This window comes from Taudactylus pleione, unplaced genomic scaffold, assembly GCF_031769625.1.
Source record: "Taudactylus pleione unplaced genomic scaffold, aTauple2 ptg000547l, whole genome shotgun sequence".
In the NCBI taxonomy this organism is placed as follows: Eukaryota; Metazoa; Chordata; class Amphibia; order Anura; family Myobatrachidae; genus Taudactylus; species Taudactylus pleione.
This window is the reverse complement of record NW_028284949.1, coordinates 1,201,692-1,262,639: the sequence shown is the minus strand read 5'-3', so window position 1 is coordinate 1,262,639 and position 60,948 is coordinate 1,201,692. Positions and strand designations below refer to the sequence as shown.

The 60,948-nt window shown below is 45.4% G+C and overlaps 1 protein-coding gene across 1 annotated transcript; it reads right to left on the bottom strand.

Moving 5' to 3' along the window:
* Positions 1–547: 547 nt before the first annotated feature.
* LOC148500732 (uncharacterized) lies at positions 548–51,670 on the bottom strand. Its single transcript, XM_088451336.1, has 7 exons — positions 51,534–51,670; positions 43,320–43,477; positions 35,861–36,052; positions 35,590–35,713; positions 35,373–35,470; positions 35,103–35,211; positions 548–3,626 (listed from the first exon to the last, which is right to left on the bottom strand). The coding sequence occupies exons 2-7, from the start codon at positions 43,395–43,397 to the stop codon at positions 1,969–1,971; spliced, it is 2,259 nt and encodes a 752-aa protein (XP_088307462.1). The 5' UTR covers positions 43,398–43,477; positions 51,534–51,670; the 3' UTR covers positions 548–1,968.
* Positions 51,671–60,948: the final 9,278 nt, after the last annotated feature.

The window sequence follows — 60,948 nt, the reverse complement described above, 5'->3', positions numbered from 1 at the left end:
CTGCTGTCCCTGATGGTCTAGTGGATGCGCAAGATCAGTACCTGACTCCACGCGCAGCCTGTCCCTAGGGAGCCCCCTGCCTAGGGACAAATAAGACTGAATCGGTGGGTGCCCGCCACTTACCCGAGTCCCCTTGAATCCGGCCAGTCTGGATATATCGGGGTCCCCACTAGCTGTGACCCTTGGTATCCGCCAGGTTCCCCGGATCTGTACCGGCATCCTGATGGAGCAGCAGCAGGTACCTCTAATTAGCTTGTCCCTGCTGTCCGCTCATAGAAGTGCAGCAAAGCTGCCTTGTCAAAAAAAACTTCAAACTAGGCTCAGGCCCCTCAGGAGAGGGACCCCAGTGCATCCTGGGAGGCTGAAAACTTAACTCTGAGGTGCCCGATGTCTGCCGCCATCGCCTATACCCCAAGGTATTCTGTGGATACCCTATGGACCCTGAAGTAGAAATTTGCATTTTTAAAGTCAAGGCCACAAAGTTTGTTTCTAATTTTTTTTATTGAAAACCAATACATTTTTACATATATTTTTACAAAATATTCACATAAAGTAGAACAAAATAATACACTTAAATTTGTTTGCTCCCTAGACATGCAGTCCGGGCGCTTGCAATTGATGTCATCTGCAGGTGCCCAGAACAGCCAATGACAAAGTTTTCTTAAAACCCGGGTTGGATGCAGTCACACTAGAGGCTACCCGGGTCTCACTCAGAAAAATCCTGGTACAGAGCAGGGACTACGGCCGTTTCTGTTCACACATAGCAAAACACGTTCACCGCCAAATACTCGGGTTTTTGCTGTATGTTTGAAAGTGGTGTTAGTGGTCAGCTAACTATGACCAATATGGTAGTGCCTAGCGTCCGGGGCCAGCGGAAACACCTACGAAGCCCCAAACCCCCTTAGACCACCTTCACACCAAGAACCAGTAAGCAATGCACGCAGCTGAGCAGGAGCCGCCATGGCCGACACCCAGTGCCCTGAGCCAGAGGGAGCGCCACCGGGGCCCGACCCCTGGGACCACCACCTCACAGGGTACTCGCCAACACACAGAGCATCCTCAGGCCGGGCACCCCAGCATGACCCCGAGGGTAAGTCCGATTCCTGACAATTATAACATCTTATACTGTGTGACTGTGAGTGGTTATAACATTAAAACATATTATACTGTGTGACTGTGGGTGGTTATAACTATAAACATATACTGTTATGACTGAATGTGGTAATAACAATAACATGTCATTATGCTGTATATCTCTGGTTGGTAACATAACATACGTCACTGGGATAGGTTAAGCAGCTGATTCTCTGCAGCTTTCACCTTGAAATTTTTAACAGCAATAAATATTAATACAGCTGCAACGTTTATTATATGTAATTCCAGCCTTGGAGCTGTAAGAGCCCTCAATAAGATAGTAATGTCTTTATACCATGGAGTGTACTATATATATATATATATATACACACACACAAAGTAAATGCGACACTCAGGAGTTTCAATAAGACTCGTAATACCAAATTTCCTGGGGTCAAATTTGGTGTTACGAGTCTTATTGAAAACCCAGAGTGCCGCGTTTACTTTGCTTGTTTATTGTAGCATGTTGTCATGTTCACGCTGGCAACGGGGTAAAGTTTCTTTGATTAACAGGCAGTGTCAGCTTTGTGGACTGTATATATATCTATATAAATAAATGTAGTCATGCTGGCTTTTATTATTTACATTAATAATATACCGCTTTTTAAAAAAATATATATATATTAATGCGCCTGTTTCATGTATATTAGCTCAATGAAATTATATTTCTCCTGTGCGACATCTTTGATGTCTAAGAAAATTTGATTTCTGTGTAAAACATTTCTCACACTCAGGACATGGAAATGTTTTCTCACCTGTGTGACGTCTCTCATATGTAATTAGATTTGATTTCTGTGTAAAACATTTCCCACACTCAGAACACTGAAATGGTTTCTAGCCTGTATGATGTTTTTGATGTTTAACAAGATTTGATTTTAGTTTAAAACATTTCCCACAGTTAGAGCATGTAAATGGTTTCTCACTTGTGTGAGTTCTCTGATGTCTATCAAACTGTGATTTGTGTGTAAAACATTTCCCACACTCAGGACATGTTAACAGCGTCTCACCTGTGTGACTTCTCTGATGTCTAACAAGCTGTGCTTTCTGTGTAAAACATTTCCCACACTGAGGACATGAAAATGTTTTCACACCTGTATGAGTTCTCTCATGTGTAATTAGATTTGATTTCTGTGTAAAACATTTCCCACACAAAGAGCATGGAAATGGTTTCTCCCCTGTGTGATGTCTCTGATGTATAATAAGATTTGATTTTAGTGTAAAACTTTTCCCACACTCAGAGCATGTAAATGGTTTCTCCCCTGTGTGAGTTCTCTGATGTCTATCAAACTGTGATTTGTGTGTAAAACATTTACCACACTCAGGACATGTTAACAGCTTCTCACCTGTGTGACTTCTCTGATGTCTAACAAACTGTGATTTGTGTGTAAAACATTTCCCACACTCAAAGCATGTTAACAGCTTCTCACCTGTGTGACATCTCTGATGTCTAAGAAGATTTGATTTCTGTATAAAACATTTCCCACACTGAGGACATGGAAATGATTTCTCACCTGTATGAGTTCTCTCATGTGTAATTAGATTTGATTTCTGTGTAAAACATTTCCCACACTCAGAACACTGAAATGATTTCTCACCTGTGTGATGTTTTTGATGTATAACAAGATTTGATTTTAGTGTAAAGCATTTCCCACACTTAGAGCATGTAAATGGTTTCGCACCTGTGTGAGTTATCTGATGTCTATCAAATTGTGATTTGTGTGTAAAACATTTACCACACTCAGGACATGTTAACAGCTTCTCACCTGTGTGACTTCTCTGATGTCTAACAAGCTGTGATTTCTGTGTAAAACATTTCTCACATTCAGGACATGAAAATGTTTTCACACCTTTATGAGTTCTCTCATGTGCAATTAGATTTGATTTCTGTGTAAAACATTTCCCACACTCAGAGCATGGAAATGGTTTCTCCCCTGTGTGATGTCTCTGATGTATAACAAGATTTGATTTTAGTGTAAAACCTTTCCCACACTTAGAGCATGTAAATGGTTTCTCACCTGTGTGAGTTCTCCGATGTCTAACAAACTGTGATTTGTGTGTAAAACATTTCCCACACTCAAAACATGTTAACAGCTTCTCACCTGTGTGAGTTCTCTGATGTCTAACAAGCTGTGATTTACGTGTAAAACATTTACCACACTCAGAGCATGGAAATGGCTTTTCACTTGTTTGACTTCTCTCATGTTCAACAGAAACTGATTGACATAGAGAACTTTTACTAGACTCAGAGCAAGATAATATTGTATCATCTTTATGAGCTGTACTGTGTGTAGCAAGATCTGAATTATCAGAACGACGTTCCTCATGATTAGATGGACCAGCTGCTATATCTGCACTGTGAAGTACTGGATGTATATTTATCGTAATTGGGTTTTCTGCTGGAGAATCTTGTCTGATGTCCTTATCTTCTATTTTAAAACCTGGAGACACAATGAGATCTCCCTCCGAGGTATTCTTGCTTGTGTGTCCATCTACTGGAAACAAATATATGAGAACAGAAATAAATGTTTACACAGAGGAGCAAATGTTCTTGGATGTCTCAGTGCTTTCTTAAACTTAACATGTCTAAGACTGAGATGTCTTCCCACCATCTGGAGTCCCCTCACCTCCCTCAATTTTACTATCCATTTACAACCTCAGTATCTCTTCTATCACACAAATTCACTGTCTTAGAGATATATTTAACTCCACCCATTAATACCCCCATTCAATCCCTCTCCCAGTCTTGTCACTTCTGCCTTCAAAATATCTCCAGAATCAGACCCTTTCTCACCCTAAAGGCACCTATGGCCCTCGTCCACTCACTGGCCATTTCTAGACTGGACTACTGTAACCGCCTCCTATGTGGCCTCCCCAACTCCCATCTCTCACTACACCAATCTGTTCTCAATGCTGCTGCCCGGCTTATCTGTCTCTAAAAAAAAATCTTGAGATGGCATCCAGCTGACTGGATGCCATCTCCCCTGATCTGTCACTTACACCGGGTGAGCGAACAGCATGATGCAATAAAGCATAGCTCCTACAGTGTTGTGTTGGTGCCCTGTGTGGGTGGGAAGAGAACAGGTGTGTACTGTAGCAGTCTGTTCATAGTGTATTACTGATAGATCATCACCAATGCTTGTTTGCCTCATGCTTCAAATTAAGTTAGACACATCTTTACTTCTGAAGGCTAACTGTCTGCAATATGCAAAAGAACACTATACCTATGGGTGTACATAATTGTATTCCAACTAATAACCGAAGTTCTATTTGCTAAAATAGTGTGTGTGTGTGTGTGTGTACACCTCAAAAGATATTGGACCTACCAAGCTGCATCAGCAGCGGTGGTGTAGGCGACGGCCATGCTGTGTTAGTGGAAGGGCTGGATCCGAGAGGATACAGTCCCTGCCAGATATTTTGCAGAGATCGGCAGTGGTGTCCATTTGCATATTCATTAGATCATGTGAGATAACAGACAGATGTAGGCTCAGATCATGGAGATCTGCGATTTCTACATCTGTGTGAAAAAAAACAACCACAGATGCACGGACAGCATAAGTGAGATCAGTCTGTACTGCTGTTTAATAAAAATGAAAACTTGTGTACTGTAAAATGGAAAAAGGACAATCAGCACCAGGCTTTAGAGACCCAGTGCTGGTTTGCTAAATACAGGGGACAAACGACATAGGGTTCCCCTGTATTAAGCGCCACAACACTGGGCTCTTAGCTGGGCCTAGTTCTGCACATAAAAGGTTAAAAATAACAAAAAAAGGGGTAGAGTTCCCCTGTAAATTACAGAAACAGCACCAAAATTTTTTTAAGCAGGGGAGTAATGCCACAGCCATGGGGGTAGCCCTTTCACTGGGTCCCACGGGCCATGAAGCACAGATCTCCCTGATCCATGCGTGCATCTCTGTCACTGCCATACAGATGCATGTAGCAAGGATCTCCTTGATCCATGCTACATACATTGGGTCGTGCATGACATCGAACTTAAGGTTACTGTTGTGCCCATTTAAAAAGCTGTCCGCTGCCAGCCAATCACAACTTGAGACTTCATCGTCCCACGCCCTTATATAAGCCAGCAAGGCAGGCCCATGAACAGTGGAGAGATCCCAAAAAAAGTGGACACCGGAAGGCTAAAGGTGCACACACACATGATTTTTTGAACGATTATCGATAAGGATAACGTTTATCGTTCAGTCGTTGAAAAAATCGTTCACTTTCTGAGTTAAAACAATGAACAATTATCATTCATGCGCGTTCACGTTTGTAGTTCAGTCAGACTGACCAACTGAAAGATTTTCATTAAGGGAATATGCAAAAATCGTTTGTAGTTCAAAATAAATCATTCATTACACTTTAAAAAGTTTGACAGAGAGGGGGCGTGGCTTGGCTGCTGAGTAGAGTGGACGCCTTTTTTTGCAGCTCCTCAAGATCCCCTTCTAAAGTACCCCACTGGGCCGTTATTATTGTACAAGTGGGCCCCATCGTCCTCCCCTTGCCTCCTGCTGTTGTGCTGGGTACCTCATTGAATTCCGGGAACGTTTCCCGCCTCTTAACGGTGCCGCGGCCTACACCAGCTCCAGAAGCCGGGGACTCAATTTTCGGAGCCCCGTGGATCGGCGACGCCGCGGCTGCGGCCGGACATCGCAGGCCCCCCTGTCCGCCCTCTGGAACCCGCTGATAGCGTGAAGGTCTGGGGAGGGGTGCCCCATACCCCGAGGGCCTATTGAAACAAACAAGAGCCGCGAATCGCGGGAGCCGCCATCTTGGATGCAGGTCTGTGTCCAGGAGCAAGCTAGGCTTCCTGTAATATAACCGGGCCATCCTCTCCCTGCAGTGCAGTCTCCCCCCTGCTGGACCTGCTCCACTAATTAGCTCTGAACGTGATAGCCTAGGGCTGTCTAGTTCAGCTCACCAGGCACAGACTTCTGCTGGGCTGTGCTGCTTCCCTTTTGTCTCCTGGGGCTGTAGCTGTCATCCTGCCAGACTCCTCACTCAGCCTGCTACATAGGCATCAACATCTTGCCTCCCCCCAAAGCCGTGGTTCAAGCTTCAAAGCTGGAGTGATTTATTTTGTTGTGACAGGCACCATCACCTGTCAGCTTACTTTATTGGTGACACTGCTGGTCAGGTCACCAATTTTGGAATACTCTCCTGTGTGATTGCAGTCCTCATATTGAACCACGCGGAATACTAATTTTGCTAGACTTGGTTAAATATTATAAAGAATATGTTCTTTGATATAATGTGAATTACAAGCCATCTAGTGGTCGTAGTATATATTGCAAGACCAAAGGGATTTGAAGATCCTCGGTTGTGATTTTGGCCCTTTGATACTTTATTCTGAAGAATGGATAAATATGTAGCTTCAACGCCCGCTCCTAAAAATCAGCGGGGTAAAAGTGGAGCCAAACGTGTGGACACCAACTTGCAGCGTACTGAAAATGTTCCTACGACTCCTGACTCTAATGCCACCCCTTCCGCTTCGGACTCTCTGGTATTTCCCGCTCCTTTATCGTATGCGGAGGTGGTCAGAGCCATTCAAGAAACTGTTGGACCGTTATTACAAACACAAGCTGACAAATTTATGGGCGCTGTAGCGGACATAAAATCTCAATTGTCCTCTATGTCCCATCAAATCTCTAAAAATGAAAATTGTATCGAGGCCAATTTTCATGACATTGTGGAGTTAAAACAGCAAGTGTCCTCACTTACTACCACACAGCAACAGTTGCTCTCCAAGGTCAATGATCTTGAAAATAGGTTGCGACATAATAATCTACGTTTGATAGGCCTGAGCGAATCTATCAGAGGCCCGGATATTGCTAAATTTGTACTATCGGACCTTCCTGAGCTCCTTGGCATTTCAGAAGAATTACAGCATATGGAGATTGAACGAGCACATCGTTTAGGCCCTTTTCGTGACTCTCATAACACCAGGCCACGTGCAGTCATCTTCAAGTGTCTACATTTTCGACATAAGGAACTCATTTGGTCTACAGCCAAAAAGAAGGGCCCTCTTGCCTGGGATGGCAAGCGTATTTATATTTTCCAAGACTACTCTGCAGAGGTCTCTAGAGCTCGCAGAGAGATGTCTCCGGTTTGTCCTCAACTGATTCAAGCTGGTAATCGATTTGCTCTTCTATATCCGGCTCGGCTACGAGTATTTACTTCACAAGGTCCTAGAGACTTCACCAATGTAGCTGATGCGCAGGCTTATCTCCAGGAAGAGGATGGCGCCGCACCGTCCTCAGATATGGATCAAAATACTTGAGTATATTGTTACGTAATGTATATGCCTTGCTTTTATAGCCCAATATTTAAATGGTTGGTCGGCTTTCGATCCCTCATTTATTTAGATGACATTTTTCCTTGTACAGTCCTCAATTGAGCGTTTTTTGGCTCACTGTACCTTGATTGCCTTCACAGATACGTCTGTCCAAGTATAGGTATATGCTTACATATATACTTCTATTTATCAGCATTATGTCTTTTACATTACACGAATCTAACATATTGGTTTTGAATATATTATTGATTGTAACCTTTATCTTCTTTTGAAGTGTATTCTCGCATAATTTTGCTGTTCCGATTTAATATTGGTCTATTGGTTCTCAATATTTGTCATGTTCTATAACTATGTTCACTAGATGTTGACGATGCTTCTATTTTTCAATTACATGTTTTCTATTTCTGTGTTTTTTATTTTCTTTTTTGTCCGTTTTTATTTTTCTTTTTTTTTATTTCCAAAATTTTTGATATGTTTTTGTTGAGGGCCCTGGTGCAGTGTATGGTCTATTTCTGCTCACCATTAGATGTGAAATATGTATACTTTTTCAGATTTATATCCTGTCCAAATTGAATTATGTCAGAACTTAAATTGTGTTCCTGGAATGTGGGGGGGATTAACTCTCCTGTGAAACGAAAATACTTTTGTATCTTAAAAAAATGCTAATAGATATAGCATTACTGCAGGAGACGCACTTGATAGATAGCGAGGTTGTTAAATTGTCTTCACTGGGTTTTACATTGGTGGCGCATGCGTCTTACAATTCCAAGGCCAGAGGGGTAGCGATACTGGTCAGGAAAGATTTATCTCCCCAGGTTCAATCTAATATAGTCGACCCTGAAGCCCGATATGTTATTAGCAATATATCTATTTTGTCTGAGACTCTGGTGCTTTGTAACATTTATGCTCCCACAGTTTATTCTAAAGTTTTCTTCCGGAGATTGTTAGCAAAGTTATACCCATTCACTGATTTGCAGTTATTGGTGGGTGGGGATTTTAATTTAACGGTATTACCTGCTATGGATAAATCTCATAACCCTAAACGGATTCCCACTCCTCCGAAATTAGGTTTACAATTTTTTATTTCTCAATTGGGTTTAGTGGATAGTTGGAGGATGCATCATCCTACTGATAGGGATTTCACGTGCATGTCAGCAGCACATGGTACCTTGTCCCGTATCGACTATATTTTGCCGACTAAATTTTTATTTTCTACAGTATTAGATACAGGGATTGCACCTATATGTTTATCTGATCAGGCACTTATATGGTGCACTATTGCAACATCAGTAGCTGTGGGATCTTGTCGCCAGTGGCGCTTCCCATCATACCTTTCTTCCTCCATAAAATTCTGGAATAGGATAGAAGCGAAGTGGCAGGAATATGCTCATGATAACCGGGAACATGTTTCTGACCCTTTATTGTTTTGGCAGACGGCAAAGTCTGTTTTGCGTGGTGAAATTATTTCTTATGTTTCCAAATTTAGGAAAGATATTTCAGCTTTATATCTGCAATCCCAGGAAAGATTAACTGACGCTTATGTAAATTTTAAATCCTCCCCATTCCCTAGTAATAAAGACACTTATATACAGGCAAGGATTCAGTTTGAAGAGGTGTTGGCACAACAGTCGACTCGACATACCTTCTCTACTAATTTTCAATTTTATAAGCATGGGAACAAATCGGGTCGACTTTTGTCTAATTTAGTGAGGACCACACGATCTTCCACCGTAGTCTCTGCTTTGAAAAAGCCGGATGGTACTCTAATTTATAAAGGTAAAGATATAAATGAAGCTTTTAGAGACTTCTATGCCTCTCTTTACTCACAAGGTCCTATTGATGAACACCAAAAAGCTACTTATTTCCACTCCTCGTATTTCTGAAGAACAGGCTGAATCCTTGCTTGCTCCTATTACTAAGGAAGACATCCTTAAGACTATTGTGGGATTGAAACCTCTTAAGGCCCCGGGGCCGGACGGTCTTTCCGGGGAATTCTACAAATTATTAGCCAATAGAGTAAGTGACACATTGTGTTTGGTCTTCAATTCCATCTTGAAAGAGTGTAGATTACCCTTATATTTTAACTCTGCAGTTGTCAAAGTTCTGCCCAAACCCAATTGAGATCCGGAAGATCCGGGATCATATCGGCCAATATCACTGCTGGATGTCGACTACAAATTGTTAACTAAAGTCTTGTCGGATCGTTTGAAATACATTTTACCTACTATTGTTTCCAATGACCAGACAGGATTTATCATGGGTCGCCATTCAGTAGTTAATATTCGGAAAGTGTTGGCAACCGTACAAGCTCTTGGTTTCTCGGGTGGTCCTAGGTCTCAGGCTATAATTTCTATGGATGCCGAATAGGCTTTTGACCTTGTCACTTGGGACCACCTGTTTGAAACATTGAAGAGATTTGGATTCCCTGATGAATTTGTGTCAATATTACAAACTTTGTATCGTGATCCACTTACACAGGTTTCTACAAATGGTTACTTGTCTACCCCTTTTGAAGTTCAGAAAGGCACTCGACAAGGTTGTCCTCTCTCACCCCTGTTATTTGCACTGGCCCTGGAGCCTCTTGCAATAGCACTTAGTCAGCATGAGGGATTTCGAGGGATTTCTATTGGAAAAATAATGTTGAAGGTGTGTCTCTTTGCGGATGACATGCTTTTGTTTGTGTCAGATCTCACAAACTCTGTTCCTGCTATTTTGGAATTACTGTCTCAATTTGGTTCTTTTGCTGGGTATAAGATTAACCTACATAAATCGGAGGTCCTTTATATGCATGATTCAGGGTCCCCGCCTTTGTCTCTTTCTGCTATATGCTTGGATCATTTCGATTGGCTCAGCAAGCTATAAAATATCTTGGAATCTATATCCCGGCTAATATCTCTAAGTTGTATACGGTTAATTTCACCCCAGTGATAGCTGACATAATTAAACTATTAGACATTTGGCGACACCTTCCATTATCTCTCCTGGGAAGAGTTGCATTGTTGAAATCTATTATATTTCCTAAACTGGCCTATCCTATACAAATGTTGCCAATACGATTAACCCGTTTCGATATTACTCAAATTACTCACCTATTTTTTAAGTTTTTATGGAGGGGTGGGAAACCACGTATATCTAGAGCTAAGATGTATTTGGGGAAATCTGATGGTGGATTAGCTGTTCTGCATGTCTCTGCATTCACCAATGCAGCATTTTTTCGATATATACGTGATTGGTTGACGGGTTGTGAAACATATACCCATGAATCCCTGGAGGAAGAAATAGCTTCTCCCTATTCTTTGTCTGCTCTACTTCATACTCCCAGATCACATCTCCCACCATTGATGCGAGATAATATTCTATTTTTTGACACTTACCTAGTCTGGTTACAAATAAACCGAAAGCTTCACAGGCGCCACACTGTATCTTAGTAGAATACGTTTTGGGGTAATCCTATGTTTATTCCTGGCCTAGAATACGCTGAATACCTGGTCTGGAAGGTGAGGGGTATCGCTGCCATTCGTGATGTGTTTGATCCAGGGGGCCAAATGTACTCTTTTCAAGATTTGAAATCTAAATTTTTTCTTACTAATAGAGATTTTTTTATGTTTTTGCAACTTCGTCACTTTATACAATCTTTACCCTCTCCTATAAAGGAGGGAGATGATGATATTTTACGGCCCATATTTAATTTATCCAATACTGGGTATTACAAGACACGATTGTTATACCCCTACTTGCTTCCCGCGACAGTTGAGGATCTATGGGAGAATTGCATCCAACATTGGTCCTCAGAAATACCACAAGTAGACTCCCCCACTGTTCTATTAAAGCATACAGAGAAGACTTTAAGAATTCTCCATTCAGCTATTTGGCAGGAAGTGCATATTAGGACCATTCATAGGGCTTATATGTCTCAGAGTCAGAGGAAACATATTGTTGAGGAGGAGTCAGGCTGCTGCCCGAAGTTAAATTCTCATGAGCTACTTTCTTCCATAATATGTGGGAAAATTAGAAAATTTTGGAATAAGATTATGGTATTTATAAATAAGATATGTGCATTACATCTTATGAAAGACCCATTGGCTCTGTTATGCGCTAATTTTATCAATTGGGACCTGCAAGGTCGTAAGATGGAATTATTGCCCTTTCTTACGATAGTGGTAACTGTGGCGAAGAAAGCTATCCTCCGTAACTGGACAGTTTCCACAGCACCATCTCTTCAAGCAGTTAAAACCATATTACTACAAATACTTTATTTCGATAGAAGAGCAACTATACCTGATGTTGAGAAGGGGGTGGTTCGCTTTTACGCTAAATGGGTTATATATATCGACTCCCTGGATTCTGATGTTAGAACTCATATAATGAGATTATTTGAGACTACGAATTGGTCTCTACTTCGTAATTTGGAGTGATGTTGTATATTTAGATCTTTAAATCTTATATTTACGGGTCAGGGGATAAGATTCTTTGTCTCCTGTAGAGGAACAATGATATTTCCGCCAGTGTAGGAATATCAGATCAATGGAAGGGGTACAAGCTGCACCAGGGTTCGGGGGGTGTATGTGTTTATTTTATTTTACTTTATTCATATATAATTTGTTTTTGTTTTTTGTTATTATGGTTCTATTTGAATTATATATTTTGACTCTGTGCTTATGTTTAACAGTCATTTTTGACTAGCTATATCCTACAGACATAATGTATTTGTTTGATGTTGCACTTGAAATGTATTTGTTTGCACAGATTGCAGTTCTGTATATTTGTGTATATGGATGTATGTAATATGTCTATGTTTGTATAGATAATCATATACATGTATGTTTGCACTTATGGGCATATAAAATAAAAAATTGTTTAGGAAAAAAAAAAAAGTTTGACAGATAATCCGACAGAAAATCGTTCATAAAATCGTTGGTAACAAAATCGGTGTGTGTGTGTATGCATCTTTAGTGTTCGGTGGCCATGCAAAAAAGAGCTTGAAGGCTGCCGCTCACTAGGTGAAGAGGATACCAGAAGCCCTGGGGATATGGCAGCCATGCAGAAGAGCTAATTGGCTGCCACCTCCCAGGTGAAGACTGCAGAAGCCCTGGCGGTGGTTAAAGTCGCCAAAAGCCTTGGGGCGGCGGCGGCCACGCAAAAGAGATTAAAGGCCGCTGTCCCCCAGGTGAAGGTGCAGCAAAAAAAAATATTAAAAGATTTAGTGTTATGTTTTATTTCTATTACAGAGGTACTACAGGCACCAGCGGGCCCGTAAAACCCTGCATGCTGGTACAAGTGGTTCTCCAAGTATCAGCATGCGGGGGAGGCTTGCTGGGACCTGTAGTTCCACTGCAAAATACAATAATTTACTTCCAGTTACACCACACTATCAACTAGGTACCCATGGCTACCGGTGATAGCCCCGGGGTATCAGCACAGGCCTGGGATGCCCGGGAAAGGGGTACCTATTATTGGAGGGGACCCCATCTCCCCAACGATCCTGGCCTGGGTTGACTTACTTCGGCCAGGCGACCCAGTGAAAGAGTTCCCCTAGCTGTGGCAATTCTCCCCCGCTAGAAAAGGTTTGGTGCTGGTTATGGCAAATACAGGGTACCCCTATGCATTTTGTCCCTGTATTTCCAAAACCAGGATCAGCTCAGCTGAGCCCAGTGCTGGTTGTGCTAAATACATGGGACCCCTATGTCATTTGTCCCTTGTATTTTCACAACCAGGACCGGCTTTGAACAGCCCGGGACTGGTTGTGCTTTAGGGGACACCATTTTTTTTCCACTTGTTTTCATTTTTAAAAACAGATGCATGGGCAGATCTCACTGCCTGCGTTGCGGATTTCACTTCTCCCTGCAGGTGGCCTCGTTTGCTCCTCCCATCCCTGATGGTTAATACATTTTAATAAAGAAATGAAATTCTACAGACAAAAAAAAAAAAAGTTATGGTTTCACATGTCCCATTAAGGCTTCTTAGACCTAATCTGAAATTTCACAAAACCTAATGAATTTCTGCCACTCAAGCTTAAAAAAGCAATTCCGATCATTAAGGCTAACGCCTTAATGGACATTTACCTTACGCAATACAGATATGGTATGCCGTAGTTAACTGCAGATTTAGCACTCTCACAGAGTGAGATTGTTGTCACTCACAAAATGGTTGAGTTATTTCACACAATTGTGTGCTCATTGGAATACACACATGCAGTCTAAGCAACTGAGGTCTGAGCAGAACATAGAGCTGTGCAGAAAGGATAAGAGTAGTGTTGATGGGTTGAGGAGACAGAGCAGTGTGGAGGGGGGGGGGAGACAAAGGCGTGGAGATTGATGAAGAGTAGTGGAGGGGGAAGAAGACTAAGTAGGACAAATGGGGGGAAAACAATGGTGCGGAGATTGGGGGACACAGCAGCACGGTTGGGGGGGTGACAGAGTAACACGGTTTGGGAGGACAGCGACGTGAATGGGAGTACAGAGTGGACGCGGGAAGACAGAGCAGCGCAGATTCTAAAGACAGATTGGTATGGATGAGGGAATACAGACTAGCACAAATGGGAGAGCACACAACAGTAGGGATTGGGAATGACAGATTGATGCAAATGGGGGGGGGGGAGTGGCATGGTTGGGAGGTAAGACAGAGTGGCACAGATGAGGGGGAAGACAGAGCGGCGTGGCTGGGGGAATGAAGAACTAGAACAGTTGGGAGACCACACAGCAGTAGGGATTAAGGAAGTTATAGCAGCATGGAGGTGAGGAGAGTGTACATGTATAGACAGAGTATAATAGTTTTAGCAATTAGGGAGCTGAATGTGTATTCTGAATGAGATGGATGTATGGAGTGAGAAGGATGCTGGAACCCAGTGGGATTGTTGTGGTGACCGAATTGGAAGATTGTGGGCACTGAGTGGGATGTGTGTGCCACAAATGCTCAGACCTCAGTTGCATAGACTGCATGTGTGTATTCCAATAAGCACACATTAATGGGATATGTGAAACTAAGGTTTTTTGTGTGTATATGTATATACAAGTCAAGTATGCGTACCAACGGTGGCGGTCATAACCACCGCAAGTCAAAGGAACATGAAATATCAAAGCCGTAGCATATTCAGCTGATCCACAATCAATCATCCATGCGCTAGGCCACGTCCCTATGCGTTTAGCCACAGAGACTTTGTCAGAGGGCTGGCCTAGCATCCTCCCAGTTCCGTTTAAATAGGATGTTTCCTCCAATAGCAGTACTTTACATAACACATCAGCTGTATCATTACAAACTGAGTCCTTGTTACAAAGTGACACATCAATATACACAGAGTAATAAGACCGTTCATTTGCGGATACATCTAAAAAGAGACAATATATACTTGTCTCATTAACAATACAACAAAAAACAATGAATACATACAATTAAAAATATTAACATTTTAGCAACCTAAGATACACAAAAATTGTGATGCGCCCCATTATATCTGGCATTGACTATCACTGCTAGAGTATGTAGACATTAATTTTCAAAAATATTTTACATATGTTTTACAAATGTTGGATTCATTTGAATGGAATGAGTCATACAATTGGGGGACCATAGTACAGTCCCTCTATACTTCAATTCCCCATGAAAATGGTCTGGATTGTGTTCGGAAGGTATTGCGAGATGATCCTATGATGGAACCTTGCAGGATTAATTTTTTGATAATTTGTTTGAAGTATGTATTGAAACATTTTTTTGTACCCTTTTGGAGGAATACTTCTTGCAGATATGCGGAACTGCGATGGGGACCGTTTGTGCCCCTAGTTCTGCAAATTTGTATACGGGGGTATGGGATAAACAATGTGTGTGTATGTAGATAATCTCTTTTCCGATAATATTTTATTTAGACGGTATATAGATGACATTTTGGTAATATGACAAGGGACTAAAGACTTTTTTTTTCTAAAATTGTTGGAGTATCTGAATGTGAACGAGTTTAATTTGCGTTTTATGGCTAATTTCCAGGAGAAAGAGATTGCATTTTTAGACCTGGTATTGAATACTACACAATGACAAGCTAATAGCCTAATACATACCAGTACTTTAAGTCGGTAGATAGCTGTCATCACATTAAGTGGAAGAGAAATGTTCCATTTTCACAACTGGTAAGGTCTAGATTAAATTGTAATACTATAGAGAAATTTGAGGATCATAGGTGTACAAACAGTATGTGGTCAGGAAGCCGGCAGGAGGGTTAGGTTAGGGCCTCATGGGGAGGGGGTCGAGGACGACTTAGGCATCCCCCCAGGAACGTTAGGCTAGGGAAAGGGAGGGTTAAGAACCCCGGGGGGAGGTTAGCCACCCCCCAGAGGTTTAGGCAGTTAAGGGGGGAGGTTAGGGTTAGGCAAATTAATTACCCCGTCGGGATCTTCTTTGACCGGTCTTCCAGCATCGGGATTTGAACTGCCGGACTTCTAAACACTGGCATATTGTTAAGATGGATGCCATAATTGCTCCACATATACAAAATAGACCCAAATTGGTTTTTAGACGAGCTACAACCTTAAAAAAAAAAAAAAAAATCTGTCCAAGTGTGTTACCTGTATTACCAATAAGTCAACAACAGGAAAACCATTTTTTAACCAAAACTCAAGAATTTTATACTTGTTGCGGATGTAAAGTTGGCTAATATGGTTTCAAAGGACGAAAAAACCTTCACAAGCGAGCACAAGCAAGGAAAGGAATATAAAGCGAAAGGGATTATCAACTGTAATACTACTCAAGCAGTATATACTGTATGTTAATCTGCAGTAGTGGAAAAAGGTATATTGTCCAAACGAAGAGAGCTCTAAAATTCAGATTTTAGAGCATATCCGTAATATAAAAAATAAGGTCGATAACCATAGTGTCCCTAGACACTTTAAGCGATGCCAAATAAGTAACCCAGATGCATTCATTGATTACCATCATTTTTTACTAGTAAAAATGGGAAATATTCTAACTGCACTCTCCCTTATGTGAACCTACAGTCTATGTGGTCTGAGAATGAAAAGAAGAAGAATATACCTTTCTGTGCTAATGTTAATTTGTGCACATTTTCCTAGTTCAATGTATCAGCATGTGCTAATGGCCAACAATATACATTGTGTTCTCATACTATAAGTCTTCACAGTGTATATATAAAGGGAGGATTCAGTCTTCATAATTAATAACAATATGTTACAGAATGTTCAGTCCTGTGGCTTTATAAAGTTAATAGTGTGTTGATCCCTTAGGGATAACTGGGCGCCTTGGATGATTATGAAGTTGTATTTGCAAAAACTAAAAATATAAAATAAAGCCAATGGTGTGGAGTTTGTATGAGCAAAACAGTGCAAAATAAAAAATAAATTACAATAAAAATAATGTCATTGATCTCTAGTGACAGTCCAGTTCATGTCAATACCTTTAAACTTCCGTGAAGAGCGGCGTCCCGCTGTTCCTCGGGGTTGTGGTGTACCTCTTCGTCTCTGGGTATCTCCTTTGCCCAGGATGTCGGTTGGTAACTAGATGGTTGGGACCTTGTGGTGTTAATGTAATTGTACTGTCCCGAAAGGCTTCCTTCTCCAGTTGAGACAATGCCTCCGGTCTGCTTTGCGCTGGTTTGTCGCAGGATGTCCGTTTCTGGGGGTGCCTGGCTCTGGAGGATGTGCCCCAGCACGATCCCTGTGAGGGACATGCCGTGGGTCTCTTCGCTCAGGCCAGTGTGTGCCGCACGCTTCGCTGTAGTCCGTGACTTCCGGGCCCCGGTCATGTGATCGCGGGTACCGACTATTGTGCGTCTTGCCATGCACCCACAGGTGATGTTGTAGATCTTGTGGTTCAAGAGTTATGCTGGCCATACACTAGCACAACCAGCATAAAATGCGATTCAACATACGATTTCCCTTGAACTCCCCGGCAGCTCCCTGGCAGTCCCGGACGCACGATTTGGTGCTTTGGACACACGATGTACATATGATCTCACGACACGATCGATCGTGTGCCTGCTGAAAAACTGATCATCATCTCTCCTTACAGGATATTACTACCAGGGTTGGCAATGCTGCTGTACACCCCACCCATACCTCACTATAGGTTTCAGCATCAATATAATATACATACAGTATATTCAAGGGTATTGTGGAGGTAAAAGGAAGTCCCCCGGGCCTTGAGGTGTCCCCAGCCCAGTCCCCAAGAGCTGCAGAGCTGAGGAAGCCGCACGCATCTCCATGTCCCCGGGGCCGGACCCTTCCCACCGTGTACACACAGAGAGGAGCCTGGCTTACAGCGTTAAACCGTACTCAGTGAGATAGAGAGACTCAGAGAGTAGCTGGATCCCGAGTTGGTAAGATCAGGGTGCTGCCCTATGTAGGAGCGGGCTGCTTGGGGTGCACAGCTGCTTCTGGGGATACTTATCTGCAGTTTAGGAGGGAAGGTCATTGAAAGAACACACACAAAATGTCACTCAAATGACGCTGCTCGGACGCACAATGCATCGCATGCACAAATACACGCGACGATCTGCATACGATTATGACTGATAATATGGGCAGCACGTCTGATCATAAGATACGATTTAACAGCTGCGGAAGAGTTCATCGGATCGTATTCCTACCTAAAAACTGCAGGATTTCCACACAATTCATCGCACGACGCATCTAAAATCGTGCAATCGGCCCAAAATCGTGCTAATGTATGGCCAGCATAAGTGTGGGAATATGACCCAATGCGTTTCGGCCTACCTGGCTTTCCTCTGGGGATATCGTGAAGGTGATGGAGTGGACTTGTATTCCTTATATCTAGGATTCAATCAGGTGTGTTCCTGTTGGATGTCCCATGCAGTGCCATGATTGGTTCATAGGCTTGTCAATCACATGCTTGGTCTGGGTTGGATCGAGTGCATCTTTGTGGTTGCCTTGATATTGTTTGATAGAAGCCTATTCCTTACCTCTTGGATATTCTAGTATAAAATGGAAACCTTCGATCCACACTGTTGAGGAATCATGTTGCTGTATTGATATATTCATGCCTGTTATGCGTGGAAACAATTGTGTCTTATTTATTAATCATCTGGTTTAAAAGGGGTTAATCCATCATTTCGGTGGTGGCTTTAGGTTCGATGGAGTGTGTTGGTATCTTGCTCTTTTTCTGGTTTAAACATGGTTTATCTATCATATTTGTTGTGGCATGATCATGCTTAATAGCAGCTTATTCAATTGATCTATAGCTATGGTTTTGGAGGGCAGGTGGTAATGGAATGTATTAATACCAAAGTTAATGAAAATCAAGGTGATAAACACAAACACATGTATACTGTACACTAACCTGTTTAACACATGATGTCCTGCGCTCATAGCTCTGTCCTTGCTAATGTGTATGCACATCATGTCCTTTACTCTTGTGTACATATGTGGTGGTTCAGAACTCATGACCAATCAGAGCGCAGGTGATTGACAAGCCTATGAACCACTTCGACGCTGAAACAAATATACTTCAAGTCCTCAACCAATCGTTTAGACAGACAACTGCTTACATTATTATTCCAAATATCCAATGATATACAGTCGATGACCCATATTGGTTGGTGTGAAATCAACGTTCTTTTCCTATCTTGCAGGGATTCCACTAGAGTTCCTTTAGCAGGATTTGAACTCCTGAAATAATCATGGACATGCTGGACATGGGGTTACAATGGTGAAGGGGAGCATCTATATATGGACTTTCCCTTTAAGATAAAGGAGCACCACCCCCCCAGAGTACCTCCGCCAGTTCCCCCACCTCCGCTGCAGGACAAACACGTTCGGGTCCTTACTCAGAATCCGTAGAAGAGACAGCCCCCATCCATGATTATTGTTTCAGCGCAGAAGTGTGTCAATTATTGTTTATTTTTAATGTATCCAAGAGATAAGTGAAGGCTCTTTTTTATACCACTTGGCTGCAGTTACAATTGTCTGCGTATATTTGGAACATCTTTATCTATTAAAGCTTATGAACCAATCATGGCACTGCATGGGATATCCAACAGGAACACACCGGATTGAATCCTAGATATAAAGAATACAACTCCACTCCATCACCTTCACCAAATCCCCAGAGGACTTCAGGCCAGGTAGGCCGAAAAGCGTTGGGACATAGTGCCTGATTCAGACCCGCTTGTGAGCACATAGCGCTCGCAAGCGGGTCGATGGTCGGCCATTGCACACGCGCGGTGTGCGCGAGCCACGAAGCGAGTCAGAACTTCACTCGCTCCATGGCTCGCTACAAAATGGGGCAACTGTCGATGTTGATCGACAGCTCGCCCCGTTTTGTAGGCGGGGAGGGGGGGTGGCTGGACAAATGGAGGCGTTCCTGAAGAAACGCCTGCAGTTTGTAGGCAGCCCTACTGACATAATTCGTGATGTCAGTAGTGAACTTCTTGCTCTATTAGAGCAGGAAGTTCACTCGGCTTGCGGGAAACGAGACCTTACCACAAGGGTCTCTTCGCAAGCCCGATGGTCGCGATAATCGCGACCATCGCCAGGTCACCCACAGCTATGCGAGCGGCCTGGAGGCGGATTTTAAAATAAAAAATCCGCCCTGATTCAGAACGCGCGCTCTCAAATAGCGAGCGCCTCTGAATCAGGCCCATATTCCCACACTTACTCTCGAACCACAAAATCATCTACACCACCACCTGCGGGTGCACGGCCAGACGCACAGTAGCTGGCACCCGCGATCACGTAACTAGGACCCGGAAGTCATTGAGAGGCCAGCGAAGCGTGCGGCATGCTCGGGCTGGGGAAGAGAGACCCACGGTGTGTCCCTCCCAGGAATCGTTCTGGGGCACTTCCTCCAGAGACAAGCACCCACAGAAATGGACATCCTGCGGCGAGCCAGCGCAAAGCAGACTGGAGGCATTGTCCCAACTGGAGAAGGAAGCGTTTTGGGCAGCACAATTACATTAACACCACCGGGTCCCTACCATCTGGTTACCAACTGACATCCCTGGCAGAGGAGACACCCAGGGACGAAGAGGTGAACCACAACACAGAGGAACAGCGGGACGCCGCTCTTCCCAGAAGATTAAAGGTATTGACATGAACTGAACTGTCACTGGAGATCAATTACATTTTTATTGCAATTTATCTTTAATTTTGAATTGTTTTGCACATACAAACTCCACACCATTGTCTTTATTTTTTGCAAATACAACTTCATAATCATCCAAGGTGCTCAGTTATCCCTAGGGGTTCAACACACTATTAACTGTGTAAAGCCACAGGACTGAACATTATGCAACATATTGTTATTAATTATTAACACTGAATCCTCCCTTTATATACACTGTGTAGACATATAGTATGAGAACACAATGTATATTGTTGGTCATTCGCACATGCTGATACATTGTACTAGGAGATGTGCACAAATAAATTAACATTAGCACAGAAAGGTATATTCTTCTCCTTTTCATTCTCGCACCACATAGACTGTAGGTCCACATAAAAGAGCGCAGTTAGAAAGTTTTCCCATAAACTGTACCTCTAGCTCAGGGCGACCTAATCTGACTGCAGCATGTCCCAGACCACCAACTTAGATCTAGTGCGCAGAGCCCCCTGACCATCATTTTTATTGATTCCTTTAAAGGATTTTTTATGTCTTGTTTTAGAAATGTATTATATATATTGACATTTACTATGTTATTTCTACAGATCGACAGATGTAATGAGATGTCAGAAGATTACATTTATTTGAATATATACGGTGCCGCATAATGTATCATCAGAATATAAAGATTGCGATTCATCTCTGCATTGTTTAATATAGAGATAGATTTAAGAATATTACAAAACATAATGATTGTTCAATGTATGTATTAAAGTATACATCGTCTCTCTTTTAGATGTATCCACAAATGAACGGATATTACGCTGTGTATATTGATGCGTCAATGTGTAACAGGGCTCCGTTTTGTAATGATACAGCATTTGTGTTATGTAAAGTACTGCTATTGGAGGAAACATCCTATTTAAACAGAGCTTGGAGGACGCTAGGCCAGCACTCTGACGAAGTCTCCGAGATGAAATGCGTAGGGCCGTGGCCTAGCGCATGGAAGATTGATCATGAATCAGCAGAATATGCCACGGATGCTTGATATTTTATGTTCCTTTCACTTGCAGTAGTTGTGACCGCCACTGTTGGTACGCATACTTGACTTATGTACTTTTAAACTGCTTATTAAATGTATCTTGTGATGCACTATGGGACGCCCCTCTTATTGTGCTTATTTTTACATTAAAATGTTTTGCCCATGGGAGTAAGGGATATGAAATGTAAGGTTAGCGATACTTACCTTAATTAACGATCGGGATTTTCACCCCTGCCGGGCTGCCGCTGTTGGGATTAGAACTGTAATACCGCCGGCCGGCCATGCGGCCGACTGTATTACATATGGATTCCAGAATTTTCTTCTTCAGGGTCCATATGCTCCACAGGGAGATCTAGGGGATGTCCCAAAGCAGTCCTTTTAAGGGTGGGGACGCTCCTGCGCTGAGAGGAGAATCCGGCGACCAAAGGAAGCATCCCGAGAGGCAAAGGTATCAAATGCATAGAACTTTAAAAAGGTCTGGACAGAAGAACACATGGCCGCCTTACAAAAGCTCAACAGCAGAGACGCCACGGCGAGCTGCCCCCGAGGGACCCACAGAGTAGAATGAGCAGTTACAGAAGGCGGGAGCCCCGCCTGAGTTTAAGCCTATAAGATAGTCATACGAAGCCATCTAGCCAATGTCTGCTTATTGGCTGGCCATCCCTTCTTGTGAAATCCATAGAGTACAAATAAGGAGTCGTATTTCCGAAGGGAAATGGTATGGTCCTCATCTGCAGAGAGGTCTGGAGATTGAAAGGCCGGGACTATAATTTCCTGTGGAAACTAGAAACAACCTTAGGAAGGAAACCAGGGCGAGTCCGAAACACAGCCCTGTCCTGATGAAATCTCAGAAATGGGGAGCAACAGAGTGCCCCTAAATCTGACAATCTTCTGGCAGAAGCTATATCCAGAAGAAAAAGAGTCTTCGCTGTCAACCACTTGAGTTCAGGGATTCAAATGGAGAGGTCTGGAGGGCCCGAAGGACTATAGCCAAGTCCCAAGGAGTCACTGGAGGGACAAAGGGAGGTTGAATCCGAAGGACACCCTAGAGGAAGGTGCGAATATCCAGAAGAGGAGCAATTCTTCGTTGAAACCAAACTGATAGAGCAGAAACATGCACCTTCAGTGAGGCTAGGCGGAGACAGAGATCCAATCCCGCGTGGAGGAAAATAGAAAACTAAGTATCCGAAACACCAGAGGATCGTAACCTCTGGGAAGACATAATTAAAAATAGGTATGCCACACTCTGGAGGATCCACGCAGAGGCTGGTTTATGCACTCTGAGCATAGTGGTAACTACAGAGCTGGAAAAACCTTTGGACCTTAATATGGATGTCTCAAGAGCCACGCAGTCAAAGACAGACGACCCAGGTCCGGGTAAAGAAAAGGACCCTGAGACAACAGGTCCGGACATTGAGGCAACAGGAACTGAGTGTCGATGGAGAGACTCCGAAGATCTGAGTACCAATGACGTCTGGCCAAGCCGGGGCCACCACAATGCCTCTGTCTTGTTTGAACTTCTGTAGAACTCAAGGAAGCAGAGAGATCGGAGGAAACAGGTACGCAAACTGGAAGGTCCACTTCACTGACAGAGCGTCTACCAAGATCACCTCAGCATCTCTTGTTCTGGACCTGTACACTGGCAGTTTGTGATTGTGTCGGGAGGCCAGTGTACAGGTCTAGGAGTTAAAACACCTCTTGGTGAAGAGACCATTCCACAGGATGCACGTCGTGACGGCTGAGCAAGTTCGCTTCCCAATTGACAACTCCCGGTATGAACACTGCAGATATGGCTGGGATATGACCTTCCGCCCATGTCAGAGTGCGTGACACCTCTGTCATTGCTGCCTGACTTAGAGTACCTTCTGGTGGTTGATGTAAACCACGGCTGTGGCATTGTCTGACTGAACTTGTATGGGTGTGTGGACCGGTCACTGCGCCCCAACCCTAGAGACTGGCATCCGTTGTCAGGAGCACCCTGTCCGGAATCCAAAAAGGTGAGATGATCTGTCGTCTGCAATCACCAGGATAGGGACAGACGTACCTCCAAAGAGAGCACCATCATCTGCGTTTTTATCCGATGGGACAATCCGTTCCACCTGCTGAGGATCAGTTTCTGCAGAGGCCTGGAGTGAAATCAAGCAAATTCCACCATGTCGAATGTCGACACCATGGACCCCAGAACTTGCATCGCCGAGTGGATTGACACCCGGCGACTGTGAAGACATCTGCGTACTCACATCTGTAAACTGGAGATCTTGTCTGCTGTCAGAAAGATTATCTGCAGTTGGGAATCCAACATGGCTGAAAAAGAAGGAGGATTTAACCCCCTATTGTACCTCAGCACACTGAATAATACCTGCAACAATATATGAAGACTATATGGTCATAGAAATTCAGAGATATTAGTTGCATGCATTTGCAAATACATGGGAGGCTGCTGGGCCACGTCACGGCTTCTCTGTTACCAGCAGTCCCTAACACTAAGGGGTTCACGTCGGGGCGCAGTGCACCCCAAAAAACGTCCAGCCCAGAACCCCCCCAGGGCATCACACGAAAATGGAAAAAGAGTGACAGTGCAGTGTAAAGTATAGCTGTGTGTGAGTAATCATTAAGTGTGGAATGAGAGGTTAAAATATATGTGAAAAAATACATGAATAATAAACAAACATAAAAGGTGATGTGAAAAGCAACTATGTGTATTAAGTGGTGATGCCCTGAGGAGGCCCAGCCAGACCAGTCCCGGGGGCCCTACGCCCAAACACTCACCCCAAATGTAAAATATACCAATTATAAGGCCTCATGATAAAGGCACATATATAATTTTGGCAAATGTAAGGCCTCATGATAAAGGCACATACATAAATGCATCCAAATTGAGAGCCAGCTTACCTGGGAGTCACCCCTGGGAACTCCAACTAGCACTACTAGAACCAGCATGCCCTACTAATGCTGGCTCCTTCATGCAACTCATAACAAACAAACAAAAATGGCAGCTGCTCAATCAATCTAGCAGTACTAATCAGGTGCATGAAAGGGAGGGGTCACACTAAGTAGAAAAAGAAGGAGGATTTAACCCCCTATTGTACCTCAGCACACTGAATAATACCTGCAACAATATATGAAGACTATATGGTCATAGAAATTCAGAGATATTAGTTGCATGCATTTGCAAATACATGGGAGGCTGCTGGGCCACGTCACGGCTTCTCTGTTACCAGCAGTCCCTAACACTAAGGGGTTCACGTCGGGGCGCAGTGCACCCCAAAAAACGTCCAGCCCAGAACCCCCCCAGGGCATCACACGAAAATGGAAAAAGAGTGACAGTGCAGTGTAAAGTATAGCTGTGTGTGAGTAATCATTAAGTGTGGAATGAGAGGTTACATCTCATTCCACACTTAATGATTACTCACACACAGCTATACTTTACACTGCACTGTCACTCTTTTTCCATTTTCGTGTGATGCCCTGGGGGGGTTCTGGGCTGGACGTTTTTTGGGGTGCACTGCGCCCCGACGTGAACCCCTTAGTGTTAGGGACTGCTGGTAACAGAGAAGCCGTGACGTGGCCCAGCAGCCTCCCATGTATTTGCAAATGCATGCAACTAATATCTCTGAATTTCTATGACCATATAGTCTTCATATATTGTTGCAGGTATTATTCAGTGTGCTGAGGTACAATAGGGGGTTAAATCCTCCTTCTTTTTCTACTTAGTGTGACCCCTCCCTTTCATGCACCTGATTAGTACTGCTAGATTGATTGAGCAGCTGCCATTTTTGTTAATCCAACATGGCTCCCAGATGATGTGTCCTCTGGGATGGAGTCAGGGATTACTTTTTCCAATTGATTAATCATCCGTGTGTCTGAAGAACAGAAATTGTTAGCTGCAGATGGAGCACTTCTGTAGACCCTGCCAACAACAGAAGGTCATCCAGGTATGGTAGCAGATGGACACTCTGTCCCCGCAGATGGGCCTCCATGATAGCCATAACTTTGGTAAACACTCGTGGTGCAGTAGACAGGCCAAAAGGCAGACCCCGAAACTGGAAGTGCAGCTGTTATATAGCAAACCGGAGATAACGCTGGTGAGAGGGCGCAATCGGTACATGCAGGTGTGTGTCCTGAATATCCAGCGATACCATAAAATTCACAGGTTCCATAGCCAGTATGATGGAGCGTAGGGAATCCATTCTGAATCAAGGTACCCTGAGGAATTTGTTCAGGGATTTGAGATTGATATGCCGATGAGATCCGTTCGGCTTTTGAACCAGAAAGAGTATAGTAATAACCCTTCCCTCTTTGAGGTAACGGGAGTGGTACTATGACCCCTGCTTGGAGCAAGGAATGTATGGCTTTCTGGACCTGCAAGGCCTTGTCTTTGTCTGAAGGAGTGCTTGTGCAGAAAAACTGGTGGGGAGGCCTTCTGAGAAATGAGAGGGCGTACCCGTAAGAGACCACCACTTCTCTTACCCAAGTGTCCGTGGTTGTTTGACACCAGCACTGGGCAAACTGATGAAGTCTGCCTCCCACCCTGGGATCCCCCAGGGGGAAGCCCGTCCCGTCAGGCTGAGGGCTTCTCCTCGGACTTGAAAGCCGGACGGCTTGTACTCCAGGCCTGCTTCTTGGGCTTGGCAGCCTTTTTGGGGGTTGACTGCTTAGGAAATGACTGTCCCTTAGGCTTTCCTTGGGGCCGGAAGAATGAGGCCCGTGCCCTTGCAGAAGTAGATGCTGAAGGCAGGAACGCAGACTTAGCTGCTGCCAAAGTGTCCACAATCTTGTCCAAGTCAGCTCCGAACAAGATTTCTCCATTATAGGGCACACATTCTAATCCCTTTTTAGAATCCCTCCAAGAGTGTAGCCACAGGGAATGGCAAGCCGACACAGCAGCCGCTGAGACTCTGGAAGTCAGTAGACTGATATCCAGAGCAGCTTCCCCAAGATACGCGGCTGCACCTCGGATATTACAAACCAGTGTCACCTGATCTCTGGAAACATCTGTAGGTAAGGAGTCCTCAAGTGAGACAGCCCAATACTCCAAAGCCTTGGCCACCCATGAGATAGTTATGGACGGCTGGGCGGCAGCCCCTGAAAGAGTATATCGATTTCAGGCAAACTTCCACCTTTCTATCCGTAAAATCTTTTAGGGAAGAAATGGAGGACATAAGCAATGTAGCACTCTTAATTAAGCGCGTAACATGAGAATCCACCTCTGGAAAAGGGTAACAGTAAGCCAGGCATCTTTGAGGTTGGTATCGTTTCCCAGGCGATTGCCATGCCACCGCCATATGATCAACTAGCTGATCTAATAAAGGAAATTCCGCAGAAGTAACCTTTATCTGTTTGAACAGAGCAGAGCTGGTTGTTCTTCTTCCTCTATGACTAAGGCAGAACGGACAGCTCGTATCAGAGCAGGAATATTAACCTTAGACCGAGTCTTCACCTCCTGCAGAGGGGAGTCAGAGGCATCCACAATTTCTCCATCATCAGATGACATGACATCTCAGGCTCAGTACGTAGTGTGGACTGTGATGATGGCATATGGCTTAAGGGGATTTTCACCCTGCAACATGACCTGGAGGGCAGTAGAGCTGGCTGCCAGGCTCTGCGCTGTGGTAGAGAGAACATCTACCCATGGTGGAGGCACAGGAGGTACATGCATGGCTGTAACCTGTTGAGGCAATCCTTGTGAGGGAATAAGACTGCTGTGGGAATGGAATCAGTATACTGATATCAGCATGGGCGGCGGTTCAAATCCCATCAGCGGAAGCACGGCAGGGGTGAAGATCCGGACTGCTAATTTAGATAAGTACCGCTAACCTAATTCCCTACCCTAACCCTCCCTTAGGGGCACCTAACCCTAACCTCCCCCTCAAGTGCCTAACCCCAACCACAGCCCCCCTCTGTGCCTAACCCTAACCCCCCCCCTTCCCCGCAGCCTAAACCAAAGTATCCCAGGTGGGGTGCCTAACCCTAACCGCCCCCCCCCACCCGCGGCTGTCCGCGCCTGGCTTAACTTCGATCGGGATGCCGGGCGTCGGGCTCCCGGCGTAGGTAAAATGGCAGGCGTCAGGATTTCAACGCCTGTCATTAGACCCTTGCCGAGATTACTGTCGGGATGCCAACGGTCGGCATTTAGACAGTCGGCATCCCGACTGCATACCGTGGGAACCCCATAAGATGGAAAACATCTAGTACCACCAAACGTCCCGCAATGGATGTCAGGACATGGGAAAAGGAAGCCCAAGGGGGTTCATGCATGGGGGCCTGGAGGATTATAACATTTCAAGCATAATCCATCCTGTACCATCTTCCCCTCACTTAAACCTGCAGCACATGACCTGCATGACAGCAAAATGGGCGCAGAAATGTGCACATTATCATCATTCTCAGACATAGTGGCAGAGAAATAATCACACAATATGGCACTGAGTATAATGCAACCACTGAGTATATCTGATACAAGTAGGAAGACAAAATACTGCTCCTGACTGATGCTTGGGGAAGCTGCAGGAACACAGGCTCAAATATGGCACAGTGCAACACACACAGTATGCGACAAACCACACAAATATATATTATTAATAAATGTGAGGTATCAGAAGCACCCTGACAACACCTTGTACTGTTAGGACATTAGAGAAAACAAAAGGTATAGTTATATGCTAACAGTATGAGTAGAAAGACAGACAGACAGCGCTAGCCCAAGTCACATACAATGCAGAAATAAACTGCACAAATCAACTACGCAGACTCAGTGTCTGGTAGGCTATAGTGCTAGATACACTATCCAAAAGGGGGGAGGTATGTAGGGGGACAAGACCCTGCGACATCATAAGAGACGCTGCGACTTGCCACTGCAAGAAAACGGACGCCAGAGACCACACAGGGGGCATGTCCAAAGGAGGAGAGCAGCTCCGGGAAGCCTGACTTCGCAGGAAAGGTGCGCTGAGCTGAGGGGAGGAGCAGCTTAAACAGGGAAGCAGCCTCCCCTGTCTGGTTATTAATCCCCAGGACGCTGGTTTCCCCGCACCAAAAATGTCCCTGGTGGTCTAGTGGAGCGCGATGGCTGGGGCCTGCGTCCACCCCCAGGACCTCCGGTATCCTTGCCTTACCTTGTCCCATGAATCCGGCTGCAGTCTGGGTACACGTGGAAGCCGTGCTAGCGTGACCCCCAGCCGCCCGCCGAGAACCCCAGATCAGTACTGGGGTCGCGGCCCGGAAGGCCATCTGAAAAACCAGCCTGCAGAAAAAGAAGAAGCCTTGACACCCTGAATTCTGACGGAGGTGAACCCCGGCATTCACACCAAAAGACGTAAGCCTTCCAAATACAGTAAGCGTTTTGAAGTGACTTCTTTCAAGTCCGAAGCATAGTAAGAATCACAAATTAAGGAATTCCTATTCGTCTTAAGATGGCCCTTTCAACAGCCCCGCCGTTAAACAAAGCTGTCTTAAGTCCTGATGGATAAGCGGTCGTCTTGCAGAGGAAGAGGCCACGGGTCGTTTTATCAGTAGAAGATGTAGGTTGGAATACCACACCAGTCTGGGCCAATCTGGGGTCCACCAATAGCGAATATATTCCGAATATTGATATGTTGGACAAACAATCGGAAGGGAAACAGATGCCTCTTTTAATTATTCCTATAAAATAATGGAAATGATCTCAAAAATAGATAAGAGCAATATTTGCTCCTAATAATGGCGAAATATAACAATCATTAATATTATCATATAAAGCTATAACAGCTAAATTAAGTAAATACTAGTTTGTAGAATGGCATGATATCTCAACAAAATGTATCACTGTGTCGGCCGAATGTCCAATAATGCCCAACGATATAGATGACACCTGAAAATATCAGAAAAGTCAGGGGTAAAGACACTGTTACACTAAATTCTGCTGCTCCTCACTTAGCATATAGCCATCAATGGGGAGTGAGAGATTGTTCGGGAGCAGTATCCCCTTAGAAACAACAGAGTAACCGCAACGTTACTCAATATTTCACTTCTGCTGTTGAGGGTCTTACATAAAGCATAGGACCCTTAATGAGAGAGTTACTCTGATTGAGGTAATCAGTTAATAGAGTGAATAGAACATATAAGCAAGAGGTGTCAGTAAGATCTAAATATATACATGAAGCAATCTATTTTATAACAGTTAATCTTATCCAGTCCATACTAATGGGTCAATTAGTTTGTAATTCAGGGAAAAAATATCTTCACTCTCAATAAGTCAATCTACTTTAATTAATTAGAACAGCAAGAGATATAATCATACATCTACAACAGTATATTAGAACAAATTGTTGTTTACATATTATAACCAGATAGAATGCCAGTATAAATGTTGTTGCAAAATATCAATCTAAATCTGCTGTATCCATAAAGCGGAACCGTGGTTGGAGATAATTGATTAGGAATGCATTAGTAATCCAAAAAGTTGTTAGTACATATCTATCTTCTAATTATTAATCCTCTATAGATAGTTTGATTATAACAACGGGAGATACAGTCATACTTATGCAATAATATGTGCGAACAAATAGCTGTTGGTACAATTGTGAAAAAATATACATACAAATGTGATTGTTTATGATGGTCTAAAGAATATACATAGCCAGTAGAAAGTAAAGAGAGTTTAATGATGTTATAGGAAATTACCGGACATAGGTCAAAAATCCTGTCAGTAATACATATCTTAAAGATATGTGAAATACTGGGTGAGTAAGAATAAATATGCTTCCTAATAGTGAAATATAGGCTGATGTAAACAGGCCACTGGACAAAGTAACAGCACCTGTCAGACAACAGTGTGCTGTGGCGCCGAGTGGTCCGCCCATATGTTGTATCACACAAAATGAAGATGGATCATATGGGCAAGGAAGTAAAAGTAAATATATGCTAATATGTAAGGGCCCTTATGGCTGAATGAAGCACTTATAAATGGCAGTATGCAGTAATGCCAAGTGGTCCGTCTATACAGTATAGCATCTGGACCGACTAGCGATAAATAGTAAAAATAGATATACAAACTAGTAGTGGGGGTGTCCTGCGCTGCGCAGACACAGGCACCCGTCCGTCCCGTCCAACGCGCGTTTCGCCAGCCAGGCTTGTTCACGGAGGTGAGAGCACTAACAGTCGGCCGACACAGTGATACATTTTGTTGAGATATCATGCCATTCTACAAACTAGTATTTACTTAATTTAGCTGTTATAGCTTTATATGATAATATTAATGATTGTTATATTTCGCCATTATTAGGAGCAAATATTGCTCTTATCTATTTTTGAGATCATTTCCATTATTTTATAGGAATAATTAAAAGAGGCATCTGTTTCCCTTCCGATTGTTTGTCCAACATATCAATATTCGGAATATATTTGTTTTATGTTGTATCATGTTATTCATTGTTGTATGTCCATACTGTAAGTCATATAGGCACTACAATGCCAATTAAAGTAATGTTTTAAGTAACTATATTTCATTTAAGAGTGCTCACAAAATAGAGTTTCTTTTCTCTCTTTTTTGTGACATTACTGTTCTACTCTAGTGAGCACCACCGCAATTTGAGATTTATATATATTTATCACTTACTCCTACATATTACCATGTAATAGCGGTTCTTTTATTGGTACTATATATACATTGTCGGTGCGTCGATCTTCCCCCTCTCCCCTTCATGAGTAGTCCACCAATAGCGCCCTGGCCTTTTCTCTTTTGATCCTCTGAAGAAGACGAGGAAGAAGTAGGATCGGAGGAAACCGGTAAACAAACTGAAAACTGCCATGGAGTTGATAGAGTATCCACCGCCAACGCCTGTGGGCCTCTCATTCACGAGCAGTAAAGCGGCAGTTGATGGATTAACCATGACGCCATGAGGTCTACCCTAGGAAGACCCCACCGCTGAAGCTTGCTGAAACACTTGAGGGTTGAGCGGATGAATGTCCTGTCGGCTGAGCTAGTCGGTCTCCCAGTTTTATACTCCTGGAATGAAAATAGCTGTCCAGGGAAGAAAGCGGCTTACTTCCCTCATGGCAGCCCAACTTTGGTGCCGCCCTGCTGTTTATGTACGCCACAGCCGTGGCATTGCTAACAGGTGAGAGGAATTCAGCCACCAAAGGAGAGATGTTCGAGTCCTGGGTGACAATTGTACTGATCAAGAACAAGATGAAAGAAAAAATGAGATCCCGACCACAGAGAGGAGGTCCAATTGGAATGGCCGGGCATTGAACCTCCCATACCGGATGGACTCGAAGGTCGCAACCATCGTCCCCAGCTGTCGAATACACAGGTGCACTGACACTCGATGATTTCGCAGTATCAGCCGCAAACTGTGTTGAATGGAGGTGACCTTTTCTTCTGGAAGGAACACCTTTTGCTTCAGCGTGTCCAAAATCATTCCCAGAAATGGCAAGCGCTGAGTAGGCCGCAGATTATTTTTTTGTGAATTTTAGGATCCAACCATGTTTAAAAGAAGACCGAGTAATCCATATGTCTAGTAACAATGTAGTTACTGAAGGAGCTTTGGAGGAGATCTTCCAAATAAGGGACAATAGTAATACCCTGAGTCCGAAGCAGGGCCCTCATAACGGCCCTGACCTTTGTGACAACACTAGGTGCTGAGGAAAGACCGTAAGGTAAGGTCTGAAATTGAAAATGAGAGTCTCGCATCTCAAACCGAAGGAATGCCTGATAAGGAGGCCCAATGGGAAAGTGGAGGTAGACATCCCTTATCTGTAAAGACACGAAAAACTTGTCCTTCTCGAGACCCTTGCAATAACAGATTGAAGGGACTCCATCTTGAACCCGAAGGCCCGCAGATCTGGATTGAGATTCTTTAGGTTCAAATAGGTCTCACCAACCCGTCCGGCTTGGGAACTACAAACAAGCTGGAGTAAAAACCTTGCCCCCGCTAGTGTACTGGAACATGTACCACCACTCGAGAGAACTGAAGCTTGCCTATAGCTTCCTGCATCGCAACCAGTTTGTCTGCTGACCTTGGTAAAAGGTTGGAGTTGGAAAACTAGCTTCCACCCCTTAATAACAATGTCCCGGATGTACTGACAAGATTGGATCCAAACTTCTTTGAATTCCTGAAGGAGAGCTCCCACCCTGGGATCCACCAAGTGAGAGGGGAGCGCGGCATGCAGCTGAAAGCTTATTCTGTTGAGACAGGGATGCAGTGGCTCTACCTCTGCCTCTGGAACCACGGGAGATAGCAGGCGCGCCTCTGGAACGACCTCTGAATCTCCCTAGAACACGTAAGGACCGAAAGAATGGTCCTGCAAAAGGTTTCCTAGGATGGGGAGCTGTAGATGGGAGATAAGTGGACTTACCGTCTGTGACTTGAGATAGCATCAGCCTGCCATTGTCGTAGCCAAAGTGCTCTACGGGCTGAGATAGCCAAAGCCGAAGATCTGGAAGAAAGATTACATATGTGTGCAATCTGTTCTGCTAAAGAGGAATCAGATCCTCCCCCGAGACCCCAGACCTAAGGCCCTCAGAAAGTTGTGTAGCCCAGGCTTGTTGACCCAGCAGTTTATTAGTGCGGGAGGGACACTCTAAATCGACTTTAATGTATTTTCTAACTTCCTGTTGGAAGATTCCTCTAAGGAAACTTCCTGGAACCGGGAGCACCGTCTTCTTAGACAGACAAGACATAGAAGGTTCCACTGAAGGCAGAGTCTCACCTAATCCCCTACTACCTGAAGGAAAAAAAAAAATGGAACACTTCACAAATTTGCATTCGTATATGTGCTGCCAAAGCAAGCACTATAGTTTAAAAGGTTTTGAGACACTTTGAACATCTTATCTGGGTGTTTCCACGCAGAGGTAAGGATTTCATCCAATACCTTCGACTCTGGAAAGGTGACAGCCTGTCTTTGTCTTTTATTAAAGACAGACGGCGTAGTAGAATTAACATGTAACACCTGGCGGATTGCAGCAATCAACGCCTTTACACCCTGAGATAAAGGTTCTGCCTCCTCAGGTTTGAACCTCACCTTCTTTTTGTTCCAGCCTCTCGTGCTCTTCCGACTCATCCCACCTAAGGGGACTCGGAAACAGTCTTTTAGCGAGAACTAGAGAGACGAGGCCGTGGAAGGGGCCTGGGCTGACATAATATTAGTGAGCCCTTCTACAGATCTGGCTAAAGAACGTGCCCAATCTGTTCAGAGATGGCCGACGTCTGAGATCTGGCAACCTCTCTCTCTCTACGAGAAGCTTCCAGCTCTGCAGACCGATGAGACATGACTGAAGTAAATAGTCTTAGCATTGCTCAACAGATACTGATTAAGTACCGTGCGCTGTACCGATTGCGCCACTGGAGCACATTGAAGCGAAGCACACAGTGAAGCAGCAATCTGAGGCTCTTGTAAATTTCTCTGCACAATTTTTGCAGGAAAAAGTTTTTAGAAGTCATGTACTGACACACTGACACACCCACCCACAGAGTGAAGGGACAGTGAGAAAACACAGACTGTATACAAGGAGAGGAAACAGTAATATAAGGCTATATAGGGAGTATTGCTTTCACCCAGCCCAAGCAGCACTGATACAGTGATCAGCGCTGTCTAACACATTATAATGTGTTAATCGCTGTGTGAACACAGTTTTATTTCTCAATTGCCTGACTGCACTTTTCACAATCTGGCAGTCAGGACAGTCTCTCCGCTGTTCTCAGCGTGACGAGCAGCAGCATGTATTTTAAAATGCCCGCCAGCCTCCCTTGGGAACGCTGTGGTCGCTGGACGGTAAGAGCAGAACAGACTGTCAGGCTCTCCCCCCCCCCCCCCCGGCCCGCTATGGCGCCAGTCTACAGTGCTGAACGGGCTGCTTTGTAAACTTCCCGCCTATTCCTGGCAACCCTGCTGCTCAGGGTGTCAGGATACACTAACCTTATGGCTGCCAAGCGCTGCCGGCGGCAGGAAGGCTGGCGGGGGACCACGCACAGCGCGTCTATGTACCCCCCAGAGAAAGTGGTCTCTGCAGCTAAAGACCCCAGTGCACACCGCAAGCAGCTGCGGTGGGGTCTCTCGGCAGCCCCATAATAGCAGACAGGCAGGGGCAGGGAGCTTCCTATCTGTGTCCTCATACTGCTGATCGAGGATCTTTATATTAGAGAGCCCTGAAGGAGTGAACCAGCTCCCTGGGCACAAAATTTAGACTGACCTGTAGGGGGGTATAGAGGGGGTGGAGCTAGCTACCCTTCTAAATTCTTAAAGTGCCAGCTCCCAGTTAACCCACATCTATACCCCACTGTACTTAGACTCCAGTGTCCCCTAGTGGATGAAGGAGAAATAGGGGTTGATGGCTCCTGATGTATGAGATACACCAGAGAGTGTGAGGAGGAGACTGGTCAGATCTCTGGGCTGGTAACACACAGTAACATGATGCAAGGGGGGAGTATAATAGGGGCTGATGGCTCCTAATGTATGCGATACATCAGAGAGTGTAGGGTGAAGACAGGTCAGATCTATGGGCCGGTAACACAGTGACATGATGTGAGGGGAGATTGTTGTAGTGACTGAGCAAGGAGAATATATGACTCTTTTCTGTAATAAGCGTTTATTACTCACTTGTGCTGATATCTGTAGTGATTTCCACCTCCTTATACTGCTGATCATCCATCACATGTGTCTCTTCTCCCTCTATATCTTCTGCATTATTATCAGCGAGATATTCACCCTATGAAACCCCCAAATATTTAAAAAATTTCAGATTTCATTAATTCACATTAAATAGAATAATTAAAAAAACAACAAAAAAAAAAAAAACACACAGCTTCTCTACACATCATATAGTGACAGTCACTTTGGTATATTGGTGAGATTCTAAATCCCATTTACCCGATCCCCCTGTGGGACACTGTGATTCTCCTCTGTACAGTCCTGGGAATTAAGAGGACGGGGACATCTCTCTGGGGTATTCCTGTTACTGGCTCCATCTGTAGGAGACAAACAGTGACTGATTACACTGTATATGTGTGATTATCAGGTGATGTGTGTATATAGGGGGGCCCCATATCCGCTCTCCCCTGTACAATAAATGACAGTCTCCTCTTACCCAGTGATGTGAGGGGCCGGTGATTCGATATCATCACGTCCTTGTACTGGCCCCTGTGTTCCTCTATATACTCCCCCTCCAGCATGGAAACATAGACAGTGACATCCTGACACCTTAAAGGAACCTGACACACACAAAATTATACAGTCACCACCCAGACACATCCCCTGGTGTTACTGTATAATGTCCCATTCCCAGCAGTCACCTCTCCAGTCATCACCCAGACACATCCCCCGGTGTTACTGTATAATGTCCCATTCCCAGCAGTCACCTCTCCAGTCAGCAGCTGAATGATCTTGTGGGTGAGTTCCAGGATCTTCTGGTCATTGTGTCTCTCATGTATCAGTGAGTGAGGTGGAGGCACCGTGATGGGGCTCTGGGTCCTGCTCAGTCCTCCTGACACACAGGGACAGTTGCTGGGTGTCTCACGCTCACAAGATGTCTTCTTCACTACGGTGTAATCCTGAGTATTGGGGGAGACACCAAATATCACTGCATACACTCCTAGATCCTCTCACCTCCCCAGTCATGTCCCTGTATTACTATAAATATAAGCGATATCACTGTGACACTCCCAGATTCCCTCACCTCCCCAGTCATGTCCCTGTATTATAAGGTTGTGTCCTTATATTAAGGATGAAATTTAAGGGGGGGAAGAAAAAAAAAAAGAGGATTTGGGAGTTATCTAAAGTTCCAACGGTCAGTTTTTTCGGACACTAAATTAGGACCAATTTTGCTGCAGTATATGGGGGATTTTTTGGAAGGCATAACTAGGGCGCGAAGTTGAGGTTTGTATTATTAGGTAGCACTTGTCCCAGGGTAGGGCCTTTTGGGGTTAAATTATTGAGAAAGTTACAGTTTTTAAACTATTACCTCACATATGCCACATTATATAGATAGGGAAATTCAACTGGAAGCGGGCGGGTGATTAATGATGGGTGTCTGTGTAATGAGCGGGCGGGTGTCGGTGACGATGTGCGGGGTTATCACACAGCCAGCCAATCAGTCGCTCAGTACTGGTCATGTGTGTGTCATGGCAGCGCCCTGTCCCGCTGTGCGTTGGTTCCAGCCGACGGTCATACAGCCTCCATCATCTTCCTGCACGGATCAGGTTCCTGCTCTCTCCCCGGGCCGGGCTCTCTATCCTCTGTATAGTGCAGTGGCAGCGGCTGTGGTGGGACTACAGGATGAGGTGTACCAAGGCCGCCGCCATCTCCAGCCGCCAGCCCGGTACCGGCCCTGTCACTGACACCGATCGCCAACAGCTGGTACCTTTACTCCACTCTCTCCGCTCCACAAAGGGGCGTGTCGCGGCGTGAGGATGAGAGTAGCCCCATCCTCTCTCTGTTGTCAGAGGCCCTGCCTTCCCTGTGCACTCCCCATGGGTGGAGCTGTGTCGGTAAGGGCTCAGGCTGCCGGCTCCATGCACGCCAGGACAGGGCCGGGGTACCACGAGGAGCGACTGCAGCTGCAAGGCCATCATGGGCCTCCACTACCTACTGGCGCTGGGGAGCCGCACCGAGGGTGAGACCGGGTGGGTCATCTTCACTCTCCACCACCATCCATGCCCTATACTGTATTATACCCTCCTCACGCTAATACCATGCCCTATATTGTATTATACCCTCCTCACACTGCCATGCCCTATACTGTATTATACCCTCCTTACACATGCCTTATAATGTATTGTACCCTCCTCACACTGATTCCATGCCCTATACTCCCCTCACACTGATGCCATGCCTTATACTGTATTATACCCTCCTCACACTGATGGCATGCCCTATACTGTATTATACCCTCCTCACACTGATGCCATGCCCTATACTGTATTATACCCTCCTCACACTGATGCCATGCCTTATACTGTATTAAACCCTCCTCACCCTGATGGCATGCCCTATACTGTATTATGCTCCCCTCACACTGATGCCATGCCTTATACTGTATTATACCCTCCTCACAGATACCATGCCCTGTACTGTATTATACCCTCCTCACACTGATGCCATTCCCCGTACGGTTATACCCACCTCACACTGATGCCATGCCCTATACTGTATTATAGCCTCCTCACACAGATGCCATGCCTTATACTGTATTATACCCTCCTCACACTGATTCCATTCCCCGTACTGTGTTATACCCTCCTCACACTGATGTCATGCCCTATGCTGTATTATACTTTCCTCACTGATGCCATGCCATATACTGTATTATACCGTCCTCACACCGACGCCATGCCCCATACTGTATTATACCCTCCTCACACTGATGGCATGCCATATACTGTATTATACCCTCCTCACACTAATGCCATGCCCTGTACTGTATTATACCCCCCCTCACACTGATGCCAAGCCCTATAATGTATTATACCCCCCCTCACACTGATGCCATGCCCTATAACGTATTATACCTCCTCACCTGATACCATGCCCTATATTGTATTATACCCTCCTCACACTGATGCAATGCAATATACTAATAGGTATGTTATACCAGCTATGCGTGTGCGTGTGTGTGTATTGCCAGTTTCTCCTCACTGATGGCATGGTGCTGCCATTTTGCAAACATCATTATCTATACTAAAAAATATATTAATTATTACTATGTTTATATGTATGTATAAATAAAAACTTACAAAAAGCAATGAAAGTCCATAGACAAAAAACCTTACGGTTTCACATTTCCCATTCAGGCTTCATAGACATGATCTGAAATTTCACAAAATCTACTGAATTTCTGCCACTGCAACTTAAAAAAAAAAACCCAGAGAGTTATGGTAGTCTATGGGTCCACAGGGAGACCTCAAGGGTGTAGATGGTGGATGAGGAATCCGGTCACCACGCAGTTAAAGCTTTCAGCTCCCAGGATGCACTGGTCCACTCTCCCTATACCCCGCCCCGAGCTAGAGGCACCTCAGTTCGTGACAAGCCAAAGGCCGGAGGAGGATAAGAGAGAAGGAAAACTGGTACACACAAGAATCACACTCTCACAGAGAAGGAGACGGTAAACCGGTGACAGAAACGAAGCCCATCTGAAGCCAGGTGCGTCAGGGTAAGTGCCCTGTTGACTCTGAACTTTGAAGAAAGAGTTAACAAAAGGTAAGTTCTTACCATAACTCATTTTCTTCTTCAGGGTCCATAGGCTCCACAGTGAGACCTTGGGGGTGTCCCAAAGCAGTCCTTTAAGGGTGGGGGCACTCCTGCGCTGAGAGTAGAATCCGGCGCCCAAAGGAAGCATCTTGAGAGGTGAAGGAATCAAAGGCATAGAACCTCAGAAAGGTCTGGACAGAAGATCACGTGGCTGCCTTACAAAGCTGAACAGCAGAGGCGCCACGGCGATCTGCCCACGAGGGACCCAGAGACCGAATAGAATAGAAGCCGGAACAGGAAGACCTCCTTGCGTGTAAGCCTTTGAGATAGTCATACAAAGCCATCTAGCCAATGTTTGTTGGTTGGCTGGCCATGCCTTTTTGTGAAATCCATAGAGCACAAATAAAGAGTCAGATTTCCCAAAGGGACTGGTACGGTGCACATATATCCTGAGGGCACGGACCACATCCAGGGAGGCCTCATCTGCTAAGAGGTCTGGCAATTGAAAGGCCGGAACTATAATTTCCTCACTAATGTGGAAACTAGACACGACTTTTGAGAGGAACTCAGGACCTCATTCAGAGTCGGTCGTAGCGGCCGCACGGTCGTACGCCACCGATGTTCGCTAAACTGCGCATGCGTAAAGTTCGCAATGCGCGTGCGCAAACTAGCTGCTACGATCCCAAATTTCTCTCTCCTTGAACACAGCCAGGTCGGTAGTTTGAGTGACAGAATGAGGCGTTTGTGGGTGGTAACAGGGGAAGGTGCTTGAAAACGGGGGAGTGGAGATCCGAACGCAGGCGTGCCTAATTATGCGAACGGCGTTTTATGGGAGTGCATAATTAACAAAGTAGCGTCATGGCACATGTGACATGGGAGGTTTTTACACTGACATGATCGTAGAGCTTAAGAGAGGGTATGGTCAACCTTAAGCTCTACGACCAGTTCCGATGGTTCTCGATGGTCTCGATTAATCCTTATATGCCCAGAGATGACGTGTAATGCGTACGAGAAGGGGGCGTATTTTTTCGTCTTATGGCCGCTTCCTCCCCTTGGTCGGCCAGCTACCGATCCGATCTTAGGGATGCAACTTGCGAGGGAATCATTTGCATATCCACCCCCTTTTCCCGTACAACCGTGCGGCCGCAACGATCGACTCTGAATGAGGTCCTCAGTCCTAAGCACAGCCCTGTCCTGGTGAAATATCAGAAACGGGGAGGGACGGGAGAGCGTCCTCAATTCTGACACTCTTCTGGCGGAAGCTATAGCCAGAAGAAAGTCTTTGCTGTTAACCACTTGAGTTCGACCAAATTCAGGGGTTCAAATGGAGAACCCAGGAGGGCCCAAAGAACCATGGTCAAATCCCAAGGAGCCACTGGAGGGACAAAAGGGAGGTTGAATCTGGAGGACATCCTGGAGGAAGGTGTTAATATCCAGTAGCAGAGCCAGTCTTCGTTGGAACCAAATTGACAGAGCAGAAACATGCACTTTCAATGAGGCCAGGCGAAGGCCATGGTCCAATGCAGCTTGTAGGAAGGCCAGGTCTCTGGAAATCCTAAACCCCTGGGTGTCAGAACCTCTGGGACGACACCATTCAAAATATGTATGCCACACTCTGTGGTAGATCCTAGCAGAAGCTGGTTTACGCGCCCTGAGCATCGTATTGATGACAGAGCTAGAAAATCCTTTGGATCTTAGGAGGGATGTCTCAAGAGCCACGTCATCAAAGACAGACGACCCAGGTCCGGGAAAGGAACTTGAGACAACAAGTTCAGACTCTGAGGCAGCAGGAATGGAGTGTCGATGGAGAGACTCTGAAGATTTGAGTATCAAGGACGTATGGGCCAAGCTGGAGACACCAGCAGGACAGTGCTTCAATCTTGTTTGAACTTCTGACAGCTCGCACTAAAGCAGGAATATTAATTTTTGACCGAGTCTCCACCTTCTGCAGAAGGGGGTCCGGATTGGAGAGATCCGCAACCTCTCCCTCATCAGATGACATCTCAGACTGATAGCTGTATGGACTGTGATGACAACACAGTACGCTTAGTTGGCTTAAGGGGTTTCTCCCCCTGCAACATAGTCTGGAGGTCAGTAGAGGGAGCTGCCAGGCTCTGCACTGAAGTAGAGAGATATACCCATGGTGGAGACACAGGAGGAATCTGCATTGCTGGAATCTGTTGTGGTAATCCCTGTGAGGGAATAACAGACTGCTGTGGTAACCCCATGGGGGAAATACAGCCTGAACCGCTAAGCGGACCGCAATAGAGGGCAGGACCTGGGAAAAGGAAGCTCAAGGGGGCTCTTGTACTGGGGCATTCGTAGCGCCTGGTGGATTATAACACTTCACACATAATCCATCCCGTACCAAGTCCTCCTCATTTAAACCTGCAGCACATAATCTGCATGATAGCAGAATAGGTGCAGAAGTGTGCTCGTTATCCTTGTATCTGTCAGACATAGCTGCAGAACAATGTAGCACACTTATATGGCACTGGGTATAATGCAACCACTGAGTATGTAAGATACTAGTAGAAGAGCAAAATACTGGTCCTGTCCGATGCTTGGGTAAGCTGCAGGAACACACCGGCTAACTATGGCACAGTGCAACACACAACTGTATGTGACAAGCCTCACAAATATGTAGTTCTATAGAAACACCCTGGTTACACCTGTATTAGGGAAGTATCAGAGAAAAGGTATTGATATATGTTGACAGTGGAAAATAGACACAGACAGGCAGTGCTAGTATAAGTCACATACAATGCAGAAATATAACTCCAAATTGGCACTACAATCAACCACACAGACTCAGTGTCTGGTAGGCTATAGCGCTACATACTCTGACTCCAGGGAGAGGTATGCAGAGGGACCAATCCTGAGAGAGCTGCGACTGTGCCAGAGAACGAAAATGGCTGCCGGAGACCTCAGAGGGTGCACAGTCGGAGGAGGAAAGCAGCTTAGGGAAGCAAGACCTCAGAGGAATAGCACCCTGAGCTGAAGGGGCTGCTTTAATGGGGAAGCTGACCTTCACATGCTGATTGCTTACCCACCGTGACGCTGGGTCCCGCCCCATACATACCGTGGTGGTCTAGTGGATCACAGTGGCTGCAGCCTGTGTCCACACTCAGCGCCTCTGGTCTGTCCCCTGAGACATGACTGCCCATGTGCGGGTCACCGCAAGCGATGACCCGCCTTACCTGTCCGGCTTGCAGTCTGGGTCTGTACGCGGGACCTACTAGCTAGGACCCCGGGATGCCCACCCAGAACACAAGCCAGAACTGGTGTTGCGGCGCTGGAGGGGTGACGGTGCGGCAACGCAGACGTCTCATGGACAGTCTGCTGCTGCGCGCCCTGATGTATTAAAGAAAACAATTCATAAAATAAAAAAAAAACTATTAGGGCTGAGCAGCCCCCCGTGTAATGGTAACCCGACTCCAGATGGGCACCAATGAAACGGAGTTGCCTCTGGCTCGGGGGCGGAGTTTCGGGAGAGTGGACCTGTGCATCCCAGGAGCTGAAAGCTTTAACTGCATGATGCCCGGATTCCTCATCCACCACCTATGGACCCTGAAAAAGAAACAATGAAATTTCGATCCTTAAGGCTGATGCCTTAATGACGCGTTTCTTGTACAATACAGATATGGTATGCCAACATACCCTGTGGTTTACTGCAGATTCAGCACTCTCACAGAGTGAAATTGCTGTCACTCACAAAATGGTGGAGCTGCTGATTCACAGAATTGTGTGCTCATTGGAATACACACATGCAGTCTATGCAACTGAGGTCTGAGCAGTTATGTGGCACACACATCCCACTCAGTGCCCACAATCTCACTGGGTTCCAACATCCCTCTCACTCCATACATCCATCTTACTCATTATACACATTCAGCTCCCTAATTGCTAAAACTGTACTATGTCTATACATGTATACTATCTTCCCCTATACGCCTCCATGCTGTTCTATCTCCCCCTTTCCCTACTGCTGTGTGGTCCCCTAACTGTGCTAGTCTATATTCCCTGATGCGCAACAAATCCATCTTTCCCCATCCTCGCCGCCTTGTCTTCCTGCATCCGTGCCACTCTGTCTCCTTCCATCTGCACCACTGGCTTCCCCCTAGCCACGCCGCTTTGTCTGCCACTCTTGCTTCCTCCATGTGCACCACTCTGTCCCTCCCAACCGTGCCACTATGTCTAGCACCACTCTGTGCCCCCCCCCCATCCGCACCAAATCTGTCTTTCCCAATCCCTACTGATGTGTGCTCTCCCATTTGTGCTAGTCTATATTCCATCATCCGCACCAATCTGGCATTACCCATCTACACTGCTCTGTCCCCCCCCCCCCCCCCAAACAAAAGAGTGCCACTCTGTCTCTATCCACACTGCTCTCTACCCCCTATCGACACCACCGTTTTCCACCCATCTGTATCACTTTGGCTCCCCCCATCTGTACTGCTTCATTATCACCCCCTCTCCACGGCTTTGTCTCCCCCATCCATCCACACCACTCTCATCCCATCTGCGCAGCTCTGTCTATCTTCTGCTCAGACCTCAGTTGCATAGACTGCATGTCCCTGTATTATTACTATAGATAATAGTAATGTAACTGACACTCCCAGACCCTCTCACCTCTCCTGTCAGCAAATGGATGATCTCCAGGGTGAGATTTAGTATCCTCTCAGTCACGTGACTCCTGTCCTTGTCCATCCTCAGTGATTTATATAGGACAAGTCTCACCCTCACGTAACTTCTAGAAAAGATTCTCTGGTTCCTCACAGCTCACTTGTCTATTAAAATATAATTGTAATAAATATTACAGAGTACATGTAACATATTGAAACAAAAAACACACCGATATCATCCACCTGACACACACTGATCACTATACACAGGTCACACCTGATAACCAGCGATTACTACACAAAATGAGAGTTATGGTAAGAACTTACCTTTGTTAACTCTCTTTATTCGAAGTCCATAGGGTCCACAGGGAGACCTTTGGGTGTAGGTGGTGGATGGGATTCCAGGCACCACACAATTAAGTTTATAGTTCCAAAGATGCACTGGTTGCCTCTGCCCCCGAGCCAGAGGCACCTCAGTTCGTGACAAGCCAAAGGTCGGAAGAGGTTAAGAGAGAAGGAAGTCTGGTACACACAAGAATCACACTCTTACAGAGAAGGAGACGGAAAATCGGTTACCAGAACAAAACCCATCTGAAGCCAGGGGGATTTTTGGGAAGGCATAACTCAGGGTAGGGGGCGAAGGTGGGGTTTGTATTATTAGGTAGCTCTCGTTCCAGGCTAGGGTCTTTTGGGGTTCAGGTTATTGAGAAAAGAAGAGATATGGTAAGAACTTACCTTTGTTATCTCTCTTCTACGAAGTCCATAGGGTCCACACGAGACCTTGGGGGGGGGTATAGGCATGGCGAGTGTCATCCGGGCACCACGCAGTAAAAATTTTTCGCCCAGGATAGACAGAGTCCTCCCCTATACTCCGCCCAGGGTCAGAGGCACGTCAGTTCGTAACAAGCCAAAGGCCGGAGGAGGAGAAAACAAAAATATGAGAGAAGAAAGTGTCGAATACTCAGGAATCACATTCTCCTCACATAGATGGAGACGGAAAACCAGCGACCAGAGCAAAGCCCAACCGAAGCACACAGGTGTCAGGGTGGGTGCCCTGTGGACCCTATGGACTTCGAAGAAAGAGTTAACAAAAGGTAAGTAACTAATTTTCTTCTTCAGGGTCCATAGGCTCCACAGGGAGACCATGTGGATGTCCCAAAGAAGTCCTTTAAGGGTGGGGGCGCTCCTGCGCCGAGAGGAGAATCCGGCGCCCAAAGGAAGCATCCTGAGAGGCAAAGGTATCAAAGGCATAAAACATCAAAAAGGTCTAGACTAGAATACCACGTGGCTGCCTTACAAAGCTGAACAGCCGAGGCGCAACGGTGAGCTGCCCCCGAGGGATCCACAGACCGAGTAGAATGAGCAGTAACAGAAGCCGGAACAGGAAGGCCCGTCTGAGTGTAAGCCGCTGAGATAGTCATACGAAGCCATCTAGCCAATGTTTATTGGCTGGCCATCCCTTCTTGTGAAATCCATAGAGCAAAAACAAGGAGTCTGATTTCCGAAGGGAACTGGTACGGTCCACATAAATCCTGAAGGCACAGATCAGATACAAAGAGGCCTCACCTGCCGAGAGGTCTGGAGACTGAAAGGCCGGGACTATAATTTTATCATTAATGTGGAAACTAGAAACAACCTTAGGAAGGAAGCCAGGTTGAGTCCGAAGCACAGCCCTGTCCTGGTGAAATATCAGAAATGGGGAGCGACAGGAGAGAGTCCCTAAATCTGACACTGTTCTGGCGGAAGCTATAGTCAGAAGAAAGTCTTTGTTTAAATGGAGGGCCCGAAGAACTAGTTAAGTCCCAAGGAGCCACTGGTGGGACAAAGGGAGGTTAAATCCAGAGGACACCCTGGAGGAAAGGTGCGGATATGCGGTAGAGGAGCAATTCTTCGTTGGAACCATAATGACAGAGCAGAGACATGTACCTTCAGTGAGGTTAGGCGGAGACCAAGGTCCAATCCTGTTTGAAGGAAGGCCAAAACTCAGAAAATCCGAAACACCTGGGGATTGTAACCTCTGGGTCGACACCACTGAAAATATGTATGCCACACTCTGTGGTAGATTCGAGCAGAGACTGGTTTACGCGCTCTGAGCATAGTGTTAACTATAGAGCTGGAGAAACCTTTGGACCCTAGGAGGGATGCCTCAAGAGGCACACAGTCAAAGACAGACGACCCAGGTAGGCAAGAACTCTGAGACAATAGGTCCGGATGTTGAGGCAACAGCAACAGTGTGTCGATGGGGAGGCTATGAAGATCTGAGTACAAATGACGTCTGGGCTAAGCTGGAGCCACCAGCAGAGCAGTGCCTCTGTCTTGTTTAAACTTCTGAAGAACTCGAGGAAGAAGGGAGACTGGGTGAAACAGGTACGCAAACTGGAAGGTCCACTTCACTGACAGAGCATTTACCAAGGCTGCCTCGGCTTCTCTTGTTCTGGACCCGTACAATGGCAGTTTGTGATTGTGTCAGGAGGCCATAAGGTCCACCTCTGGGAGGCCCCATTTGTCCACTAGGAGTTGAAACACCTCTTGGTGAAGAGACCATTCCCCTGGATGCACGTCGTGACGGCTGAGGAAGTCCGCTTCCCAATTGAGAACTCCCGGTATGAACACTGGCGAGATGGCCGGGAGATGACACTCTGCCCATGTCAGAATGCGTGACACTTCTGTCATTGCTGCCAGACTTAGAGTGCCTCCCTGATGGTTGATGTAAGCCATGGTTGTGGCTTTGTCGGACTGAACTTGCACGGGTTTCCCCTGAAGAACGTGTTGGGCCAGTTTGAGGGCCCTGTAGACAGCTCGAAGTTCCAATATGTTGATTGTTAGGGCTGATTTGACCACTGACCAACGGCCTTAAAAGGAGTGCAGACCGGTCATTGCGCCCCAACCCCAGGGACTGGCGTCCGTTGTAAGGATCACCCAGTCCGGAATCCAAAAGGGGCGCCACTTGGTTAGATGAATGGTCTGTAGCCATCAAGCAGAGACAGACGTACCTCTGAAGAGAGCACCATCGTCTGAGCTTTTATCCGATGGGGTAATACGTTCCACCTGGAGAGGATCAGCCTCTGCAGGGGTCTAGAATGAAACTGGGCATATTCCACCATGTCGAAGGTGGACACCATGGATCCTAGAACCCGCATCGCAGAGTGAATTGACACTCGGCGACTGAGAAGGCATCTGCGTACTCACAGCTGGAAAGTGGAGATCTTTTCTGCAGTCTCAAAGATTCTCTACTGCTGAGAATCCAACAGGGCTCCCAGATGAAGCATCTTTTGAGAGGGAATCAGGGAGGACTTTTTCCAATTGATTAACCACCCGTGTGTCTGAAGAACAGCAACTGTTAGCTGCAGATGGTGGTGGAGTAATTCTGGAGAACCCTCCAAGAGCAGGAGGTATATGGTAGATACACAAGATATGGTAGCAGACGGACACCCTGTCCCCGCAGATGGGCCGCCATGATAGCCATAACTTTGGTAAACACCCGTGGTGCAGTGGATAGGCCAAAAGGCAGAGCCCGAACTGGAAGTGTTGCTGTATAGCAAACCAGAGAGAATGCTGGTGAGAGGGCACTATGGGTACATGTAGGTATACATCCTGAATATCCAGCGAAACCATAAAATCCACAGGATCTATAGCCAGTGTGATGGAGTGTAGTGTTTCCATCTTGAACCTTGGCACCCTGAGGAATTTGTTCAGGGATTTGAGATTGAGGATAGGCCGATGAGACTCGTTCGGCTTCTGGACCAGAAAAAGAGAGTAGAATAACCACCAGTCCCTCGCTGAGATAGCCGGACTGGCAACAAGGACTGTATGGCTCTCTGGATCTGTAAGGTCTTGTCTTTTCAAGGGCCTGTGCAAAAATACTGGTGAGGAGGTCCTCAAAGAAATGAGAGGGCGTACCCATTGTAGACCACTTCTCTTACCCAAGCATACGTGGTGGGCTGACACCAGCACTGGGTGAACTGAAGTAGTCAGCCTCCCACTCTGGGATCCCCCAGGAGGCGGCCCACCCCATCAGGCTGAGGGTTTATCCTCTGGCTTAGTAGCAGGGCATCTTGAACTCCAGGCTTGCTGCTTGGGTTTGGTAGCTTTCTTGGAAACTGACCGTCTCGGAAAGGATTGTCCCTTGGCCTTTCCTAGGGAATTAAATGACCAAAAGGAAGAGGTTCTAGGCTTGAAAGGAGCTGCTGAAGGCAGAAACGCAGACTTTCCTATCTGTAGGATCCTTTAAAGAAGAAGTGGAAGGTATAGGTAACGTAGCACTTTTAATTAAGCGTGTAACATGGGAATCCACTGTAGGGGGGAGATTCTCACTTTGTACAATGAGCCTTGGGAAACGGGTAACATGAGGACAAACGCCTCTGAGGTTGAAACCTTTTACCAGGCGTTTGCCAGGCTGCCGCCATGTGGCCAACTAGTTGATCCGACAGAGGGAATTCTGCAGAAGACACCTTTGGTCATCTAAACAGAAGGTGCTTAGATTGAGGGGCAGGCTCGTCATCTTCTATAACTAAGAAGGATCTGACAGCTCGCAACAGGGCAGGTATGTTAATTTTAGGCCGAGTCTCTACCTCTTGCAGTGGGGAGTCAGGATTAGAGACATCAGCAACCTCATTGTAATTCGATGACATTTCAGATTCAGAGAGCTGTGTGGACTGTGATGACACCACAGTACACTTAACTGGCTTATGTAGAGGCAGTAGACGTAGCTGCTAGGCTCTGCACAGACGTGGAAAGAACGTCAACCGATGGTGGGGGTACAGGAGGAATCTGCATTGCTGAAACCTGTTGCGACAATCCCTGAATGGGAATAACAGACTGCTGTGGTAACCCTACAGGGGGAAACCCAGCTGGAATCGCTAAGCGGCCCACAATGGATGCCAGGACCTGAGGGGGACAGAAGTACCTGGTGGATTAAAACATCTGGCACATAATCCATCCTGTACCAAATCCTCCTCACTTAAACCTTCAGAAGATAATCTGCATGATAACAGAATGGGTGCAGAAGTGTGCTCGTTATCCTTGTCCCTGTCAATTATAGCTGCAGATCAATATAACACATAATATAGCACTGGGTATAATGCAACTACAGAGTATGACAGATACTGGTAGGAGAGCAAAATACTGGTCCTGTGTGATGCTTGGGAAAGGTGCAGGAGTACACAGCCCAAATATGGCACAGTGCAACACACAACTGTATGTGACAAACCTCACAAGTATGTAGTTCTATAGAATTGAGGTACAGAAAACACCCTGATTACACCTGAATTAGGGCTAGTATCAGAGAAAGTGTATAGGAATATGCGGACAGAAAAAAAAGACACAGACAGGCAGTGCTAGCATAAGTCACATACAATGCAGAAATATGACTGCAAACTGGCACTACAATCAACTATAGCGCTACATACTCTGACCCCAGGGAGAGGTATGTAGGGGACCAGACCTCGCCTTGTCCTGAGAGGGCTGCGACTTTGCCACAGAGAAAATGGTTGCCGGAGACCTCAGATGGGGCGAGGTCGGAGGAGAGCAGTTCAGGGAAGCAAGACCTCAGCGGAATGGCGCCCTGAGATGAGGGAAGGAGCTGATTTAATGGGGAAGCTGTCTCCCCATGCTGATTACCCACCCGGACACTGGTTCCCGCACCATATGTCCCTGGTGGTCTAGTGGAACACGGTGGCTGGAGCCTGTGTTCACAATCAGCACCTCCGGTCCATCCTCCTGAGACCGGAGGTATGACTGTCCATACGCGGGACACCACAAGCGGTGACCCACCTTACCTGTCCCCTTGTGCCTGGCTGGTCCGCGGGGTCCGCTAGCAAGAACCCCAGGGGTGCCCGCTGAAATCCCCAGCCTAAACTGGCGTTGCGGCGCCGGAGGGGTGACGGAGCGGCAGTGCAGACGTCCTCTGGACAGTCTGAGGTTGACCGCTCTGAAGATGATGAAAATCAAAGCTAACAGGACCGCTAAGCAGCCCCCTGCGTAATGATGACCCGACTCCGGCCGGGCACCAACGAAACAGAGGTGCCTCTGGCTCGGGGTATAGGGAGAGTGGACCCAGTGCATCCTGGGAGCTAAAAGCTTAACTGCGTGATGCCCAGATTCCCATCCACCACCTACACCCCAAGGTCTCCCTGTGGAGCCTATGGACCCTGAAGAAGAAAGTATAATACTGTATACACAAGACCATATGACAAGATACTTACTCAGGCCAGATCCCTCACAGCCCACCAACCTTTTCCTCCTCAGTCCACCCTCAGGTCATTCTCCCCAGTAACCTAGGGTAAAGTCTCTGCCACCATCATCTTACCCTGCTTCCCTGCTCCCCCTCCCCCATTATACGCCCTCCGATAGCGCACCTCATCTCCTAGCCCAGCCTCTCTGCCATTACTGCCCTATTCCTCTGTCTCTTAAATATCTGGGTGACTTGTATACAATCACCCATCTTATTTCCTCTGCTCTCACATCTGCAATAAGTACTGAGTGTCAGCAGTGTTGTACAGTCTGTGACTCTGCAGCTGTAGTAGGATCATAAGTCCCAGCATACCCTTTCATGCTGGAATCCACAGTTAGCCTACCATGTGTGACAATCATGCCGGCCATGTTTATGTAGCATAGGGTAGAAGCTGAAGCAAATCATGGAGGATAATCACTAATGCTGGGTAGACACCTGAAAGATATCTGCAGATCGAGTGATCAGGATATATCTCTTTAGATGGTCATTAATATAGACTGAACGACCATCATCTACGGGTCCCATCGGTGGGTGGGGCAAGGCCATCCCCCCTCCCCGTGGCTACCACTGTGTGTGTGCAGGCGATCGGCTGATCGCCCGTAAACACCTGCCGATGGACGATATGTCTGCACATATCGGTCCATGGCTGTGCTGAACAGCCAATGTGATATGTACGTGAACGTCATCAATCACAGACATATTGCTGGTACACAGTGGCCGTCGGCCAGCGGATATATTGGCCGATCAACTGATCGGCCAATATAGCGATCAGTGTGTACCCAGCTTTACACACCAAAGATCTAGAACAGTGTTTCCCAACTCCAGTCCCCATGGATCCCTAAAAGGGCATGTTTTCCATATCTCCTTGCTGGTGCACAGGTGCCTTCATTACTGACATGTTCCAAATCAGGGATGGAGAACCTCCTGCCCGGGGGCCGTATCAGGCCCTCGGATTCATTTGATCTGGCCCTCTGAGCTTTTTTCTGCAAGGCTCATCTGGCTAGCAGGGTGCCTAGAATGGCACACTGCAACTAGAATCTATGCAGCAGTGCCGCCTGGAGCATCCTTAGGACGCTTCAGATGGTCACACCGCTGCCCTTCAGCTCCCCGGAGTATCCACAGGATGCTCCGTACATTGCTGTAATCACCGGCGATTGTGGCCACACTCCAGTGTGACATCACACGGAGGGGGCATTGCCTGCACCGGGCCCTCGAATAATGCTATATATATCAAAATGGACCTCGGCAGAAAAAAGGTTCCCCACCCCTGTGCTGAGCTATCTCACTGGTGATTTTGTGAGGAGATTTGGAAAACATGCACTGTCATGGGTCCCTGAGGACTGGTGCTGTGAAACACTGGTCCCCTACACACAGGGTAATAAGAGAGAAAGTGTAGGGAACAAAGGGAGCTCCAAACAGGTTGGTTATAATTAGAGGAATGAAAAGAAAGCTTCAGACAGGTGAGGACATAGCAGGGCCTATTACAGAGGACATCTGTGCATCTTATACATCACCCGATGGACACTATGGTGTCTCTCTACTTATTACTGTATTATATGCAACACCAGGGTCTGCTCCTCCTGTATTATGTGACACTAATAACCACCCACTGAGGGTACTGACCGCCAGCTACAGCTGATATGTTCTGTATGGGGGGGGGGGGGGGTCTGAGTGTGCTGGACAACTCACTTTCTCTATAGTCTGTTACTTCCCGAGCAGTGACTGCTCCAGCTGTATTATTTGTGACACTAGGGTCTGCTCCACCTGTATTATGATACAGGTTTCTGCTCCATCTGATCTGTATTATATGTAACAATGGGATCTGCTCCACCTGTATGATGATAATGTAGCATCAAAAACTGATCCACCTATATTATAGTAGCAGGGTCTCCTGCACGTATATTATATCTAACACTGGAAGCTGATCAGCCTGTGTAATAATAATAATGCAGTCTGCTCCCCCTGTAAAATAATAGTAAATACCATTACCTGCATCCAGACACAGCATCGGCCTCTCCGCTGTCTGTCATAGGAAATGGCGTTTTAGAAGAAGAAACGCCCCTCTACTCGTTATTGCTATGGCTACTGTAAGTCCCGCCCACCATATGATAGTGACCGCTCTCCTATCATTTCCCTCAGTGCGGTGATTGGCAGCATCGAGTGGCTAATCAGTTGGCACAAAGACGGAGGGACGCCCAGTAACTAGAAGCCACCTGCCGCTCACAGCTTCATCACTAGAGTAACATCTAATAGTGTCCTCATGTACGGTGACCGGCGGCCATATTCTTATAGGCTTCCAGTTACAGAGTAGAGGGGGCGGGGCCACATGGGTTTTAGCTGCCATTTTGTCATAGGTATTTCTGACAACCGGAGAATGTGTCCTGCATTATATTATTATTATTATTGTTGTATAGAGGAGAGGGGACTGTACAGTGATATATGAGGGGGAATAACACATCTTCCAGCACACACTGCTATGTGGTATTATTATTATATAGAGGAGAGGGGACAGTACAGTGATATAAGAGGGGAATAACACAGCTTCCAGCACACACTGCTATGTGGTATTATTATTATATAGAGGAGAGGGGACAGTACAGTGATATAAGAGGGGAATAACACAGCTTCCAGCACACACTGCTATGTGGTATTATTATTATATAGAGGAGAGGGGACAGTACAGTGATATAAGAGGGGAATAACACAGCTTCCAGCACACACTGATATGTGGTATTATTATTATATAGAGGAGAGGGGACCGTACAGTGATATATGATGGGGAATAACACAGCTTCCAGCACACACTGATATGTGGTATTATTATTATATAGAGGAGAGGGGGCAGACTAGTGATATATGAGGAGGAATAACACAGCTTCCAGCACACACTGCTATGTGGTATTATTATTATTATTGTTGTATAGAGGAGAGGGGGCAGTACAGTGATATATGAGGGGGAATAACACATCTTCCAGCACACACTGATGTATGGTATTATTAGTATATATAGAGGAGAGGGGGCAGTACAATGATATATGAGGGGGAATAACACAGCTTCCAGCACACACTGCTATGTGGTATTATTATTATATATAGAGGAGAGGGGGCAGTACAGTGATATGTGAGGGGGAATAACAGCTTCCAGCACACACTAATTGGTATTATTATTATATAGGGGGGAGGGGACTGTACAGTGATATATGAAGGCATACCCTCCAACATTTCTCATATAGAATCCGGTACAGGGTGTGGCAAAGGATAAATGGGGCATGTCCACGGGTACTGTATCTGGGGTCCGGAGGTACAGCGTCGCTGGGGTGATTATGGCAGCGTCGCTGGGGTGATTATGACAAAATGCATTGCAGAGAGCCATGGGGAGAGGTGCAGAGCCGCCTGTCACTCAGCAGCGCTGCGGGAGTCCTGTGTCCCAGCAGCGCTGCTAAAAGAATCAGGAACTCGGTACAAACGGTACAGCCCCTGTTTGCCGGTACAGACCATTAAAAAACGGTACTGTACCGGCTAAATCGGTAGAGTTGGAGGGTATGTGAAGGTGAATAACACAGCTCGCAGGTCACACATGTAATATTATTACACAAAGTAAACGGGCAGCACTCCACGAATTTGTAAACACTTTTAAAACTACAATTTATAAAAAGATATATTAAAATCTTTCATCAAGCTACAAAACAATTATGGTTCTTACCTTAAATACTATCAACACCGAAGTGCACGCGTCAGACGGCGGGTCAGATGATAGCCACGGGCTATAACAATAGCGAATAGTAACCGTCACCATAGTAACAAACATAAACAACAATATCACTGTAGCTACACAAACACTAAACATGGCACTGAGTAGACCTAAAAACATATTAGAGATAGTGAGTTCCTCTATAAAACTGTGCCAATGCATGCAATAATATAGAAAAAAACCCTTTTACAAAAAATGCAAATCTCCAATCAACACAAGTGAAACTATGTATAGAAACACATGTACTCATATAAACCCAGTCCAATATATAGGCAGGTACTGTATTCAATTAGCTGCAGGGTTTCCCCCGTGACTAACTGCCGGCCACAATCCCCGCGGCGCGGGGAAAAGCTACTCAATAAAATAGCCTTTTTCCCGCGCCGTAAAATCGTGGCTCACGGGCGGAAACATGTTGATTCAGCGTAAACTGTGGAATCAATGTTTTTTTCCCCGCGCGCAAGGCCGATTTGGTAGTTTTTATGTGGATTTTACCTCGCACCTCCATGAGCTGCGAGGTAAAGTACGACTGCGGGCACTCGTACGACGGGAATCCCCACTAATTGAATATGCCCCGTTGAATGGTAAAATACACTTTTATATTTTTTTCCCCTTTTGAATCAGGTTAGTATTCGTGTATCTTTAAAGGAAGGGATATTTTTGTCGGATTGGACTAGAGGCCAGAAAATCTTCGAGGTTTTATTTGCCACTTTACTGGCATTAGAAAACTCAGTGATTAATGGAAAGATTGCCTCAGAGGACTTGGTTTTCTTTTTTAAACTTTTTAAAAAATCAATGCATATAATCTGGTGGTTTATTTATTTAATTATTTATTCTTTGCTATTTTATATGAATTTATATGCTAGTTTATTCCTCTTCCCCTTTTTTTCTTTTGGGGAAGTATTTAAGGTAGACATGTATTTGCACATCAACACTTTGTTTTTTTTTTTTATTAATTGGGTTTCATGTGGTAATTTCTTAATTTATATAGATTGAAGTTTGATTATTCTATTGGGTTACCCCCTTTAATCATGTAGGCAAGATCGATTTCCCTGATATAGACTTATGGTGCATACACACGGTACGATAAAATGCATGACATGAACGACAACAATATCGTTCATATCGTGCATTTTTTTGACCCCTTCCAACCCCGCAACGACCTGCGATGCACGGGCACGTATGGACGATAGCAATATCGACCATCGCCCGTGCATGCAGGCCAACCTGGTCGATATCGACCATGTTACATAGGGACCCGCGATCATTGATATCGATCATCCAGCACTCCGGGAAAGTGCAGGGAGATCGTACAGCGATATCATTATGCACCATTACCTTCCTGACACTTTGGAAACTGCATATTGTTTATCTGGATGGCTAAGCATACATACATCACATTTTGATCCTATGATGCAGTGATTATGTAATTACTGATCAGCTTTTAACTTCTCTTGTGGGGATATATTAGAAGCGGTACATTAATATTAAATATACAATACTGCTACCATGCTTTGTTAATGTAATTATTGATTAAGCATGGTCAGTATACTCCATAATTGTCCAATGATTAAAACTATTCAGGTTATTTTTTAACTACCAGTCATCTGATAGAACCATAATGCAATCAATCAGCCTCATGATGCTGTGATTGGCTGACGCATGGTACATAGATTTACCAATGTGATACCAAGCCAGGCTAAAGGTGATTAAGCCCAGCAGTGGTGAAAAGTACATCCTGTCTTTGCAACACACAGCTCCTGGCAGCAGGGGGAAGTTGTGTCCATCAAGAGAAACCAGCAGTGACTCACAAGCAATCTTACTAGCCAGATATCGTCTTTCAGTGTGCTTCCGGCGGCGAATCTGGCCCCTGCAATGCGAAAGCCATCGGCTACTGTCCCTGAGCTCTCTCATTCACAGTCCGCTCTCTGAAGACTGTGAAAAGCAGAAGGGATCGGGGCCTCTATGCTGTACTTTACTATCTATGATTACAGTATGTCCTGGATGGATAGCCTTAATATCACATACTGTATTGACTTATGGGTCTATTGGTGCGTACAGACGATTTGAACGATAACGATGTCTATGGTCGACCGTACATGCAGGCCAACTTGGACGATCTTGAAAAGATTTGCATATAAAAACATGGCTTCACTTAAATATCTATCAATGTGTGCAACCAAAATCGTTTGTCCTGCACTACAGTAAGTTGGAGGGAAATCCATCAGCGATATATTTGGTTGTACAAGTTGTACCGTGTGTGTACGCACCATATCTCTGAACCTTCCAGGCTATAATATTTGCACAACAATATAAAGAGATACATGGATAAATGAATGCCTGAAAATATAACAGGATTTTATTAAACACATATCTCAATTAGGGGCTAAAACACTAGTGTCTAAAGCCACATACACAATGGACAATTTTTATGGACGATAACAATATATTGTTTAGTGTGTATGCAGTGAATGACCAACAATGCACGCTCCTGCGGGTCGTTAACAAAGTATTTTGTTGTCCGTACATGCAGGCCAATCTGACGATGACTGTGGCAGGATGACTTCACTGAAAGATATATTTCAGTGTGTACACCCAATATCGTTTGTCCTGCACGACAGAAAGTTCAAGGGAAAAGCACATCGTCTAGTGCAGTGGTTCTCAAACTCGGTCCTCACGACCCAACACAGTTCATGTTTTGCAGGGCACCCGGCAGGTACACAGGTGTACTCATTACTCACTGACACATTTTAAAAGATCCACAGGTGAAGCTAATTATTTCAATTGTGATTCTGTCAGGAGACCTAGAAAACATGCACTGTTTGGGGTCCTGAGGACCGAGTTTGAGAACCTGTAGTCTAGTGCAGTGTTTCCCAACCTCGGTCCTCAAGGCACACTAACAGTCCAGGTTTTACTGATATCCAGGCTTGAGCACAGATGTTCAAATCAAAATAACTGCAGTACTGATTAAGACACTTATGCTCAAATATGGCTATCCTTAAAACCTGGATTGTTGGTGTGCCTTAAGGACCGTGGTTGGGAACCCCTGGTCTAGTGTGTATGAGCCTTAAGTGAACATTCTAGATTGGAATCCTCAAACAGCTGCTGATCTGCCTCTTAAAGGAGACCATAAGTTTTTGCGTCAATCATCATTATACATGCCAGGATTTCTACCTTGGAAAAAGGCTAATAAGTGATCTCTATTTGAACACACCTACCTAGTATCAACTATTGTTGTTTTCCATATGTAAGGAAGATTATAAGAGCAGACGAGAGGCAAATGGCAAATGGATGTTTATGCTGATGAATAGAAGTTGTACTCAGTTATGCAATGGTCATCGATTGCATTACCATTGTCTTATTTATGCAAGGAGGATCTAATAGCCTCTGATGCAGAAAGGGTTATATGCATGCTGATTATCTAATTCTTTATGCATAATAATATTTAATATACCAGTCTTTCTGATCTTGTCTAAGCTATACCGTCATATGTGAGACATGCGTGAGTCATTGAGTATGTGCATTTTTAACACGTTATGAGAAACTGATTCATTGCCGGAATTGTATCTGAGAATTTATTTTCACCCCTAGATGTCTAATGCTGTTATAATATTTGATTAATCGCAATACCTGATGCTTTACTTTCATTATCTGATATAAGTAGAATTAAGTGATTAATTTGCATTTTTACCTATTATTATTTTCACCTTTCATTTTCTTATATGTATTGAATTGGGCAAATCTATTTGTATTATTATTTGATGTATATTCAGATCTAATTCTTTATCCTTATTCTAGTCAGGTTACCCCATTATTTTATTTGGAGAATAAAATAAAGGTTACATTTTAAAATCATAATTACAATTTCGTAATAATTTCTTGAAAAAGTGTGCCCCAACCAAAGAACCTTCCCTTGTTTTTGTGTGTCTTTTTTTGGCCTAGGCTGAAACACCAATGCGTATGAGTGTGTCTTTAACATATGCCTACAGTTTGGGTAAATCCCAGAATACCAAAGCAGTGTGTCTAATGTGCAGCCCCCAGAGAATACTCTCCACCCCCCACATGAGAGGGAGCCATGTGACTGACCAGCACCTCCCGCCTGAGAGGGAGCCATGTGACTGACCACCACCAGCTACATTAGAGGGAGCTATGTGTCTGACGGGATTTAGTTATAATCCCGACAAAACAGGATGCCAGCGCTTAGAACGCTGGCCGCAAAATCCCAACACCTGTCAGAACCCCTGTGCCAGCATCTTGACAGTAAGTACTGGTGCTAGGAGGGTTAGGCACTAGGGAGAGAGTTAGAGATAGGCACTAAGGTGGGAAGGTTAGGGTTAGGCCAGGGGTTCCCAACCACGGTCCTCAAGGCACACCAACAGTCCAGGTTTTAAGGATTGCCATATTTGAGCACAAGTGTCTTAATCGGTACTGCAGTTATTTTGATTTGAATATCTGTGTTCAAGCATGGATAGCACTAAAACCTGGACTGTTAGTGTGTCTTGAGTACCGAGGTTGGGAAATACTGGGTTAGGCACTAGGCCAGAGGTTCCCAAACACGGTCCTCAAGGCTCCCCATCAGTTCAGGTTTTAGAGATAACCATGGTTGAGCACAGGTGACAATTAGTATCTCAGTCAATTTGATTTAACCACCTGTGCTCAACCATGGATATGACTAAAACCTGCACTGTTGGTGAGCCTTGAGGACCGCGTTTGGGAACCTCTGCAATAGGCAGAGAAGTTAGGTTTAGGTAGCGAGGAGGGAGGGTTAGAGGTAGGGAGAAAAGGAGTGTCGGCATCCTGTACCCAACCCATGACTGACCCCCACCTGCGTAAGAGGGAGCCATGTGACTGAGCACCACCAGCTGCATGAGAGGCATTCATGGGACTGACCACCATCAGCTGCGTGAAAGGAAACCATGTGACTAACGCCCGCCCCCTCTCTTCAGCATGTGACTAAGAAGCCCAGAGAAGAAGGTAGAAACAAAGACAGGTATACTGTATAGCATAGCATTAATTCCCAAATTCCAATACAGTAAATTATTAGTGCTTTCAATCATTAGCATGTCTTTTACATACACATACATTTTAGATACAGATGTGTCTTCGCTCATCTAGCCTTCATACGCCATGCAGCGCTATATGCCTGGTGTGAGCGCATTTAACTTCCGGTACACATCACTTTACCGGCAGGACTGTTTAAGTGGAACCAATAGATTGTTCCCAGTGCATACAGGGCATCATTAGAGGACACACTTTTCCAGTGGCTGGAACGCAATTGAAACGCGGAACTTCCGGTCCGCGACTGTCTCCATCGAGAATTATGACACTATATTCCAGTTTAGGATGCCCAACTATAGGTCCCTTGGTGGACGCTGAGCAGGGATTTCATTTCCAACATCTATGTATGCATAATGCACACTTTGTATATGATATAAGATAAATAGTTACATTTTTAACCCAGAATGTCGTGCAAGGATGATTTTATTATATCATTTCTGGTATAAATATAGTTACAGCTCATTTTCTAATTACACCTTGATACAGATCCATTGAGGGTTGAAATTGCATTGGTGGTGCTGAGATTTGTGGGCAACCATATGACAATACTCTTGGACTTTTATTTTTGAGGTATGCAATGTTTCTAATGCAGGTCTAAAGCTGGCCACACATCTAAAGATTATCTGTCCAACCAGCCAACTAGTTGGCTGGTTGGAATGAAAATCTGGTAACGTATGGGAGTAACTGATGATCAGTAATTTGCTCCTAAATGACAGTAAACAGATGAAAATGGGCGTCAGACAAGTTTGTTAAATGTTTGATCTAAACAATTTGTTCAAAGTACAGTTTTTGTCCATTTTCTGGCGTTTGGGAGCAAATTGCTGATTGTCATTTACTCCCATACATTACCAGATTTTCATTCCAACCAATCAACTAGTTGGCTGGTTGGACAGACAATCTTTAGATGTGTGGCCAGCTTTAGTCCGGACCTTTTACCCTGCAAGTGGATTTATTGCGGAATATTTTCCGCCTGTTAAAACATCTATAATTGACTTTGGACTCTGGGCCTGATTCAGACCCGGTCGCAAGCGCTGTGCGTTCGCAACCGGGTCGATGGTGGCCCAGTGCACATGCGCACGACAGATCCGGCTCCGTCGTGCGCATGCGCGAGACCCGTATAGCGACGGGCAAACCGTCGCTCCGGGTCTCGTACCAAAGAGGGCGTGCTGTCGATGTTGAGTGACAGCACGCCCCCTTTGGTGGGCGGGCCGGAGGGGTGGCTGCCCAAATGGAGGCGTTCCCATGTGAACGCCTCCGTTTGGGGGCAGCCCCACTGACATCACGAGTGATGTCAGTGGGAGAGATTTTGGCTGTTAGAGCCGAAATCTCTCTGGGGCTTGCGGCCATGAGACCCTACCACAAGGGTCTCGTCGCAAGCCCGATGAACGCGATGGTCTTGACCATCGCGACCATCTTCCTGGTCACCCACAGCTATGCGAGCGGCCAGAGCGTCCGGCTCTGAATCAGGGCCTCTGTTTGTGCGTGTTAATACCATGTTTTGTGCCTAGTGGGTTTCCTACTGTTTTCTATTGGGAACAAAGGCCCTCATTCAGAGCCGCTCGTTAGCGGCAGTACGCTCGTTCCGAGCGATGTTTGCACATCTGCGCATGCGTACGGTTTTTAGTACGCATGCGCGAACCAGTCAGTGCGGCCGAAAATCGTTGGTACGCAATATAGCGAGTGCCTGCTATTTTGAGTGACAGAATGAGGCGTATGTGGGTGGTAACAGGGGAAGGTGCTTGAAAATGGGGAGTGGAGATCCGAACGCAGGCGTGCTTGAAGGTCAAAACGGGCGTTTTATGGGTGTGCATATTTAAAACAGCAGCATCATTGACCACGTCACTGGGTTATTTTATAGCCAGAACTGCTCGCAAATTTGTGGTAGCAAACACCAACCACAAGAATAGCGAGCAGTTCATACTCTGGTCGATGTACTCGATTAATCTAATAAATAGCGGACATGACGTAGGATGCGAGCGGCCAGGGGGCGTTTTTAACAAATAAACGAGCGTATGTTTTGCTCGCTCGTTCAGACTTAGAGGTGTGAACAGACTGCAATGTGCGTACGGATCATTTGAATAGCCACCCCTTGTTTTTAAACGAGCGACCACAAATAGCGAACGGCTCTGAATGAGGGCCAAAGAATTTATCTTTTATTGACGTTGTGCTGTGAATGAAGTAGACGAAAAAGTTTCAAAGAAACCGTTATATGTGTATTCCAGCTGTCACTTATGTGAGTTGGGGTACGCTCAATTTTACTGTTTAGTTTGAGGGCCACACGGTGGATTATTAAGAATAAAAGAAACCTTGACACACATTTCTCACGTTACACCCCCCCCCCATCATTACCACCGCCTGGACAGCTGCCAACACTCTATAAATCGATTTAACACCACAACCGTGTACCATTGCTGAACTGTAAGCTTGTTTTTGAGCCAAGACCCACTCACCCCAACCCGACTCATGCTGGAGCCTCCTAATTAGATGATTGAAGTGAAACACCTGCACTTTTAAACAAATAATGGCCTTACACAGGCAGGCCATACGAGCGGACATCAGCTGAAAAAATATTGACCGAAGGGTCGCCAAACACTTTAG

Bases quoted from the DNA above. Each gene is read 5' to 3' on its own strand.
- LOC148500732 (XM_088451336.1), bottom strand. From the start codon at position 43,397: ATGGACAAGGACAGGAGTCACGTGACTGAGAGGATACTAAATCTCACC. The intron at 35,471-35,589 runs GTAAGAGGAGAC...TGTCTCCTACAG, and splicing joins CCGGCCCCTCACATCACTGG to ATGGAGCCAGTAACAGGAAT. The intron at 35,212-35,372 runs GTAAATGGGATT...GGGGTTTCATAG, and splicing joins GTGTCCCACAGGGGGATCGG to GGTGAATATCTCGCTGATAA.